Source organism: Monodelphis domestica, chromosome 4, assembly GCF_027887165.1.
Source record: "Monodelphis domestica isolate mMonDom1 chromosome 4, mMonDom1.pri, whole genome shotgun sequence".
Classification (NCBI taxonomy): Eukaryota; Metazoa; Chordata; class Mammalia; order Didelphimorphia; family Didelphidae; genus Monodelphis; species Monodelphis domestica.
Window position 1 is genome coordinate 250,765,974 of NC_077230.1, and position 72,089 is coordinate 250,838,062.

Here is a 72,089-nt window from a genome sequence, read left to right on the forward strand (position 1 = left end):
AATAAAATATTTTCAAATCACTAGTATCTTCTTATTGCTCATGTAGAGTTATGTAGAGTTACTCTATGGATAATATATGTTCCTTCTCTGAAAGAAATTTTTTCTCTTTTTTTAAACACATAACAGGTAGCCATTATACCCTTTCTTTCCTATAGCATGCTGGAATATGTGAGATTCATATATCTCCATGTTACTAATAAAATTTGTCAACTGGAGTGTACATCTGTGAATATCCATATATGTGTTTGTTTATGTGTGCTTCTATATGTATACATTTATGTTTCAATAAAATAGGAATCTATAAAATTATCATTGTAGGTACTTTTTGCTACTGTAAACTCCCCTTTTTTTGAGTGTATGAGCGTGTATGTGTGTGTGTGTGTGTGTGTGTGTGTGTGTGTGTGTGTGTGCATGTGTGTGAAATTTTGTCCCTGGAAAATTAAATAGCTGACTTGATGAAAAGACTATGTGTTCCTAGTTTAGTTAGTCCTAAGACAACTGTTTGACAGACCATGACTAGGTCTTTATTTGAAACCTTTCACAAACAACCTGAAGAAAAAAAAATCTACTTTCTGCTGACAGCATATAATAAGCAAGAGTTGCCTCCATAACTAAATTATATATACACAAAAAAACATTCAATATTTTAAAATAGATTATTTCTTTAATGGGTCTTCCTACTGTCACAAATTGAGAACACTTTATTCCTTAGTAATACTTATAAATAAAATTTTTTAAACCGAAAGTGTTTTTGACTTGAACTCAATTGTGTGAAGAGCAAAGGCAGGCCTCAGTTCCCTCATTGTTCATATAGGGATAATTATATCCTTAGAACCTATTTCTCAGGTAATTACAAGGACTAAATGAGATAAAGCACTATAAGGTCTTTGTGACCTTCCTAGAACTATATAAATTTCAGCTATTATAAATATTAAGGACTTCATCAATTACTATAGTAAAAAAAATCTAGTGGACAACCTTATCTTGTTCCTCTTTCTGAATTTGGACTTTTTATACAATACTCAATGACTCAGCTAACATCTGAAGCTCTATAGGTATGTTAACCCTTCTAGATAAAATACTTTGCTTTTTGGACTTCTAAAAATCTTCGTACTATAATGAAACAAGGAAATGGTACTTTAATGGAAGAAATGTTTGATTTCCTAATCCTGAAACACTTATAAAGGAATTTTAAAATCATTTGCTTTACATATGAACATTTATGACCACAAACAAATCTACATACCTAATTGCATAATCATGAAGAATTTTGCATTCATTCTTTTAAATTTTTTTTCTGAAAAAAAAGCTCATCTTTTTAGGAAAATATTTTTTTCAGTTATATTGTATGCCTATAAGTCAGAAAATTTCCAAAGAACTGTGATCAAGGTTTGATGAGAGGAAAATAGAAAGGTACCTGGCAGATGAAAATAGGGTGATGAAGACATATGAAAATAAAGCAAGTGACATATCAGTAATGGTGGAGGAAAAGCAACCTAAAGCATATAATTAGAATATTGTATGTGAGGAAGGAGGAGAGATAAAAAAAAATCAAGCAAAGAGGAAAAAAAAGTTACGTGATAGAAATGAAAGACCATCAGTAAACAATTAATATATTCTACTCATGTCTACACAAGAAATGTAGAAAAAAGATTTTTATCATGTTGGGTTGGGTTGTGATCACAAAAGGTTAAGCACAAGAGTAATAGCTAAAAAGCAGGCAGAGATGCCTTGCAAGCTACATTGTGGGAGGGAATCTGTCAGTGAGTTCACAAATCCATCAAAGAATCAAAAGTTCTTTCATTAAAATTAATGTTTGTTACATTTTAGTTTCCAAGTATCTCCTCCTCTTCATCCATTCCAACACTAGAGAAGGTATTATTTTGCAATATGTTTGTGTGGGTGTTTGTGTATATTAGTGTGTTTATAAACTATGTCTCAAATATTTACTGGTTCTTTCTCGGGAGGTGGACATTCACATTAATTCTTCAAATAATACTTCTGTTGCTCTATATCATGTTCTAGTTCTTCTCATTTCAGTTTCCATAATTTCATGTAGTTCTTTACATGTTGTATTTAATTAACCATTACATCATTTCTTAGTGCACAAGTATTCTATCATAATCATGCCACAACCTCTTTAGCAATTCCTTGATTAAATGGGCACCTCCTCAATTGCCACCAAAAAGAGAGCTTCTATAAATATTTGAGAACATACAGGTTCTTCTCTTTTTGTTCTGATCTCCTTGGGAAAAAAATTAGAATATGTTTTATTATGGCTATATATAGCTTTGATTTCCTCATCCAAAGACTGTCTCTTGATATCTTTTGACCATTTCCAATTGAATAAATACTCATCTTCTTGTAAATTTGACAATATTCTCTATATATTTGAGATATGACCACTGAAAAACTGTCTATAACCTTACACCCAATTTTTTTGTTTCTCCCATAATTTTGGTTACATTAGTTTTATTTGTACAAAACTATTAAATTTAACACAATTAAAATTATTTATTTCACATCTTATAATGCTCTCATCTCTTGTTTATTTGCAAATTCTTCTCCTTTCCATAGATCTTATTGAAAAATGTTCCATGTTCTTTTAATTTTCTTTTTATTAATAATTTTTATTTGATCATTTCCAAGCATTATTCATTAGAGACAAAGATCATTTTTTTTCCTCCCCCCCATAGCCGATGCGTGATTCCACTGGGTTTCACATGTGTTCTTGATTCGAACCCATTTCCATGTTGTTGGTATTTGCACCAGAGTGTTCATTTAGAGTCTCTCCTCAGTCATTTCCCCTCAGCCCCTATAGTCAAGCAGTTGCTTTTCATCGGTGTTTTTACTCCCACAGTTTATCCTCTGCTTGTGGATAGTGTTTTTTAGATCCCTGCAAGTTGTTCAGGGACATTGCATTGACCCTAATGGAGAAGTCCATCACCTTCGATTGTACCACAGTGTATTAGTCTCTGTGCACAATGTTCTCCTGGTTCTGCTCCTTTCGCTCTGCATCACTTCCTGGAGGTTGTTCCAGTCTCCATGGAATTCCTCTACTTTATTATTCCTTTTAGCACAATAATATTCCATCACCAACAGATACCACAATTTGTTCAGCCATTCCCCAATTTAAGGGCATCCCCTCATTTTCCAATTTTTGGCCACCACAAAGAGCGCAGCTATGAATATTCTTGTGCAAGTCTTTTTGCTTATTATCTCTTTGGGGTACAAACCCAGCAGTGCTATGGCTGGATCAAAGGGCAGACATTCTTTTATTGCCCTTTGGGCATAGTTCCAGCTTGCCCTCCAGAATGGTTGGATCAATTCACAACTCTACCAGCAATGCATTAATGTCCCAACTTTGCCACATCCCCTCCAGCATTCATTACTTTCCATAACTGTCATGTTAGCCAATCTGCTAGGTGTGAGGTGATACCTCAGAGTTGTTTTGATTTGCATCTCTCTGATTATTCTTTTAATTTTCTTATGATATCTCTTTCTGTCTTATCTTATCTTGGTAAATATTGTAATATTTGGTCTATACACAGTTTCTGCCAGATTGCTTTTCAATTTTCCCAAACATTTTTACTACACTTGATCTTAGCCAAAAGGCCAAGAAGTGATCAAACCATTTTTGCCAAATAGGGTATTCTTATACCAAAAGCTTAGTTCTTTAGTTTTGTTACACATAAGTTATAATTTTTATGACTAATGCTATTTGTTTGCTTAATTTCACAATGACTATTTTTTCTATTGAGGCGGTATTGAACCTCGAGTTAGGGAAAACTAAATTCAATTCCCTTTGAGACAATTTCTAGATTTGTTACCCTGGGAAATCAACTTTATACCCCTCAGCCTCATCTTCATGAAGTATAAATTGATGATAGTAATATTGTCTACCTCAAAGGGTTTTTAATGGGGCTCAAGTGAACTGTTGTTTATAAAGTGCTTTTAAAACTTAAAAACATTGTTTAAATTTGTATGAATTCTCTTCATTATATGTAATCACTATACTTTTACATATATAACCCTTTCCCTGGTTGGACTGCCTTTTCACCAAAAAAAAAAGTAAAATTATGTATTTTATTTGAATCTTTACTTTTTTATTTGTTTTTGAATAACATTACTAGTCAAATCATTTGAATTATTTTGTATAGGCACATGAAGTGATTTTTTTTTCCATAAGAGAAGATAGTAAACAGAAAATTCTAATCAATGGTCCTTTTTATTTCCAAGTAGGCTAACAATGTGAGAGTCTCAAATTTCATCTTTTATCTTTAATAGTTCAACTATGACCAGCTAGGTAGCACAGAGAATAGAGAGTGAAAATAGTATTAGTGTTCAAGACAATAAAAAGGTAAGTGTAGATTATAAACAGAGGACAGCTGAATGTGATGTGTAATCCTATTGAATTAAATGTGTCTGTATATATAGATACATATATGCATAAATATATAATATATAATTTGTGAGTGTCAATCCATCCAGAACATCCATGTAAATGATCCAAATGGCAAGTTTTACAGAGGAAGAAAAAACAAAACAAGTTTAAAAAAATGGCCTAGATTACAATAAAATTTAGTCCAGATGATGTGTCAGCAGGATTCTAATATTTTAAATGAAACATTGGCATATCTTTGATTTCCATTGATAGGTCTGCCAAACCTACCTCTCTTCTGCCAGGAAGATTTTTAGTCTCTTAACTGTTTTTATTATTCCTAGTTTTTCTTTTTTCTCTCAGTGCCTCTATTGACTTTTCAAGTGTTTTAGTCACTTGCAGTTTTAAGATCTGTTGCTAAAATGACATCAAGATGAATGTAATTATTTGAGTTTTTCAGTTGTGTATGAGAAAACAAAGTAACTACTTTATCTTTGTCTCACAACTATTTATTCTCTTTATTAACATCCTGGGAACTTATTCATTGCCATTCTTTCAAATTATCAGTCAAGAAGCACTCATAAGCACTGATTATATGATAGGCACTATTCTATGCCAGAAAAAGACCTGGTTTATTATAGGATCCTCTGAACATGTGCTATCATTCATTAAATTTAAACTTAATTTTCAAATCTAGAATATTTCATTAAAATAGGTATGAAATGCCATTTCTACATTAAATGAAAGAGAAAAAAGAGAAGTGAGGGAAAGATATTAGTTATCATATTTTATAAGAGGCAGAAGGAAGAATTTGTAAACCTTAAGGATTCAATTCTTTAATTCTGACAGTCACGTAAGTTGCAATGCCTGTCAGTAATTGCCTGATTTCTACCAGACCAGGCCTGGAACTTATAATTTTATTCATATGTAAAAGAAGTATCTCCTTCAAGCAGTGATTATGCAATGCTCATTCATTCTCCTATAGGAAAAATGTTTCTTTCTTTAACTTTAGAAAGTAACTAACATCTTAACCTTTTTTCCACTTTGTATAATAGAGAAACCATATAAATAAAGAGTGTAATAGTGTAGGAAGTGAGAGATCATAACTCATTTCTCCTCAGAAATCTGGTGCTGCCCATCCTGATAATTGTCCAAAAACTTGGTAAGCATCAATCTCTGATTTATTTATTAGGTAGAGGCAGACGTAGGTGGCTATGTGATACTGAGGAAGATATTTGTAATCACAAGTGGCAAATAGGATTTGGTTTCTGATTATATTTTATCTTATTTTATCTACATTACCTGGAATAGGGAAAGGGTGGGGGAAGGTTGAACAGGTTAACCGATAAATCTTAATTTCTTCCTGTTGTGTAATGTTCTTATCATAACTGTGACTCTCTTCTGTCTCTACCTTCACACAACAGGCCAGAAGGAGAATGTCATCAATTTCTAGTTCAAGTACAAACTTTTGATCTTTGCTATCAAACTTCACATTTTGCTTTTTTCCTTACCTGCCACACTTGCATTATATTTCCTTCCATACAGTACCATTGACTTGGAATTTCTACACATCTGGCTTTTATTTTTTTTAATACATACCCCAAATATCAGGACCACAGCTTATCAATGCAAGAACTTCATGTACCTTTCATTTTTTCATCCTTCATACTGATGATGCAAGTTTCTTTAAGCCTTTAAATTGCTTTTAAAGACCCATCTCCTCAGATATTTATGAGACTAAAATAATCTCATTTTTGACCCACAGCATTTATCCTTGACACACAGTCTACCTGCAAATAATTTGTAAACTTTATGATTTTATGTTTCTGTTGATTATATCTTTGCTTTACCTGTTACAATGTTAATATATAAAATTCAGAGATGCATAATATATTGGAAACAAAAATTATATAGTATACGGAGATAATTTATAATACCAAAGACTTGGCATTATACTAAAGCAAAAAATGAAGAGTGGGAAAATATAATACAGATAACTTGGTGGAGTTGGGGACAAGGGCTACACTCATAGAATCTTGGGGCTTTGCAAACTGACTATGTCCATGAGCATATGTCCCTTTCTACATGTGTGCTATGGTCATGAATATTTATTGCAATTATATACCTAAATATGTTTATATATTGGGCACACATGTCTCTTGAAGAGTGATCCTGCCCATATATAGCCTTTATTCTTTCCATATGTTCCCCACCTTATTCATGCACCTTAATTCTCCATAACTTATCCTCACATATGACACTGAACACATAGCCATCTACATGTGATTTCTTGCTATACATGTTCCCTATAGAGAAATTCCTCCACATATATACCCTGACAATATTTTTTCATATATATGCCTAAAAGTATGGATGTATATTAACAAATATATTTAAAATAAAATTTACATATGTTGAAATAATTTAATAAAACATATACATATTATTTAAACATATAATATTATATATACAGTCTCTAAATTCAATCATTCCTTTTTTGGGCCTTAAGAATTATATCCTTACTGCTATCCCATCTTTCAGCTTTCTTCAATATCTCAAACCTTCTTGCTCTAGAACATTCTATCATATTGCCAAACTGTTTAACCTGGAATAGTCCTTCATAAAAATTGCCCCATCCACTTATCTCCTTGTGAAGGGTTCTAGGCTGGTCTGACTTTATTTACCTCTTGTTACTGTTCCTTGACGTTTTCTGCATTCTAAAATTTTGTACCCAAAGCAAACACCTTTATTCATGCCCTCTGCCATGCTTTCCAGCTCACCTTTGTGTTGTCATCTCCCATTAGTATGGAAGCTTCATGAAGAGAGCGATAATCTTTTTCTTTATTTGCATCTCTAGTGCTTAACACAGTGACTAGCACATATTGAACACTTAAATTAACACATTTCTTTCCTTCCTGCATGAGCATATTTTTCCACTCATTAAGGGTATATTTGTAGAAAATCTGCAATTTGCTTGTTTTGGTTCTCATTTTTTACTTATTAATTCCCTTCCATTTTCCTTTGGTGTAATATTCCTTCATGCTAAAACCTCTTCTCTACACACCATTCCATTGAATTAGTTTGCTTTGCCCATTTACTATTGCATTTATCTTTTCTTAATCACCTTTCCTTGCTAACTATCTTTTCTTTTCTTTCTGGAGACTACTCACTTATTAATCTAATATTCATAATTCTAGAATAACTTCTTTGATACTGATCCTCTTTTTAAATGGAAGTAAAATTTCAACCAGATTTGATTCTGGAGATTATATTTTTCTGAAATTCTTAGTTTATCCCCAATTTTGCCAATTTCTCATTCCCAAATTTAGCTTCAGACATACATTGCAAACCTTGCAAGTTATCTTTAGAAATTCTTTGCCCTTATTTAATTCCTCTTTCTCTTTTCATGCATTTTCCTCCTTCAGTTTTCTAAATTAAGTCAGAATTAGAACACATATTAAAGTAAATAAATATGTAATATATAAAAAACTGAACTGCTCTTGTCATGAAAAAATACTTTTCTCTCCAAATTATTTGGATTTTTGCCCCCTCACTTATGCTTCTTTACATTAAGGTCCAGCAGATGCAAACTGAATGTTACTAAATCTGGCTTTTGAGGGAAAGTGCTTATGGATAATATATCTTTTAAAGATAGAATGAGAACTTCATTATTATGACCAGTCCAGCAAGAAGGAAAGGTTTTTCCAGTTTACAACAATGACATTACTTAATTTAAATAATCTTTTGCTTCATTGCCAAACCATGTGATGCAGAGATATTTTCTATGACTAAGCCCTGACTAAAAGAGAAGAGCTTCATTGATTTCCTCCATATTATAGGAGTGATACAATAGCTAAATGAGTGAAGCCATGGCTGGTAAGTGAGCATTCTGTAACCCTGTTCTTAGGAGGAAAATCTTGGGAAGGATATTAGTTATAGGAGAGCAATCCCAGAGAGCTCTGTGAAGAAATGAATTTAAGAAGGGCCTTGGGAAGATATTAATATCTAGAATTGGAAAATGCTTTCCATGAAAACTGTAGTTTTCTTAGGAAAAGGGTTCTCCTTTAGATGGGTCCCAATGTCAAAGTCTAGAATCTACTAAGTACTTTTTCTGCTTCCAAGATTCTAAGAAAAAGTCAAGGAGGAGAAATTAAACTCTCAAGCATTTATAAATAGCCTTTCTTTTTTATTTCCACTTCTGAACATAGCTTACTGTCTTCCTCTATTCATAGAGCCCTGATATGTAACAAAGAAGGGGAAAAAAAGGAAACAAAAAATCAATCTAATTAAACTAATATTCATGGAATCTAAAAGTATAGGTAGTTTTCCACAAGTGAGGGCCTTAAGTTATGAGTACAAAATATTCAGAACAGATTGGATTTTTTGTTTCTGATACCTTGAACTTTTAAAAATAATTCAACTGTTTTCTATTTTGCCATATGAATATTTTAAAGCAAAGACATATACCTACATTTTAATAATTGAAAGAAATAATTTCAGTTTATAATATTAATTTTTACATCTTTATAGTAACTTAAATATGTTCACACATCTGGATGAATATTGATTTAGAGATTAAATATTTCTGTAAAATATTCTTTCTTAAAATGTGTTTTATTAAGTTTTATTCATAAAGGAGTAAACCACATACCATTACAATTCATAATTCACATAAAATGCATTTTAAAGCACTATTATGTATTTAAATATAAGTATAAACAGATTCACTCATGTATACACAATACCAATGCATTTTCCTTGCAAACTGGAATTAATTACTATTTGTATAATAGAGTTAAGAATGATGATTTACATTTTCCTTTGCTCACAAATGAAAAAAATATTCTTTGTACTTCAAACAGTTCAGCAACTGAAAGAGAAGAAGAACATGTTTGTAGAGTCAGTGAACAAAGATATAATCAATGGCTTACTTGATGATCTGCTGGAGAGTGGAATGATAACCCAGGAAAAAATGGAAGAATTGAGAGATGAAAATGTCACAACGATGGATAAAGCCCTGGCCCTAATTGAATATGTCATTTGGAAAGGTCCAGAAGCATGTCAGCTTTTAATCAAAAGCATCTGGCATAGAGATCCTCACCTTGCCAGAAAGATGAACCTTCCTTACTCAAGTGAGTATGGAGACTCAGCAGAAAAATTTGTTTAAAGTAATTTTGTTTTCTAGAGTACATTCTTCATTTCCCTCATTCTTCAAGTCAATTATCAAAGAACAGAGCTTCTAACTCAACATTCAATTCCAATTGGCTCCCCTTAAAAGATAATTATAACCTTCTTCATCTCATTTACCTTCCTTGTCTTATTCTGTTGAGCCACTGAGGTTTTGTTCAATAGTCATGAACTGGGGAGTATTTTACTTTAGAATAGGTATGCAATTTCATGGCAAAAGTATATAGTCCTGGATTTTTCAGTGTTGTGGTGAACTCATAATCAGATTCTACTTAATGAAACCATCGAGGAAACCAATGGTTACTTTGCTACCCAGTGATCTCATCAATGGCTGCTCTCCTTCCCAATCCACCAATCAAGCCCTAAAGCACATAAAACTTCCATGTTTTGACTCCTGTCCTATGGCTTCACTGTGTATTGAACTTAGTCACTAACTACATCTGAGAGAATTTCCGTGGTACTTCAGTTTCTGAACTTAATCATAATGTCATCCCATGAACAACCTGTTTCTCTACCCATTTCAATTTTTGGAAACTAATTAAATAAATTCTATATTTCATTCTGATAAGATTTTGCCAATTCTCTACATACATAAGTTGACTGTAATTTTCAAAACCATGATATCCCTTCATGGCAATTGCCTTTTTACATATGTTATAGCTTCATATTAGAATATAAACTTCTTCATAACAAAGTACATTTTGATTCTGATATTGGCATCTCTTTTGGCCATCAAGGTAATAGCATCCTAAGTATTTAATAAATTCTTTTAAAATTATTCACCATATTTTTTCATGTTCAGCTTGGTATAAATGTCATGTGAATTTTGTAATCATATATATGTTCAAATGGAATTCTCAAATGGAATTACTCACATCTCTGAAGAATACTTTGGAACATAAATTTCACTGATTGAGGTATAAGCAGAGTGCATGCTTAGCAACTTGAGAAAAGACTAAGGGCTAACTTGGAAATAAGAAGGGGAGGTACAATGATTGAGCAAATCAATAAAGTAACATAAGAATTTGTCCTCTTTAGGGTGAATGTGGTTGAAGATTAGACTTTTCCTCTGATCCTCTCAGTTTCTTAAACTTTTCTAAAGAAATTAGACACAAGGGAAAATACCATTTGAACTGTTTCCTTAGTCTAAGGCACCAAAATCCCTAATGATGTAAAAAGCTGTTAAACTAACAGGAGAGACAGTATATTTCCTGACCTCTAAAATACTTACTCAACAATTTCCATCCCACTTTTCACAACACAAAATCAGGGACACAAAAATTTGCAACAGAAGTCATATCTACTCCTTTCTCAACTCAATAACCAGAAAAGAAAAAGAAAACTTGTTTGTGAACAGTTCTTTCTGTTGTAATAGAGACTGCTAGAAAAGTAGGAAAGAGTGGAAATTGGGGAAGAATATGAGTATGTGCGACTTAAACCTAAAGAGCTAAGCACCCAGTCTATAGCTCCAGAAGTCTCGTGGTACAGAGTTTGAAATCAATAAAATATGAATTTCCCAATGACAGTTGTCTGAGACAGCTTTGAGATCTAAAACCTAGGAAGTAAGACAACAAAGGAGAAGGAGTGAAAAAAGTGAGCAATAAGAATATGAGGGGAGGTTGGGGGTGAAGTACTGAACTGAAGCAAATATCTCAGGAGAAAGTAAACTTGATTAAAGACCAGGAGCATAAGCAGAAAAAAGTAAGTTATTAATAATAAGGGAGGATATGGTTTCCACATTAACTAAATTACTCTATACTAGGAATAAACATATTATGATAAAAGAAAATCAGTAAACAGATGAAGCATAGGAATATATAGAATCCTAAGAGGTCATTGAACCACATCAAGATGTTAAAGAACTGTTTAAAAGAAAAATAATAATTCTGAAAGCATAAATTATGGCCTGTATAACAGAAGCCATTGGTAGAAGGAAATAACTTTATTATTGGCAACTCTCAGAAAAAAAGAGAAATATTGATTTTAAATGCAAATAGGCAGAATGGAAGGGCAATGTGGTATAGAAGCAAAATAATGTAAAAGATAAACAAAAATTCTATGTATGATAATCAAAAAAGAAAATATATTTATTTCAAGGGTAAGATGAGTAAAGACTACTTAAGTATTATAAATCTCACAGAATGACACAAGTTGAAAAAGTTGAAAGCTTTAATACAAGAAAATTGCCCCCAAAAATCTAACTATGGGGAAAAAGTGCCAATAAAAAGAATATAAAATTTTCTTTAGAAAAATAAAAATACAATGCAAAATCCATGCGTAGCATCCTCTAAGATATATGAATAAAATTTAACAATGCACTTCATAATAATGTACCCTGTAAATGTGAGCTTAAATACTAATGAAAGAGAACTGTAAATTTAATTTGAAAGATATTAAAGGAAGTTTTAGAAGGAAATAAAAAAGTCTAAACAAAATATTTACTTCTTGAATGCCACAAGGAAAAAAAACAAAATGAAGGTAAGCAAATACAGAAACTGAAAACTAAATCATTGACTTTTTCTTTGCTAAATTTAAAATTTTTCTTATCACTTCCAAACTTTCTACCTATCTTCAGCCCCTTCTTCACACAGTGAGCAATAAAGAAATATAATATCCATTAATCATAACCATGTTACATAAAACATTTCACATTTCTCATTATGTAAGAAAAGCTTTACCCTATATTTATATTTCATCAGTTTTTGCAATATAATTGAAGACCATTTTAAAATCATAAGTACTTTGGGATTATTGTGGATTGTCATAGAGATCAAACTATCTGTTTTTCACAGCTGATTACTATTATACCATTTTGTATATTTTTTTCTCTCTACTATATACTTGGCTTTCTTTTTTCAATAATGTTTTAATTACATGTAGAAACAATTTTTTAACATTTGTTTTCTTAAATTTTGAGTTCCAAATTCTCTCTCCTTTTCTTTTATATTCTTCTCTGAAATGGTTAGCAACTTGATATAGTTTTTACATATATTGTCATGCAGCATATAGTTCTATATTTATCATGATATAGAAGAACATCACTAAAAAAATTAAAAAATTACTTGGTTTCACTATACCCAATAACCTTCCTCAGATTTTAATCCCTGAAATCATAGCTATAGAGTGCTTATCAGACACTGGATGATTACTATTATGTAAATTTAGTCAATGGGCTTTTTCTTGGAATATATTATTATATAACATGATATGCCACTGAAGCAAAGGACTAGGCCTATATCATACACCCTAAATAATTTCATTTTTCAAATTTGAAAAAAAAATTCTGCTTGTTAGACCTCTGAAAAAGAAAAAAATTAAAATGGCATGCTTAATTCTGTATTCAGACACCATAATTTCTCTGAAGATGGAGAACATTTTTTTATCATGAGTCCTTTCTAGTTTTCTTGGATCATTATACTGCTGATATCTAAAACATTCATAGTTGATCATTGTACAATATTGCTATTATAGTATACAATGTCCTCTTGAATCTGTTTATTTCATATGGATTTCATTAATATATATTTGTTCATGTAAGTTTTCAAGTTTTTTCTGAAATCATCCTATGCACTTTTTCTTATAGCACAATAGTATTCCAGCACAATCATATTTGAGCACAATCATATGTCACAACTCATTCAATCAATCTCTAATTGATGAATAACTCCTCAATTTCTTTTTTAATATTTATTCCCCCCTATTATATGTAAAAAATTGTTCTATTTTTTTAAGTTTTCAGTTGAAGTTCAGCTGGAGAGATGGATGAAGAGAATGTACACTCACATTGTAAACTCTGAAGGGGCAACCTGGCTAGCTTGCTATGGGGAGGGCCCATAGCTTTTCTCTCTAGATGTTATGTAGTACAAAATTGGATTCCAACATTGCCCACTTCTCCAGATGCCTAATGCATGCTGAATTGAGCTGAGCTCTACTCCACCTGAGAGTAATTTCCCCAAGTACCTCATGCATTGTATTGTTCTCCTCTCTTGTTCCAATGATATGAGTCTTTCCTTCTGTCTTTTCAACATTGTTATGGACTGGAATAGTGTTTCACTCAGACATTTATTGGATCTGAAACTCCAAATTCACTTTAAGACTTTATTTATTGATTGGAGATATGAGCTTGGAGAATTCTGTCCTCATGCCATATTTTTTATTTGGATGACCAACTCAATGTTTTGCTCTTTCTCTATTTTATTGATGTGAATGTTAATATATATCTATATATCTATATATATCTATATATACATATTTCACTAAATAATTATCAATATAATGGAGGGGAAGATGTAATTAACTCTCACTGGAATTGGCCTAAATGAGGAATACCATATATTCTATGTTGGCTATAGAAATCTATCTTACCCTAAAGGGAAGTTAGAATCAGAGAATGGATGTGAGTGGATAAAAGGGAGGATGAATTGGGGAAACTGATGGTTAGAAGCAAAATATTTTATGAACACATAAAGGATAAAAGGAGAGAGAGAAAACAAATACAAATGTCAGAAAAATAAAATGGGGAGATACACTTAGAAATCATAACAGTGAAAGTGAATGGGATGAACTCACTCCCAAAATTGAATAAGAGCTGAGTGGATTAAAGAACAGAATCATGCAACATACTATTTATAAGAAATGCATTTAATATAATATATAATGCATATAATATAATATAATGATATACACAGAGTATAATGGTATAATGATATACACAGAGTCAAAGTAAGAAATTGGAGCAGAATCAATTATGTTTAAACTGAGATAAAGATTTAGGGCTTCAATCATTATGTCACATAAAGCAAAAGTAAAAATTAACCTAATGAAGAGATTCAAGAAAGAAAATTACATCTTGGTAAAAAATGTCGTGGACAATGAAATGATATCATTACTAAAATATATATAATATGTATATATATATATATATATATATATATACATATATATATATATATACAATTGGTGTACTATCTCCTAAAGAAGTCACATGAGTTACAAAAGGAAAAAAATAATAAAATTATACCAGTGGGGAATCTCAACTTTCCCATTTCATAAGTAGCTAAATATGAGCCAAAAAATTAAAAATTGAAAAGTTAGTGAATTGAAAAGAATTTTAGAAAAGTATGAATTGACAGACCTCTGGAGAAAAATAAATAGGAAGTACAATGTTTTTTGTTTGTTTGTTTTTTCCAACAGTAAATGGCACCTTCCAAATTAATCCTGCAATAGGGCATAAAAACCTCACAATCAAATGCAGAAAAGGAGAAATATTAACTTTTCCTTGATGACTATAAAGGAATAAAAATTATATTGAACAAATGGCTGCAGAAAATCTAAAATTAATTGAAAATTAACCTTATTCTAAAAAATAAGTGAGTAGTAGAACAAATCATAGAAATAATCCATAATATCATTAAAGAAAATGATAAGAAAAATGTCAAAATTTATGCAATACAGTCAAGGTAGTACTTGGCAGTAAAATTTATATATTGAAATGTTTTCAACGATAAAATAGAAAAATAACAGATCAATGAATTGGGCATAAAACCAAAAATAATAGCAAAAGAAGAAATTAAAAATACCAAATTAAACATCAAATTAGAAATCCTAAATATCAAAAAAGAGATTAATAAAACCAAATAAGAGAATCATTTAATTAATAAGGCAAGAAGTTCTTTTTAGTAATAGACAAATAAAATATTTGTTAATTTTGTTTTTTTAAAAACCTACTAATATCAAAAATGAAAATGGAGAACTTACAAGCAATGAAGAGGAAATTTAAAATAATTATTAAAAGTTATTGTGCCTAATTAAATTCAAATAAACATGACATTCTAAATAAAACAGATGAATATTTAAAATTTATAAATTGCCTATATCAACAGAAAAGGTAATAGAAAAATCAACCCTAATTCAGAAAATAGAAATTTAAGAAGCTATTGATTAATTTTCTGAGAAAAAAAAAATTGCTCAGGGCCAGATGGATTCACAACTGAATCCTACTAATTTTTTAAAAATAATTCTAATACTTTATAAATTATTTGGAAAAACATGTAAAAAAGGAATTCCACAATATTCTTTTTATGATACAAATCTGTACAAATCAAAAGGAACAAAACTGAAAAAGAAAAGTATAGACCAATCTCATCAGCAAATCTTGATGCAAAAAAAAGTAATTTAAATATTTACAAGGCGATTACAGCAATATATCACAGGATCATAAATTCTGACCCGTTTGATTTAATACCATTGTATACAGTTATGGTTCAGTATTAGAAAAACTATCAGCATAATTGATTATATCAGTAACAAAATCAACAAAAACCATATAATTATCTTACTAGATAGAGAAATGCTTTTGAAAAAATACGTCCAATCCTATCAAAAATACTAGCAAAAAATGGAATAAGGTTAAAATGACAAATAGCATCTATCTAAAGACACTAATAAGCATTATCATTTATGAGGATAAGTTTTAAGCCTTCCCAATAATTCAGTATTGTAATAGAAATGGTAAATATAGAATTAAGAAAAGTAAAATTAAAGTAATTAAAATAGGCAAGGAGGAACAAATAGCACTTTTTAGTTATGATAGTATCCCTAGAGAATCCAACAAAATCAATGAAAAAGCTAATCAAAATTACACAGTAATCATCACAACAATCTGGTACATCCTAAGAATAAGTGAAAAAGATGTTGAAAATATTATGAGATATAAAATAGATAACTGACTTCATTAAATTAAAGATTTTTGCACAAGAAAAATCAGTATAACAAAGATTAAATGTAGATAACAAAATGGGAAAAGAATCTTTATACTAAGATTCTCTGACAAAGGTTTCTTTTCTCAAATATAGTGAGAACTGAGTCAAATTTTTAAATTATTTCCAAGTAAATGGCCAAATGATATGAACAGACAGCTCTCAGATAAAGAAATTAAAATTATCTTGAGTGGCATAAAAAGATCTTCCAAATCACTATTAGTTAGAAAAATTAAAACAACTCTGAGGTACCACTTCATACCAATTAAACTGACTACCATGACCTGAAAGGAAAATGATGAATGTTGGAGAGGACTTTAAAAAAATTGGGACATTTACAGCTCTGGTAGCACTGTGAACTAATTCAACCCTTCTGGAGGGCAATCTGGAACCATGCCCAAATGGTCATAAGACTGATAAGACTGTGCATACCTTTTGACCTGGTAATACCATTATTAGATCTGTATTCCAAAGAGATTAAAAATAAGGGGAAAGAATTTACTTGTACAAAAAAAATATTTATAGTGGTTCTTTTTGTGGTGGTAAAGAATTGGAAACTAAAGGAATGTCTATCATTTGGAGAATGGTTTAACAAGTTGTGGTATACGATTGCATTATAATTCTATTGTGCCATAATAAATGACCAACAGGATGATTTCAGAAAAAAAAAACTGGAAAGACTTATGAACTGATGCAAAGTCAAGTAAGCAGAACCAGGAGAACATTGTACACAATAAAAATAGTATTTTAAACTGATCTACTGTGAATGACAATATTTATCAGCAATGCAAGGATTTAAGAATACTCTTAGAGACTAACCATGAAAAATGCTCTCTTTGAGGAGCAGCTTGAAGCATATTCTTTTTCACTTTATTTCCTTTACATATTTTTCTTGTGTGCATTATGCATGTCTTTCACAATGTGACTAATATGGAAATATATTTTTGAATAATGCATATATAACCTATCTGAGAATTTGGATCACAAAATATCAGAAAAGTTAAAAGTTATTTCTATTTGTAATTTTTGGGAAAAGACAATAAAAATCTTTTTTTTTTAAAGAAAATACATAGTGGAGACATGTCCCCTGGTGGTCAGAGGAATATTATAATGAACTGGTTAAGGAGAAGATACCTTGGTGACTGTGAGTGATCACATTGCTCTATCATCCCTTTCAGAAACTTCCTTTCAGATAAGGCATCTTTCAAAATGTGTGATAGGCTAGATCACATAGAAATATTGATTATTTATTAAAACAATATTTATTATTTATTATTATTTAGGTAAACAGCTATTACTTCAAAGTTGTTTGAAGGAAGATGTTGAGAGAGTGTGGCTGAGTTTCTGTTTCAGGTCCATAATCTTGGTTCTGCCTCCTCCAAGAAATGTTAAGGCTTTGCTTAAAAGATCTTTTACTGTCTGAGCATTTGTCTTGCTGTGTCATCCTAATGTTTTGGGGTAAGATGGCAATGCTTTGTTATTTTTTCGATTTTGAAGACTTGTCAGTTGGGGATCTTCAAGCTTTCTGTACTCTCAAAGTAGTGTGATACGGGGAAAAGTCTAAGCACTGACTTTCTGTTATGGAAGTTCCTGATTCTGGTTTGAGTCTGAGCACCACATCTCTCAATTAATTCCAGGATAAAATTTCTAATAGATTGTTGACCTAGTGGACATATGCAAAGGTCTCCTACATCCATGACAAAACTGCTGGATACCCTTTTTCAGAGATTTCTGCCCTGGTTATTCAAACCTAAGTTTCTTACTGGGTTGGAGTCCAGAAATGAGTACCAACTCTGCTCCTGGGTTCAGAGTCATATATCTTTTGTTTGCTTTTGAATTTTTTCCTTGATTATCATGGAACTTGAAGCCTGAGACCTAGAACATGACCAATAAACATACTTCACTTTTACAGAAGTCTACCTTGGATCTGTGACTAGAAAGACAGGCAAAAAGGAGAGAGAGAGAGAGAGAGAGAGATAGAGAGAGATAGAGAGAGAGAGAGAGAGCAAAACAAAGCTACTATTGGCACCTGTTCTCACACTTTACATAATGTCATGGTTCCCCAGTATGAGTCTGGAACCTCTCCTTTACCTTGTGTACATCTTTGGTCCTCTTTTAGTCACTAGGTATTAGAATTCTCTGGAAGACTTCTAGACATGCCCTGTTCTCAGCACTCACAGACCATTCTATCTCCCCATGATGAATAGAGCTGGAAAAAATGATTCATTTTTTTTCCCCTTGGATTTCCTGCTTTATACTTATTTTGAAGATTTTTTTTTACATTTTTGTGGAGGGATTATATTTCCACTAGTCTATATTTCTTTCTATTGTTATACCATATTAATTTTGTTCAAAATTATTTTAAAACATTTAATTTTTAAGCATGCCTCCTACAACCCATCTTTTTTAAGTTGATTTTTATTACTCAAATAGAAGTCTTTATACTTATCCCTATTTAATTTCTTTTCATATGCAAACCAACAATTAAATGGTTAAATAACATTTTGTATGCTGACTCTATTATCATGTGTTTATCTATGTTTTCCAGCTTTGTGTAATTGAAGACAGATGAGCAAACCATTTATGCCTTTATCCTAGTAACTGAAGATAAATATTAAACAGCATAGCTCATATTTGTGTATTTCACTGAAAATTTGATAGACCAAAATAGAACCATTAACTACTTTTTTAGTAGATCTGTGAGCAACTATTTCTTTAATTTTATGTTTTAGAATTTTCCAAGAAATCAGAGTCAAAGTCTCTGGACTAAAGCGTGTAGCCTCAGTTTTCTTTCATTTTGAACATCTGAAATTTTGTTATTCTCTAACCCTGTGCTACATCTCTTGTTTTCCAAGATCTTTCAACTATTATTACTAAGAATGGCTTAGCAATCAATCCTGCCAGTATTTTGAGTAACTGATCATTAGTTCTTTTATATCATATGATTGTAACATATTAAAGGCAAGTATGAATTCTATCTCTTAATTTAGGCATAATTTTTGTTTTTCATTAACATTGCAAAGCATATTCTACATTTCCTATAAAACAGAGAAAAATCATGAACTGAATAGCTCTTTTATCTGTTTTCAATGTCCATAATTCTGTCCTCCAAATAGAGGATGACAATGACCTGTTAGGTTTACATAAATCAAAAAATAGGTCAAAGGATTAGATTTCTGTTCATTATCAGACTTGGATTAATGAGCTAAAGTGGTTAGGATTTTATTGAAGAGTTTTAATGTCTGATAAAAAGCAGAGAGAGAGACAAGACTTTTGAGTCAGGACCAAAGGTAAATCCTAGAAAACAGAGATTGTAACAAGACACTAGCTTAGAATGAGTGTAGCGCATTGAGAAAAAGAATATTTGTATTCCAAAATAAGAAGTGCATATAAGAAAGGAAAGGTCAGAAAATGAGGGCCACTTAATTGAAGAAGAAAATGTCATCTGTAAAGAATCCTCTGCATTCATTATTAATATAGGAGAAAGTAAAAAGAATGACTTTCTTTTCAAACTACACCAAGTAAGTATATATGCTCATTACATATAAAAACCTGGGCCTTAGCATGAATAATTTTTCAGTTCTAGTTTGTTTAATTGTTGCTTCCTCTATGCTCCTTCATAAGGGAGGTTCTCAGCAGACACACCTTATGCATTACTCAGCATCTTCTTATTTATTGGAATGAGTTTCCATTTTTTTAAATAGGTTTCCCTCTGCCCAGAAGGCAAGAAGGGTTTTTCTAGTTTATAAAATATGAATTGGCAAAACAAATGTATAATGATTCACTTATTGCCAGACCACGTGATCCAGTGAGATTTCTCTACAATTTCTCTGACTCAAAGAGAAGAGAGAGTATAATTGCATTCATTTGTGTTCTAAGAATCAAACAAGGTGCTGAACCTGAGGGAAGATGGCTGGTGAGTAGGGTCTATGAGTGACTGTTTTCTTATGTAGCAAACTCATGGGAAGGATGATGGACATAGTAGAAAAATCTAAATGAGTTCTGTGGAGAATGAAATTAGCCATAGAAGAATTTAAAGAGAAGATTTATAACATTTTTAGAACTGAAATATACCTTCTCTGACCTTTTTATTAACTTAAACTGGAGGTTCTTTCTCTTATGGATCCTGGGATTGTGAGCTGGATTTCTACCATTTTTTCGCTCTTTTCCGAGTTTCCAGGAGAGGGAGAACCTAAATTACTTAAATGCTTTTATTGATAGTTTTTTTTTTTTCCTCTCTTATTTGATAGAGCAATTCAATGTAACAAAGAATAAAACAAAAAAGCAGTGTGGCCACGCTGACATATCAGTGGAAGTTGAACACCCAAGTCACCCAAATCTTCAAAGAAAATGAATTTTCTTATCTCTTTTCTAAGTTCAAGTTGGCCATTAAAATTATAAGTGATTCCACATAAATTGGAGCTCCATTTATCCCACTTTGAAAATTGTATTTTTTCTGTTTGTTAAATCTTTTTGCAGTTATAACTTAACACAAGGCTGCTTTGAAATCTGAAAATATGCTGCTGATAATTTAATGTTTGAAAACTAATGTTTTCTCTTAATAATAATGTGCTCTTCTCTTATTTTTTACTCTATGCAAAATGCACTAATTTATTTACATCTTGACACTGTGTTGGAGTTAAGATCATAATTTGTGTAACTGAGTTAAGATGTACAAACCTAATATGTAGTCTTATGAAATAATTTAGATATTTAAAGCAACTATTATTACTTCTTTTTAAATTGTTTTCTTTGATTTTAATCAGAATCTTGCTCCTACTCCTTTTATTAATACTTTTGGGAGGGTGTGCTAGTCTCCTCATTTATTATTTATAAAATTAAAAGTTTATAAAAGATGAACTCAATAAAAGACAGTTCCAAATTCTGTTTTGCAGATATTCAAAGAGATGTCCAAATACAGAATAAATGCCAGTGGATAAAGTCTACATTTGAGGGATTCAGAGTTTGAATGACTTTAGTTCAGGGATTCTTCACTCTGTGTGTGTGTGTGTGTGTGTGTGTGTGTGTGTGTGTGTGTGTGTACGCTTTGGCAGTCTAGTGAAGCCCATAATAGAACAAAATTTTTTTGTGCATTTCCTTGTTTTTGGTTTTGTTTTGTTTGTGATTGCAAGAAGATGGGTAATCTGATACAAACAAGTCAAATATAGCATGCAATTTAAAAAGAGAACAGGTGATTCCATAAGGCACCTGTCAGAACAATATATTTTAATGCAACAAATAAAATGCATAGCACTACAAAAAATTATACTAACAAATGTAATGAATTGAAAGGTAAATCTTTTCCATGTATTCATGACTGATGGCATTTCCTTGTGATTCTAACAGATCAAGACCTGAAGGAAAAGAGGAAACTCTTTGTACAGTTTGTGAATAAAGGAACAATCAATTGTTTGCTGGATGACTTGCTACAGGCTAACGTGTTCAACCAGGAAGAATTTGAACAAATACAGAAAGAAAATGACACATCTATGGATAAGGCCCGGGTCCTGATTGATTATGTCATTCGCAAAGGTCCTAAAGCATCAGAGATTTTAATCAAAAGTATCTGGAATAGAGACCCCCACCTTGGTCACAATCTTAAACTTCCTTATTCAGGTAAGGATAAAATAGTGAAAAAGTGACCCTAAGTAGCCCTGGGCTCTAGAGTCCATTATTAAGTTTCCTCTTTCTTCATGTTAACTAACAGAAGATAAGAGCATCTGACTCAACAATTAGTCAGCTTTTCCTCTGCTCTCTTTTTTCAAAGTCTGAACTATCTACCCTCTCTTTGTGAATCATTATCTTTGCCCATTCTCTTATGTCAGTTATTCATGATCACAGGGCAGACATTGAAAACAAAGTAATGATACAAAAAGATCTTATCAGATTAAAACTGATAAGTATAAGTAGGATTTTGTAGTCAAACAACATAGATTCAAATCTTAATTCTGACACTTGCAACCTGTATTACAATAGATAAATCTACTCAATTTTATGATTTTCAAAAGTAGTTGGATATATCTAAATCAAATATCTCATCCTGGCTCTCAAAATATGCTATCCTTCATTTGTTGCCTCTTCCTAGGGCAGCAGTAAGACAAGAGGATTTAGTGCATTGGTTAGACAAATGATGTCACTAATAAAAAATAAAAGCTGGTTTTGTTTTATTTTAATTTTTTTGTATATTTAATTTCTATCTCGTAGCTTCTACAGCACAAACTGGGTCCTCAGGAAAACTCAAGGTCTGCTCACGTGAAGAATTTTTAATGCAAAGAAGATTGAGGGTAGAAGAGGTACTATAAATTTTTTCTGGGATTGGAAAAGGTGGAGAAATTGAATTTTCTAGACAAACTGGTTTGTGATGTTCTTGTGGAAGAATAACTTCTCAGATCTTCCTTAATGGCTAATATAGTAGGAAGTACAGTGGGAAGTACAGCAGTACTTTTATAATTGTATACTCTTCTATGTAAAGTTTTATATCATTTTCAGCATAGGCCTTAAAGGCATGTTCTTAAAGTCTTTCTTTTTTTTATTCAGCATACATATGTATATATATGAATCCATGTATTCATAAATACATGTATGTGTGTATAGAACACTCATTATAAATATATCTATTGTTAAAGAAGATACAAAAGGAGTTTCAGGTATAATTACTCTTGTTTAGGAGTGTGGAATATAGTTCGTAATATAAAACATATTCACATAAAAATTAAACAATAAATATTTAATAATGTGACTTATGCTACATTAGTCCAATAGAGGCCACATTCCCTCTCAAATATATAGAAACAGAAATACCCCAGTTTTTATCCATAATCATATTATTATTGCATTGTAATATATGTTTACATGTATATATGTGTAGATATACAACTTTTATGCATATATAAATATATGTAGATATAGAGTCTTTGGTACTACACACGAATCCATGTGTGGTATATTTCTGTATCCTTTGAGACATAGTTTATTAGTGTGATAAAGAAAGGCATTTTTTGAAAGTGGAGAGGAAAATAGGTTTGAAGTCAGTTAGACCTAGTTTAAGCCTAGCCTCAAACACATTCTAGATCTCTGAGTAGGTCACTTAAGCTCTAAGTATTTTAAGCAAATCTCTAAGTATATAAGTTACCAACCTGTATTGGTAAAAGAAATATCCTTTTCTGAGAGCTTTTCATACCTGAGAAACCAGAAGTCCAGCCTCTAGTCCAAGTCCTACTTTGGGTTTGCCTATTTGCAAAAAAAAAAAAAAATAATAATAATAATAATAAACATATGTTCAAGGAACTGATAGAATAAATTTGAGGAAGTACTCATGATGCACATTGGACTTCATATTAATCTTGAACAATGGATCATATTTCAATTGGTGGAATACAGGGGAGAAGACATTCTAAATGCATATATTATGATTATAATTATTCCTCACGGTAGAGTTTTGCTCTGTTACTTATCCCATTGACCAAAATCTCAGTTCTTCTCATTGCTTCCTTTAATCAAAATAATCTAGAAGCAATTAAGAAGAAAGTAGCAAAAAAGAAGAAAGATATGGATCTGAGATACTAATATTATTATTAAATTTAATTAATTAAATTTAAAATTAAATTTAAAAATAAAATAACTATTATTAAATGATTAAAAGTCTGATTTATCTATATAAGCAAAAGCAAAGAACTTGTCAAACTTATCCTGAATTTGCTCCTTGTAGATATATCCAGTGATGGAAAAAGGGTCCCGTACACGCCTAGCCCTCATAATTTGTAACAAGAAATTTGAAAATATTTCTGAAAGACATGGGGCTGAAATTGACACAATAGGGATGAAGACACTTCTTGAAGACCTGGATTACAATGTGTATGTTAAAGAAAACCTCACATCTCTGGTAAGGTCCATGGGAGAACCCTATTCTTATCTTTAGAATTACAAGAATCTTTCTAAGCACCACTATAAAGTCTCAATACTGAGGATTTAACTCAATTCATTCACATTAGCATAGCACAGCTTAGAACATTAGTAGACCATAAGACCTTTATGATAATGCTGTAGTTTATATAGATAGTTCTATCTACCACACTGCTCTTTGGATACTCCTCTTTTTGTGAAGATTACAGTATTTAGATCAGTGCTTCTTTTTTCAAAAATCCTTACCTTCTGCTTTAAAATCAGTACTATGTATTGGTTCTAAGGCAGAAGACTGGTAAGAACTAGGCAGTGGGGGGTTAAATGACTTGCCCAGGGTCATACAGCTAGGAGATATCTGAAGTCAGATTTGAATCCAAGACCTTCTGTCATTAGGTTTAGTTTTCAATCCACTGAATTACATAACTGCTCTCTATAGCAGTGCTTATTAACTTGGTATGCATAGAGTCTCAAAGTTTATGGATTGATTTCAGGGAGTCTGTGGATTCAGAATAAAATATCTTTATTTTTTACTAACTGATAAATTAAATTTAATATTATGTTCAATTATTTCAAAATATAATTCTGAGAAGAGATCCAAGGTAATATGAAGAAGAGTAAAATGACAACATGTAGGTAGGTGTCAGTGTCAGTGTACAATGGACTGATTGTTGAAAATGAAGTCAATATGAGCTCAGAGGGCTCTACCATAAATTGGGCACAAAGAGAACTATGGACATTTGGGGCAGAGATATTTCTAAATTTGTATATCTCACCTTTCTTTTGAGCTGCACCATTTCTGCTTTGCTTATAAAGCAAAGGTTTCGTTGATACAAGCATTCCATGCAGTATGGTGCTGTGAAAGTGATTCCCACATCTCATGTCGATACTAAGATAAGGAGGGTGTCCTCATATTGCTTTTACTGGCCTGCATGTGAGTGCTTGCCTTCAGTGAGTTCTTCAGGAAATGATCGCTTAGACAGATATACATTTGGCATTTGAACAATGAGGCCAGCCCATGGGAATTGTGCTCTCTGCAGTAGGCTCTGCATGATTGACAGTGCAGCCCAAAAAGTACCTCAGTGTTTAGGTACTTTATCTTGCAATATGATCTTTAGAGTCTTCGTAAGACAACTAAAAAGGAAATGATCCAATTATCTGGCATGACACTGGTGTGCTATCAGAGTTTCATAATCATACAGCAATGAGATCAACTCAATGACTGTAGACATTCAATTTTTTTTAACCCTTCCCTTCCGTCTTGGAGTCAATACTGTGTATTGGTTCTAAGGCAGAAGAGTGGTAAGGGCTAGGCAATGGGGGTCAAGTGACTTGCCCAGGGTCACATAGCTGGGAAGTGTCTGAGGCCAGATTTGAACCTAGGACCTCCCATCTCTAGGCCTAGCTCTCAATCCACTGGGCTACCCAGCTGGCCCCTACACATTCAATTTGATAGGCAGTCAAATACCTCTTTTTCCCCAAACTTTCCTTTGGAGTCTCCCAAACCCTGAGATAACTCTGGTCATGAGTACATCAACTATGTGTACATTCCTGGGAAGAATATTTCTAAGGTAAGTGAACTTATTTATAGCATTCCAAATTTCTTACATTTGCTGTAATTGACAGTTCATTGTATAATTGGGTCCAGTGCTGGCAGGTGGAAATTTTTGTTTTCTTGGTGTTAGTTGTCAGACCAAAATTAGCACAAGCAATAGAGAATTGATCCATTCTCTGTTGTAGTTCATTATCAGACACTGCATTGAGTGCATTATCATCTGTAGACATAAAGTCACACATTAATTCCTTCCACTTCAGTCATAGATTGTAGTTTTTCAAGTTTAATAATTTACTGTCAGTGCAGTACCTGACTTTGATGCCATTTTCATCCTCATTGAATGTATACAACAATATAATTGAAAACATAACATTAAATAAACATGGGAACAAGCACACAGGTCTATTTCACTTCATTGGTAACTGGGAAAACATAAGACTCCCATCTATTATTATCCAGAACTTGTTCAAGCATGTCATTGTAGAACTATGACAAACTGGTGAACTTCTCAGAACAACCACAATTGATCACCATCTTCCATAATCCCTCACAAATGAGGATATCAAAGGTCATGGCCAGATTAATAAATATTATGTATGGATCTTTGTTTTGCTCCTGACATTTGTCTTGGAGTTGTTGGGCATAAAACACCAAATTGACAGTCCTTTGCTCTTTCTGAAGCAACATTGGCTCTCAGGTAAAGGATCAACCTATTGAGGAGGATTTGAACAAAATTCTTCCAAGCAATGACTAAGAAAGAGACTGTTCTTGTGATTGTCACAGGACAACCAATTTCCTTTTCCTTTATAGAGCATATAATAAAGGCATCTCTGAATTCCTAGGAAATTCCTTTTGCTATATAACACAGAAGATTTCAGTCAGCTTTTATATAACTAGTTTTTAAAATTGCTTTTAAAATCTCTGCTGGAATGCAATCATCACTAGGCACTTTGCCACACTTGAAGGACCAAATAGCTTTCAAAATATCTTCCTTTGGAACTTCAGCCAGAGAGGGATTGACTTTAACCTAAAGAGTATGGTCAATGACTGCAGCATTAAATGATGAGGGTCTGTTGAGAACACTACTGAAGTGTTCACTCTGTCTCTCTGGATCATGTCCTTATTACTGATCAGTATGGCTTCATCAATACTGTGTAGTTGAGATAGGTCTTTAGCCCATAAATCTTACAGGGAATGTTAGAAAGGCTTTGGGTTGGTACTATCAGCATAAAACTGAATTTCTTGTTACTTCTCACTAAGCCAAAAATCCTGGATCTCTCTAAGCTTTGTTTGCATTATATTTTTGATATAGATAAATATTATCTTCTTAGAGACAGATGAGCATTCTTGCTGGTAAACCTCATGGAGTTCTCATTTTTCATTTAGTAGTTTTTGAATTCCTACCATCATTTTATCAAATTAATCTTGATCTTTGAGGGTATTCTGACCCAGATGAGCAAATAAGGTGCTTTATATCAAATCTCTGAAAGCTGCCCATTCCTTTTCTGCTCCACTATTTCAACCACTTACAAAGCACCCAGAATTACAAGCTTGTCCTCTTTTGGCACACTGTTAGTGAGATTCTCATTTTTTCTTTAACCTCATCAGTGACCATCACTATAGGAGCATATGTACTGATTATGGTTGTAGGGCACTTTTCTAATTAGTGCCAATCACACTGTCATGAACCTGTCATTCTTATCTTTGGGAAGTCAAACAAATGTCTTGACAAGACTAGATTTGATTGAAAAACCTAAGCCAACTTCATGGGGCTTTTCATCATTGCAACCATTCCAGAAAAATATGTGAATCCAGATACTCTTTCAGTATTCTGAAATTCTTTCACTTGCCAGCCTTATTTCACTCAGATCTGCTATTTGAATGTGATACCTCATGAGTTATCAAATAATAAGAGCTATTTATCTTTCAGGTCTATTAGATTTCATGTTGTCCATAAATGTATATACATTCCATGTATCAGTGAGGAGTGGAATCAGCTTTGCAAAAGTTTTGAAACATTTTTTAAACTGTAAGACAGGATCCCACGTGCCATGGTAGGCAGGTCTGGGTTAGGTGAGGCAGTTATCCCCATATATCCTCAAAAGAAAACTTCTAGGGCACATTTTCTAGCTCTTTCTTCATGCCAGCAGATGATCAACATAGTCATTAAAAAAGACTACTTAGATACCCAAGAGAATGCTGAATCTAATTGCTACTTCTAGGGGGGAAATGGCACTATGCCTTGGACTACTTGTGTGTAGCTCTCAGTATATCTGCACCTGTTGCTTCATCATGTTGGTCACTGCAGGACTTTTGAAGCAGTAGTCAAATAATAAAAAAATGAGCTAGTAAAATGTAAAATGGTATAATTATCTTGATGATTTCTTTTGACTCACATAAATTGGATTTAAGTGAAGCAGGCTTACACAAAGTTGTGAGCCTCTCTCTTCTATAATCATCCAGTGGAAAGAAAAAAAAAAGTTAAATTGGGTGGTTTGTTACAGTGGTTAGTGTTACAATGGATGACTTTGACTTTTTTGGTGTCTCCCCAAGCTCTAAGAACTCCACAGTACTTGCTTCTGCTGTCTTTATGGGCTTTACAACAAATTATTCTCATTTGCCCATTCTATTAGAGAAGTCTTTCTACGCTTGGGATAGACCTTCCCCCTCCCAACTTATTGATGGATCTGAGGCCCTTTGGTTACCCTCAACCTGATTTAGCCTGACTGCCAAGGAAGTTTAACTGGGATGTGGCTGTCTGTATGTTTAAGATTCTTGTAGTCACAGACGAGAGCAAAGTTGCAGGTGGATATAAAAGGAAGAAAGCAATCCTAAAAAAAAAGAGCTTCAGCATTTGCTCACACCAGAAGTACTTGTATTTCCTGAATATCCCCTATAGCCCAAGTCCATAGGAGTCTATAGGCTTCACCATACTACCAGAGGAGTACATCACAGGAACACATGCAGAGAGAGACAGAAACAGAGAGTTAAGATTCATTGTACTATATGGAATATGCTGATTGCTTAGTTTAATGCATTCATGTCATGAATAAGGAAAACTGATAAAATTGTCAGTTGTTCAAATTCATACAGACAACAAGTATCCCCTGCTTCCAAGAATAGTGACCTCGGATATGTCACTTCACTTATCTCAGACTCAGATACCACATTTTCAAAATGAGGTGACTACAAAATTAATACTCAATTTCCCTTTCAGCTTTAAAATTTGATGTTATAAGTCAAAAGAAGAGAAAGCTTTACTGGAATCACACAAATAATAAGTAATTTGAAGATTTCAGGCTTCAAAAAGTAAATCAAGTCAGAGATGGCAGGGAAACAACTAGCAATGGCAAAATCAGTAATAGATTGCATTTCCTTATAAATTATTTTAATTGTAATTGCAAAGTTCAGGGAAAGGCATAGAGTTCTTCCAGAGAAGCTAATCTTTTAGAGATGAAGTGCCAGGCCCTGCCTCCAGCCCCCAGATTGAGGGCCATGCCACCACACCACCCCCACCTCACCCATACCCCACCCCTTACCCCAGACAAGTGAGAGGTGAAAAGCTTCTGTTGGGCTGCTGTATGGAGGGATGGGTGAAGTGAGGAATATCCTCATGTGCATGGAGAGGGTGGAGGGACAGGCTCTGCCATGAATCCCTCTGGCTTTCTATTAATGAACACTGGCAGGCAACTGCAGCTGTGCCCAAAGAGAGGGCTCTGTGAGCCCTTTTTGGCATGCATGCCATAGGTTCACCATCTCAGTTCGAGAAAAAGCAAAACAGAATTAAAGGGGTTAATTAAGGATATGTGAAAACTGCTGAATAAGGAAAGAAATCAATAAGGATCAATAAGGAAGAAAAAGAATACTATCCAGGCAAATATGATTTCCCTCTTTTTAATTTTTTCTCTGTTCAGGTCCCACTGGTTATTACATTTTAAAATCTATTTTTATATTATAATTTATTTATATATATATATTTATTTATTTAAATATATGTGTATATATTTAAATATATATATAAATATAAAATAATTTATTACGTTCATAATGTACCCCATCACCTCAATTAAAGGATAACACAATAGACTTGGAGTGGTCAGAACTTTAGAGATCAACTTGAACCTTTCCATGTTAGGCATAAGGAAGTTGGAGAATGACATTTGGGCATTTTTATCTTTATTTTCCCAGCAGTATATATAGTAGTGGCTTAAAATTTACTTATTTATTTTTTAATGAAGAGTAGCAGAAAAATAAATGATACACAATATGTCAACAAGATATTTCGGATGACAATTCATGATACTTTATCAAATTAAAATCCTCAACTGTTCTCTCTAATATATTAATATTTTCAATAAATTTGGATATAGGCTTTCAATTTAGTGACTGTTATTTTATTTTAGGAAATGGAGTCAGCACTGAAGGAGTTTGCTTCCCACCCAGATCATCAATTATCTGATAGTACTTTTGTAGTGCTCATGTCCCATGGGGTCCGTCATGGTATTTGTGGGATAAAACATAAGAATGAGGATCCAGATGTCTTCCTCTATGAAACTATGTATGAAATTCTAAACACTCGTAACTGCCCCAATCTTAAGGACAAACCCAAGATCATCATTGTCCAGGCTTGTCGTGGAGGTGAGTAGGGGCTGAGTCTCTTGAAAGATATCCATTTTTTTTCTGAAATTGTGAGTGGATGGCTCTATTTTTTCTAAGTAAGACAGTATCTTACAAGCTTCAGACTTAGACTAAATCACTATGAAAATCATAGTACACCCAACCATTCTCTCTCTCTCTTTCTCTCTCTCTCTCTCTCTCTCTCTCTCTCTCTCTCTCTCTCTCTCTCTCTCTCTCTCTGTCTCTCAAATATATACATATGTATATATATGAAACTCACATATAACAAAAGTATGTATGTATGTATTTCAATGTGGAATTCTTTTAATGAACTATCATAATAGAAATTGTCTCAGATTGGTGCTAATGGATCCTTCACTATGGGATCATTGGGCCCATTAAAATTATGTAAGAGGAGAAAAAAAGAAGGTAACTTCTCAACAATATGGACTATATAAAAACTAAAGGGACTACCATTTAAGACAGATATATTTAAGAAGACAATGGGAAAATATTCAGATATTATTTGGAAATGATACTTAGTCCTAATTGGATTGGACTAGATAGAAATTGGAGTCCTTTCCAACTCTGTAATTATTATACTAGTACTATTTGAAGAATTACTTTAATGCTTTGGGACATGAAGTATCTTCAAGTTTGGAAGTGCTGATACTCTAAATGGACTTATCTATTGACTAATATGTGGAACAAGATGATATTATGGAGTAGAAATAATACTGGGTTTGGAGTTAGCATTTAGATACAAATTATAGCTTTGCCATTTGTCACTCTGTGAGATTGGCTAAGAAATATACTTCTCTACTTCCACAGTTTTACATGTTAAGTGAGAATATTATTTTAAATCACCTCTAAGTTATCTTCTAACTTTAAACACAATCTTGTCATGGAATGGAGATTGATTGTTGATACAAAAATAATTGTAGCAATATTGTCAATAAAGTATAGCATCTTAAAGTTTATATAGTATTTTTTCCAATAAACCAACATATTATAATTGTTTTCTTATCTAGACAACTATGGAGAAGTTTGGGTGAATGATTCCTCTGCTAGCTGTGCAGACAGTCCAAAAGAACTACAGGTTTTTGATCATGATGCTGTAAGTAGAGCCCATTCAGAGAAGGACTTCATTGCTTTCCACTCCTCAACTCCAAGTAAGTAACTAGACTTAGATTATCATTATCTACATGATTTATCTAATGTAATCAGAATAGGACAGATAGCTCCAGAAAGTGTAAGGAAATTGATATTGCCTGAAAGATATGTCCTAGTTTCTATAGCCGATTTATGCTGATTACATGTGACTTTGCCATCTCAGCAGTCAAATCAGTCTGGATAATCAGACAGCAGTTTAGATAATTTCCAGAGCCAGTTATTTATTAGATAACATTAAAAATAAAATATATAGTTTAAAAAGTAATACTTTACTTGTTATGAAGCTTTGTGAAATATCCTACAATGATCTTGGGTTTCATTAATTTTATAGATGTATAATTTGGAAAAAAATAAGCATTAATTTTTAAAAACAAGCATAGGATCTAGGACCCTGTGTAGTGACTTTTCTTTTGTTCTGCCCTGGGCAGAACATATTTAGAATAATTCATCAAATTCTGTGGATCACAATTTATGATGTACATTGTTAAGCTTACCATAAGTCCGTAAGAGAATGAATTGGTCAGGAAAGAAACAATTTCATGCAAGTTGAAGATTAGTTGAAGGAACTTGGATGCTGAGAACCAAAAATGTAATGAATATATGGGAGCTATTTTCAAGAGTTTTAAGGAGTGTCACAAGGAAAAGAACTTAGATTTGTTATTTTTGCTCTCCCAGGACAAAACTAGAAACCATGAGTGGTAGTTGAAAAGAAATAGATTCAAGCTTTGATATGCAGAAAACGTATTTTTAACAATTCAAGCTGTCCAATGTGAAACAGACTGACTTAAAAGGTGGTATGTGATTTTCAACCTCATCTGAAAATTTTAAGAAGAGAGATTTGTTTACTAATCAAACAATAAACACTTATTAGACGCTTAATATGATCAAGCCATTGGCTCATCACTACAAACACAAAGTAAAATAGAAAAGAGTACATGGGAGCATACATTAATTTTGAAGACAGAATAAATGTACACATGCACACATGTATACTATAAATACATACACATATATACACATATTGAAATGGATTAAGTAATTTTCAAAATAAATGCAAAATAGAGACAAGGCAACCTTTGGAAGGATGATACCACCAGTTCTACTGCATAAAGAAGCACCAAGATGAGACCTGAAGAAAACCATGGGATTCTATGAGAAAGAGTTGAAGAGTGAGACTATTGCAGGAAGAAGGGACAATTAATGAAAAGGAAGAGAAAGAGAAGATGGAATCTCCATGTATAAGAAAACAACATATAGGCCCATATTGATTGAATTTCAGAGTTAGTTGAGAACAATATGGAAAACTTCACACATAAAAATGAACCAGTTTAGGAAATCTTTTAAAGTTGAAAAGAAGAATTTATTTTTATTCCAAAAGAAAATAGGCAGCCACTGGAACTTAGTGTTTAGGGGAGAGACATGGTCAATTATGTGCGTTAGTAAACATACTTTGCTAGTTATGTGAAAGACAGATTGTTACATGAAAAAAATTAGGTAAGAAGAAAGAATATGAGTCTATTACAAAAGGCCAAGTTAAAGATGATGATCAACTGAAACAAAGTGGTGTCTGGCTTGTAGATATGCAAGGACCTACTGTTTATATAATAGAAACTATTCTTGTTTTGCTTTAGTTTTGATGAGAATGCTTCTGAGGTTCCTATCAAAACTGAGATTCAGTAGTTCTCTAACTTTGTGGCTACCAAAACAATATTTATATTCACAGATAACTCAAAGCAAACAATATGAGTTGCCAAAGCAATAAAGAATCCATGTCTCATAAATATTATGCTCACTTGTTATACCTGTTCATAAGCATCTTAGAAGAAACCAAGTGGGAGAGTATCAAAAGGAGATAATAAAATAATTATTTCTGAATCATGGAAGAAATTAGGGAGCTTGTTGTTGATGCAATTGGGAAAGATCTAGATCTCATTAGACCATCTGTTTTATACCATAAATTGGTGGGAATTTTTGAACTAACATATATTATATCCTGTTTGCAGTGAGTGCCCTTAATATAGAATCATTGCTCTGTGTTTAATGGCTATGTATGCCATGGTACACTTTGCTCATGAGGCATTAGATTTATGCCAGTATCTTACTTTTTGTTTCACCTACCATACAAATGGAAGCAATCTTCATATTGCATTTTCCCTCTGCTTGGGTGAGGTCTATGGCATTGAAACTATTTATGTATTTTATTTCCAGATAATGTTTCTTGGAGACACCCTAGAAATGGTTCCGTTTTCATTACAAAACTTATCCATTATTTTCAACAATATTGCTGGTGCTATCATATAGAGGAAATCTTCCGAAAGGTAGAATTTACTGGATTTATTTTTTTCAAAATATTTTAAAATCGCACATTTGTCTAATCTGCATGGCATTTGGGGTCATAGAAAAGAACACAAACTCTTGCTTTCAAAGAAGTGACAAACTGAGCCAAGAAAGGTTGAGGGATTGAATGCATTTGCTTTTTTAAAACAAATAATATAAAATATGGGACAGAATGTAACCATTATAAGATTGCATGATTGTAATTCAGAGGTTATATGGTACTACAAAGAAAAAATCCTAGAAAATTCTGGGGGAAAAAGGAATGTTTAATGAGGGAAAGCTACACTGAAGATGAAAATTTCCCCCTTGAATCTTAAAAGAAATGTATGGTTGAGTTGAAGTGATGGGAACAGAGAATTCCAATCAAAAGAAAGAGCAAGGTAATAAGACAGAGTTTCTTCCTTCTAAATGTCTTATTTTTAAAAATTTTCCATTATTGTATGGCCCATATCACATACCATCCATGAAGTTCCCTTTGATCTCTCAAGATAAAAGTTAACTATCCCTTCTCCATATTTTGAATAATCTTATGTCTGGTTCCATCCTTTGCTTTTATCACATTATACATGTAAGTATGAAATCTCCTTGGGCAGTAAGGTCCAATCTACAACTCATACTTGGCGATTGTTTTCCCCCCTATATTTAAGTTTATAGATGCTAGAACATATTATACAAATATTTTTCTAATTGCTAAATGACATGAGAATAAATATGGCATTTGTGGAAGGCAAGAAACTGGACTTTTGAGGGGAAGAACTGAATTAGAGGGAATAATGTAGCACCAATGGGAGAGAAATTGAATCTAAGAAATATTACAAAGTAATAACCAATATTATATGCTATCATGAAAACCCTGATGGTGAATAATGGAAAATCTTTTTTCTCCTACATGCCCATTTTCTTATTTTTTTAAAAGCTGCATAAAGCTTATTTAATTGACTTCGCAATAAATTTGGGAATTTTATATTTCAAAACTACCAATTAGGTAATATTTGCCAGGGTCACAATGATCATTTGTCATAACTCATATATTCTTCATGTCATGTCACCTGTAGTTAATGGCTATACTTAGTTATATTTTGTTTTTGTTTGTATTATTCCCTGTTTCTTTGGGATCAATATGATCATTCTTTGTATACCCTTCTAAATGTAGTTGTAAAACTGCATTTAATAATTGAGAAAACTGAGACTTTGTGAAGTTAAATAGTTAGCTTAAAACCAAAAAGATATTTAATAGCATGGTCAGAAGTAGAAATTTGTGAATTGAATAAATATATTAAAAATTTTAAAACACCTACTATGTCCCAGGACCAGCATTCAGCTTGGGAGATACAAATGCAATATATAAAACAAACTTTATTCTCATCCAATTTGATGCTTTCACCTCTTCTCATATTCAGTAATGACTTCTGAAGAAGTGTAAATTTAATTATAAGGCATCATACAGTTCTTCTCCAATCCAATAGTAATTTCAAAGACACAATCCCCTCTCTGAGATATTCTCTTCCTCCTTTTGCTCTCATTCCTGCACTAGGTTCCCAGAAAACAACTCTTGGTTCCATGTCCTAGAGGATAGATTCTAGGTCCAATCTTCTAACATGTAGCTTTCCATGCCCTCTAATAAAACTTTCCATTAGCAGTCAACCAATAAAAACAATTCGGTATTAGCAATGACACTTACTTGGTAAGAAATTAGCTAAAAATACTCAACTATCTTCACCAAATGAGGCACTCTTCTCTGTCCTTCCCAAAACACAAAAGACACATAGTGATAATAAGAACAAACTTGCAAAGCAATGATTGTGATTTATGAACACAGAGAGCATAGGTCACTCGTGATCCTGGCATTACAGAGCTTCAGAGTCCTTTCTATTTTTTGGGAATCTACTCTGAAGTCTGACCTTTAATTTCCAGAGCTAGGTCTCTGTTAATCTATAGTATATTCTCTTAGCTTCCAGCATTTATATTTCTGGACCCAAGTGATTGTCTTTCAGTAGTTAGGTCTATCTGAGATAGACTTCTGCTCCATCAATTGTTTCCCAGTCTCATTTGAATTAAAGATATTGAAAGAATACATGGCCTGTGGAGGAGGGGAAATGGAAAAAGAAATTTCTCCTTTCCTGCAAAAAAAAAAAAGATCTCTTCTGCTCTTCTGAGGCTAGGTCCTTCTTCCACTTTTGAATCCTTGCTAAGCCTGATTCAAACAATTTTTGAATTGTCTTTTAAGGAATATCCTGAGGATTCTAAGAAATTCTTAGGAATATGGTGGTACTCTTTAAATTTTTACTTTTCCACTTTACATGTCAATGCAATTTTTAATATTTATTTTCTGACATTTTGTAATCTATGTTTTATCTTTCCCTCCTATACTTTCCTTCTTCCCAAGAAGGCAGGTTATATAATATTTATTTTACATTATTATTATAGAATACTTATTTCCATGTTCTTCATGTTGCCCAATAAGATGAATATTGCTTAACTAAAGAAAAATTAATGGAGAAAAAAGAAAAGAATGGTATGTTTCAATCTCTGTTCAGACTCTATCAGCTTCTTCTATGAAGGTGGATTTTTTTATTATAAATTTCTTGGAATTGTCTTTTATCCTTGTCTTGTTGTAATAGTTAAGTCATTCACAATTGATCATCACATATTGTTGTTACTAAGTACAATATTCTCTTGGTTCTGCTCACTTCGCTTTGCATCACTTCATATTAAGGCTTTCTAGGTTTTTCTGAGATCATCCTGTTCATTATTTGTTATGATATAATAGTATTCTAATGTAGTCATGTACCAGAACTTATTAAGTGCTCCCCAGAACTCTAACTCCTAGCTTCCCATGTTCCCTCTCATGTTATGTGTTAATATATGGAGTATATAAGTTTTGTGTACCCCCCCTTTCACTCTCTTTTCCCCTGATCTTGTTTTGTAGAGGTGGGGTGGGTCCCAGGTAGAAGAATTTTTCTCACCTGTCTTTACTCAGGTTTTTACTTTTGTTTTTATATTTTTCCTACTTCAAGTGATTATTAATAAATCTTATAAAGCATAATACTTGGAGTTATTGGATATTGATTTAAATCTTACATTAGTCATTCCCTAGTTGATGAACAACTTTTTTGGTTCCCAGGTCTTTTCCACTACCTAAAGAGAAATTATAAATAGTTTAGGAAAACATAATTTATTTTCCTTTTTCCTTCATAACTTTAGGAAATAAACATATTAATGGTATTGCTGGGTCAAAAGGTATATATATATACATACACATATATATATATATATAGTTTTATAATTCTTGGATTATAATTCCAGATTGATTTACAAAATTGCTAAATCAGTTTACAGTTCCATGAACAATGTATTAATATCCCTATTTGTCCACATCCCCTCTAACATTTGTTTTTCTGCACTTTTATAACTTTAGCCAATCTTATAGATGTGAAATGATACCTTCAAGTCATTTTGTTTTGCATTTTCTAATCAATAATTATTTAGAGCATTTTTTTCATATACCTATATATGGCTTTGATTTATTTATCCCAAAACAGTGTATTTATTTCTTTTGAACATTTATCAGTTGGGAAATCATTGAAATTCTTATGTATTTGACAAAATGTTCTGCATACTTTAGATATGAGGTATCTATCTAAGAAACTATATTTGCTCCTGACTTTTAGCTCCTTTAGTTCTAGTTGTACAAAACTTTTCAATTTAATGTGTTCAAAATCATCCATTTTGCTTTTCACAATCCTTTCTATCTTTTTCATTCATAAATTCTTCTCCTAACCAGAAATCTGATAGGTAACATGTCCCCATTCTTCTAATTCATTTATAATATCTACCTTTTTGCCTCATACATGTATCCATTTTGATCTAATCTTGGTAAATGGTATAAGATATTGTTCCATATTTGGTTTCTGCCAAACTTCATTCCAGTTTCCCCAACAATAATAACCAAATAGTGAATTCTTATTTCCATAATGAGGATTTTTACCCTTGGTAGTATATCTAAACAGTATCTTTCAGTACCTAAGTAGTATCTTTCAGTACCTAAGGAGTATCTTTCATCAGTCAATGGGATTGACCTTCCTAATTCAATTTAAAAAAGGGATCATTAGGTTTTTATGCCTTTTCCTCAATGCAATAACAACTTATCATATATGATTATATCATTTCAATCTAGGTAATCAACTTGTCAAAGATTATGTACGCCATTGCACAGATTAGGAAACTGAGCACTTAGCAGTTTACCTGTCTATGGGAGCTATGTTGGGGAGTCTGGTGATGAGTGATTGGATCTAAGGGTCATTGTAGCCATGGAAAGAGAGTTAGTCTGCTAGGGAGACTAGCAGCTAAAGAGAGAGAGTGATATAAGAAGGAGGACAGGAAAGACTGGGACCAGTATGCCTGAGAAGGACTGAGAGGAAGAATCACAACACCATGACTGGGGGCTACGACCTTCTTTTATTATGACAAAGTGAAAGACTTTTACAGAGAGTAAAAAATTAAGGACTACAATATTCTTGGGGAGGTTCACTTTCCCACAGGATAATGTTCATGAAAATGTCTTCAAACATGAATGTTACCAGGGTTGCTATTATAGATGTGATAATTAATCCATTCTTAGGGAAAGACAGGTTTGGTACTTTCAGTCATGATGTAATAAGGACTTCTTTGCTTTTTAGAGTGAGGAGAGACTCAGGGTTTAATGATGACCTTTTGGTTGAGAGCAGCAGTGCCTTTGTGTGAGAGATCAGGAACTTGCCAACAATCTTAGGGAACATGGCTGCTTTCCTCAGCAGACTTGATCTGTCCTGAACTCCTCCTCTACCTGTCTAGTATTAAATGGCAGGCCTCATCAATGGCAGATCTAGAATTAATTGAAATTAATTTCTTTGATGCTTTGATTCAATTCTATTTTACTAAGGACCTATTCTGTTCAAGGCACAATTTTTGGTATTTGTGAGACAAAGACACAAACAAAACAGCCAAGGAGCATGTATTTTATTAGCAGAATACATTTTGTCTACAGATAAGTAAATGTGAAAAATACACAAAACAATTGAATATAATTTCTATAGGAAGACAATACTAAAATGTTGGAGCATCAAGAAAGCCTTCTTTCCCATAGGGACTGACACATACTATACTTTGAAAAAAATCATGATTCCAAGGTGAAATAAGAAATGAGTATATCCTAATTATAAGGAACAAATTTATGGACATAGGATATGGAAAAGTTAGACATGCGTCACATAAAATCGAAGAATAGATATTTGTAGAAATTTATGGATCTAAAGACAGATTGTATGTCTTTGATTCTTGTACCACACTGGCTGAGTTTGAAATTTTCTATATCGCCTACAGGGGTAAAATGTTATTTCACTACATCATTATTTTCCACCTTAACTGCTAAACATCAACAACAAAAACAAAAATACCCTGATGTGCTAATAAAGTATCTATATTTAAAAGACCAACAAAGTTAGTAGAGGTAGACACTCTAGTTCAGACTCTCACTACCTCATTTTCCACTAGACAGTTGAAATAACTCCTAATTACTTCCCTGTCCAACCATTTCTCTGTCTGATCATTTTCTACCCATCTTCTAACATATGTCCCTAAAAATTAGATTTAACCATTCCATACCATGCTCAAGATTTTTGAGTATTTCAATATTACCTGTAGAAAGAAACACAAGATCCTCAGCCTGATATTTAACATCTATCACCATCTGATTTCCAACTATGTTTCTGAACTTACTTTTCATTACTCCTCATTCTCATGCTCTCTATTCTAAGTCAAATTTCTAGCAGTTCCTACCAGCTCTTACTTTATTGCCTTTTGATAAGTAGTGCCTTCAAAGTAGACTACATTCCCTACTAATTGTCAATTCATAATTCCTTGGAAGTATAGATCAGGTACCTACAAGTATGTAAAATGTCTCCTGATTCTCCTATTTATTAGCACTCTTTTCCTCTTAAAATAATTTAAATTATTTAGCAAATGTTCTCTATAGATTTACATCTTCTATAAATGGAGGCACAAAATGGCAAAAATCAGTTACAAAGCTTTGTATTGTGTAAAGAAGCACTGTTTGGAGAAGTAAGCCTAATGCTTAACTGGATTTCTGTCAGATAGGCTAGATATGTGGTTCTGGATTAATATATTAACATTGGCCTATGTGAGGACTGGGTCTTTTAATCAAAACATACAGGTATTCAATCATTCAAAGAAAATATTGGAGAACAGAGAGAAGAAAAAGTCATTATGTTGAGGAAAATTAACACCAGGCCAGGAAGAGTGCTTCCTCAAGAATGACAGACTCCAATGATTAGCTTTAAAAATAGAGAAATTTATTAAGTTGAATTTATTGAGTAGAACAACTGGGAGGCAGGTCCACATAAAGATATGCCTCAATGAAGATACAGGGTTCAGGATTTTTATACCTCTTAGTGACAGGGAATATGTGATCAGAAACAGAAGTGGGGGTGCTATACAAGTGTGAAGAGAAAAGCACAGGTATCCCTTTCTACAAAGGAAGGTAAATTGTATGTTTCAGGGAATGAACTGATGTCTGAGATGCAAATGGAAGGTGTATATCTTTGCTTATCAGGAAGATAGGGGAAATTCTAAGTTAATATATCTCTCAGAGACTTCCTTTAGGATACAATTGCTTTGGGGTGGGTTTCCTCTAGCCAGCACTGCAAGGGTATGAGAATGGGGAATTCCTCAGATACTCTTTGACCTGAGATTTCTCTAGAGAACTGAGATGCCCAGGGAGCCTACCCCCATATTAATTGGAGGGCTTACAGTGAAGAGCAGAGGCTCAGGGAGGTTTCTCAGGGTTTCTTATCAGGTGTTATAGTTGCCCAGGGGCCACTGACCTGCTAATACCTGAAAGGACATGATATCATTAGATCAGGCTTGAAATGGGATTGCCTCTGTGTTCTGTTTGACCAACTCTATTTCCCAGGTTATTTCAACATTCATTGGGAGGTCAACCATATCAATACAATGGGAAATATTCTGAATAATTTCAAATTTATATTCCCCTTTTATGGTCAAGGGAACCCTTCTGCTCCACAAAGACCAAGAGGGCATTTTTGCTTGGAAGATAACTTGAGAACAATTCAGCAAGAGCAACAGGATATAATGGTAATAAAGCACATAAAGTAGGCAAATATGCAGAGGGCTAATAATGCCAACCTGAGAAGACCAAAGAGAATGAACCTAATAATTGAACTTAGCCCATTGGATAGCCAGCTCAAGAAATCTATATTGGGGACTAAGCCCAGTGACTGAGGATATCCAAGAAATGAACCTTTTCCTGAAGATGAGATAAATCCTTTAGACCTAATTGGACTTGTTGACATAGAAACAACATTCTTCATCAATGTATTTGCAGACCCTCCCTCCCTCCACCCCAGGTGTCTGGGAGGGAATACAGGACCTGACAGTTTTGTAAGACAACCTTGGATAACTAGTTGACAACTGCCAGTTCAGTACTGTGGGTGTTAGGTGTGCTTTATCTGCACACAAAAATAGTCCTTTGATAGCTTCCAAATTGACAGTGATCCTTTGAAGACCTAATTGAATTGGGATATCCAAAGTCTTTTGAGCAGGTGCCTACAGGTTGTCTGGGTGATGTCAGTATTGAGAAAGATTAGGTTCATGTCACTGGGAAGTCAAAAGGAGATTCCAGGGATTCAAAGGGAACTGATGATCTTCCAGAATCATCCCTGAGACAAGTATTAAGGTAAAGTTCCAGAGTCAAGTGTCAGAACCTTTTGCCATTGTTTTGGTGAGAATCCTCTAAGGATTGTATTTGGAAACAAACCAATCTATAAGAAGTTACAGGATTAATTAGGGACCTCCCCTACCAGAAGTGATGTTCCTGGGGAAATATTGGGGACCCAGGATGACAGGATGGTCCAGTTGAACTTACATAATGTAAAACAGACACAGATTTCCTGTTAGCATTAAACCTGAGACCACTTGCACTATAGTATCCCAAAGAGTGCCTTTGAGGAGGATATTATGGGCATTACTCAGACCAATGTATTCATTGTCCTGGGTATAAAGGCATGTATCCTCAATCAGTCATGCTTCCAAAAGAATGAGGACAGTAATAGATTCTAGGGTCCCACCCCTGTAGTTGATTCAGGTGCATAGTCAGCAATTTTTCAAGGCATCTGCTTTTTCCAGGTCCTAAAGGAGCTTCCTAAAGCATGTTCTATTCTAAGGGAATATTGGTGGTAGAGTAACTATATGACAAATAGTGGTGACACAATGGCCAACTTCATTTTGACTGTGAGAAGGGTGCTCAGATTTCAGAATGATGAAGGGAAGTGCAGGTTGACCACAAGAATAAATAACAGACAGCAGCAGTAGTGAGGAGAGTATAAAAGAGCAGAAGGTTAAGAACATGTTCTGGGGCTCCATAGATGCCTAGAAAGTAATGTTTAAAAGAAAAGGTAAATAAAACCAAGTATAATTCTAGGACAGTTAACATTTCTCAGCCCTGAAACACTCAGGGAGACATCTAGTAACTATCTAAAGACATCCTATATCATCTAGTTAGTTAAAATTGGCTGTCATGTTTCTGTGCCAGGACATCACAAATTCACTGAGCAATTTACCTTATTTTCATTTCTTGTTCATGAAGAGAAAGAATGGAGAGAATTGGTTTGGGACCCCTAAAGAGGGAGAGGTCATCAGAGAATCTTTAAGGGTTAGAAAGACATTCAATGAAAGGCCCTCAATATGGAGAGGTTCAGGCACATCAGTTCTTAATATATCATAAAGAGAGTGAAAAGTGGTAGAGAACCCAGGGATCCAGAGCCAATAGTTCCCAGCAAGACCAAGGAAAGCTAAAGTTGCTATATGAAGAATGGAACTCGGAAAACTACAATACCCTTAAGTCTGTCTGAATTCAGGTAAAGTCCATTTTAAGAGAGAACATGGCCAAGAAAATGTAACTTAATCTAGGCAAATTGTAGCTTGTCCCATGAAGCTCAATTTCCATTACTGGCAGAGGAATTCAGGAAGTAAATAGAATAATCAATGCACTTATCAAGAGACAAAGAACAAAGAAGTAGGTCATCTGCATATTGTAGCAAAGTGGTACCCCCTGAGAGGGTGAGATCTGCCAGGTCATGATGTAGGAGTTGGGGAAATTAGGAGATCTGGCCCCATGGTAATAGTATCCAAGTATATTAGCAAATAGGTATGAGCTATCAGGAGAAACCCTGACCAAGAATATTCTGCAAAAGTCCATACAAATGAAAAATCAGGCACTATAGGGGACCAGATTTTGAATATGGGTGTGGGGAGCCACTGGAGCATGGGGAATAATAATGGCATTTATTTATCTAAGGTCATGGACTAGCTTCCATCCAAAGTCACCTTACTTTCAGACAGGAAAATGGGAGTATTTCTTCAACTAGTTCAAGGGATTATAAGCCATTTAAAGAGGAGATTGCAAATAATTGGTTGTGCATGCTAGGTGATGCTGAGATGGTATTGAGGAATAAGGTAATAACTTATAGGAATCAAGTCAACAAGAATGACCATGAGTGGAGTGTTAGATACTAACCCATTGTTAGTTGAGTCAATCACCCAGAGGCAAAGAGGGATTTCATCTAGAGTCTAATCTAATGGGGGTTGGGAAATCAGAGACATACACATAATGGGATTGGAGGTTTGGTCAAGGGGGCCAGACACAGACAGGGTGATTCAATACTTGGGTAAGAATTCAAGGGAAGCATCATATTAGGAGAAAAAATCATATCCTATAAGATACATATCAGAGATCTTAAGGAGCAAGGAGGGGTGCTATTCCTCCAGGCTCCCTAACTTGAAAGCAAGGGGCTCAGATAATCAGAGGGAGAATGGTTGATTAAAAATTCCTATAATAGTTTGAGTTTCTTTGCTCTAATGGGGCTCTGTGGGTAAATAAGTGGGATTAATGATATACAATGTGGCTCCAGAATCAACCAGGATGGATAGTTATTGCTCACGAATAATAATTTGAATATTCCCTAATGATGAAAAGTGAGACAATTAAATGGGGAACATCTCTTGGCCTCAGAACACCTTTGGTAAAGGTGTGAAGGCCCTAAGAATTGTATATTTTTGCTTGGGGAAGAGATATTAGCCCTACCTTAAGGAACCTCCTTTTTCTGGGGCCCTGTATACACTAGCAACCCTGCTAATGATGTTCACTCTTTCACTGCACAGGTTTCTTCCACTAATGGCAGTTCCCTGGCTGGGGTTCAATGAGGGAGGTGCCATCCACTTTCTGGAGAACTCTTAACAACATAGATTGAAAATTGACTAGGACCCCAGGATGGTTGTGTTTGAAACTTGAATCAGAATTAGTTTTCAGGGAATCCATTGTAACAATCATAGACTGACTGACCCTCTCTCTGAACTATGGCCTGGACTTTGGACAAGTCCACATACCAAGGAAAGGCCAGAGGAATGGCCTCTAGGAGGACTGCAGCATTTTGACCAACCCCCTTGAAATGTTCCTCAACCACCCAATTGTGCTTTAAATATTGTTTATGATCAGCCATTCCATCACATGTAAGTCAATGGTCAGAGTGCCAGTATCCAACAACTAATTGTGCCAGCTGAACCAAGTCAGGGAAGCCAGGTTTATAGGTCAAGCAAAGAATTTAAAATATCCTGGCAAAAACTAAGTGTCACCCACTCAGGCAAGTGACTTGTGAACTTTCATACTTAGGGATTGGTAAAGTGCTATGTAGGGGTACTTGATTTTTAATTAATTAACTTAAAAGTTGCTGATTGATAGACAAAGATTTTGATTCACTCTTCATAAGGGGAATAAAGAAATTTAGTTTTAGGCTTAGAGCATTTGGGAAGATGTGGGGGAACTTGGGCAGTGAGAGCACAGATTTTGGTCTCAGTTTTGGCAACTATTTCTGTAGAAGATTTGAATTTCTTCATTGTCTTCCTCACAGATTTTAATTGTGCCTCATGTTCTTGGTTTACAGTTTCCAAAAGCAATTCCATTCTGGAATTTAGTATTATTGCTAGAGTCGCTTAATTTTTTTCTCAGGTAATTTGATTTATCATGTTTGAAATTTCTCCACAATGCCCAAGTAAATTTAGGCTCATCTGAAGTGAATTTTATCCAATTCTTAAGGAATTTGCAGGTAATCGGTCCCCACATTGTAGTACATATGATGAGCCACAGTTCTTTAGGGGGGAGTGTCTTTTTGTCAGAGATAGACATCTGATTGCCCATCTCTTTACTGTTTGCAGGAAACTTTTTTAACTAGCTAAACTTATTCTAATTAACCCTAAACTAATCCTAGCCAAACAGGTCCTATACTCTATGGAGAAAACTAGGAGTCCCTTTGGGGAAAAAGTAAGTCCTTTTCCTTGGGTAGGCTGGCAATTAAAGGTCAGGTCCTTTCATCCCAGTCAAGCACTAATACCATAGTGTCACCAGTGGAAGGACATAGAATAGAGGTACCTTATTTATAACTGCCAGATCCTTTTACACCTGGAAGAGTTTCTAGTATTTGTGTCTCTACTCCATTGGTGGGAAATCACTTTTATAAGCCTATTGGGCCAAGACCAGGATCTTTTGATCCCTATGGGGTCTTCCTCATGGTCAGAGTTACTCTAGGATTGTTTGAGGATTCCACAATGGGAGAACTTCTCCAGGATCTTCAGAGCTACACAGATTGTGACTGATCCAGGCTTTATTCAATAAAAGGGAAGGTGGAGGGGAGTACTACTACCAACAAAGAGTCTGGGAGTCTGGAGATTGAAGTAGAGATTCCACTTATCTAGTCAGAACCTTCATGGTAATGACCGGGCTCTACCAACTCCAGCAGGTACCTTGCTTATCAGTATGGAGTTACACTGGATTCCCAAAGATCCTTGATTCATTCCCACTTCTGATACAAACTATAAACTGAGGCACAAAATGATAGGAATCAGGCACAAACCCTTTTATTGAGTAAAGCAGCATGTATTAGAGAAGTAAGCCTGACTAGCTTTCTGACCTCAGAGAGTATTTATATGTGGTTTTGGAGTAATGCAGTAATACTGGAGCATGTGGAGATTGAAGCATTCAACAAAATAGATAAGTATTGGTTCATTTGATCATTGGATCAAAGCATATAGGAACTGGATCATCCAAAGAAAATAGCAGGAGACATGTCAAGAAAGATCTTTGGAGGTTTCAAGGAGGGAAGTAGAGCCTCAGAATGGGTCTTCAGGGATACTTTTTATTAAGAGGTTATAGCAGCCCAGGAATCCCCGACCTGAGAGACCCAGAGAGAACAAGATGTCATCAGTTTGTCAGGTCTGAGCTAGGACTACCTCTGTGTTCTGTTCAACTACCTTGGTTTCCCAGGTTATTTAATTATTTATTGGATAAAAAAGGGGGGATCACTCATATCAAGAAATTTGAAAATGTTCTCAATAGTTTCAGTTTCATGGTACATAGTCAATCCCTCTTTTATATCAATGTAGCTCCTTGAATAGAAAAAAATTGTTTGATTTTTGTCACCAGAGACTAGCAGCAGAGTAAGTGGCATATAGTAGTGAGTGGGATATAATCTGTGTCTTTCTCTTAAGAAGTCTTTCTTTAAGCCTTTTAAGTCTACACCCCAATATTTTCAAGAACATGGATAGAAATTAGCATTTCCCCTTAGACCTTTGAGAATAATAATACATCCCCCTTCTCTAAAAACAAAACCTTTGGCCTGTTCACTTTAAGTTTCAAAGGCCTTGAGGGGTTAAGTGGTTTTCTGGAGACCAGAAGTCTCCATCTGATGACTATCTCTTGAAGATATCAAAGAAGGTTCTTGTTCCCTTTGCATGTATACCTTGTTGCATCTTTGAACTTACTGTTCTTCAAACCCTAATCTGACGGTCATGGGTCTGATGACTAAAGTCTGACCAGAACAAAGGATGAGAAGGAGATAAGGAGGAAAGTTTTTGTGATTGGAAACTCTATAAATTGCTACTCTGAATTCAATGCATCAGTATTACCTAGCATCCAAACCTGGGAGTGTCCTTTTCTGAAGGAATAAACTTCTATCTTATGCTTTGGCTTCTAAACTTTGAGTTCATTTTATCACCCTTTACAAGACAGTAGGAATTTGGTAAAAGTTTATCAAATTGAAGTAAATTGAATTGTCTTTAGAAGTGAAAGAGTAGAAGTGTTAAAGAATTTGGGCCATTACTGAGCTTGTGTGGAAATACAACTTTATTGGGTAATAAAGCACTCAATTGAATACAGTTCTCGGAATCAGATTCTCCTGAAGTCATCCTCTAGAACAGGGACTGAAAATCAAGTCTCTGAAATAAGGATATCAGAGAGTAAAATCAGTAAAATATGTTAATTAAAATACATAAAATATTTTCCAATCCCCCTGGTAAAAGCTTCACATTTTACAAATGAAGACATAGAGACTCAAAAAAGTTTTTAATACTTTCCTTAGATCATGCCATTAATAAGGGACAGAGCTTTAAATTAAACAAGAATCATTATTTGTTTGTTTGTTTGTTTTCATTCCTAACTGGGAACATTTTACAATACAACATACTGTTTACCCAAAGATCATGACTGCTTTCTCTATGGAGGACAGAATTTCTTAGGGAAGAACATTATTTTTTCAGAAGACTTTGGCAAACATGAGCATATCCCATAATGAAAAGATGATTTTAGTCTGGAAAATTTTTTCTGAGAGATGGGAAAACTATGCTCTTTTAGAATCCATATACTAAAATAGATATCCTCAGCCTCAGTCACCATCATTTTAATGATGTGTTTTTCTCTATCTGTTATTTCCTTTCAAATGATAACTGCTTCCACATTTTTTTCTTGTTCTTTTAGGTTCAGAATGCTTTTGAAACTCCAGAGTATAAGTTTCAGATGCCCACCATTGAAAGGTTATCTATGACAAGATATTTCTATCTTTTCCCAGGCAATTAAATCTGGTAGGTAGCTACATAATCTCAGGCAAATACTTCTATCTGGAGATGTACTGACATATGTATTTGTGGGAGGAGTGGCTTACAATGGCAGATAAGAGGACTATGCTTGGCATCTAACATTAAGGAGAGGAGAACTCAAATAAAGGAGACAAAGCTAGGGCCAATGCTGTCTTTATTATCTATTTGTGGTAAAGAAATAGTGTGTATCATCTTTTATTTTCAGGAAGACTGCTTTTGTTGTTGCTGTTGTTGTTTTATTTTTTAAAATATCAACTAATAAAAAAATCTTCATAGAATATGATAAATATAGCAATATAGCCTTCCATACTAAAATAAAGCAGTGGAAGTACTCTTCCTAGGAAAAATCTGGACTATATGTTGTTCCTCTTATAATATTACTTATTCATGTTCTATTTGTGCCAAATTTGGATATTACTAGGTATCATGCACTATTCCACTAATCAGTTCTGCTACAATTGATAATTATATTTTCTTTCTCTTTTTTTTTCTTCTAGGAAAATTTAGCAAGCAAAGTTATGGGAAAGAATGGGTTTTGAGAGTTGGACTTAAAATCAAGAAGATTTAAATTCAAATCCTTCCTAAACTATTTACTAGATTTACTATCATTTAGTCCCTATGTGTCTTAATTTCCTTTTCTGTAAAATTAAAATAATAGTACCTATCTCCTGGTGGCATGGGACCCTGGGTTTTCCTTTGTATACCCCAAACTCCGCAAGTGTTTAAGAAAGAAAATGTCTTTCCTTCCTTGCATTCTTGTAATGCTGAAGAAAAGGTAACTCTGGGGGACAGAAACTGACAAGAAGAGAAGACTCCCAAGAAAAATACTCCCCCCTGGATTCTCCCCTAGATTTTGAGATTGGACACAAAGATACACTTTCCGGCTATGGTTTGATAACATCAGGTTATAAAATAGAACATCTACTTGTTGCCTAAACTATGCAGGTTACCTTCTGTGTCTTTAGGATACAAAAACATCATTCCAGGCCCAGTCAGGTGACAAACATTCCCCACTTCTGCCTAACCTCACACCATCATCATCCTTTCTCTGGTCACATAGTCCCTGTTGTCAAAAGGATATAAGAAGCAGGAGAATCCATCACCTCTAGGAGAGAGTGCTCTACCTATACTGTCCTCCCAGTTGATTCAACATGAATACCAAATTAATAAATTTCTCTTTTTATTTCTAAGTTAAGTTTTGGAGTCTTCCATTCTTGCAAAGGGTAACCTGTCCCAAACCCAGGGGCTTACCGCAAGCCCCCCACAACACTTGGTTGGTTGTGAAAATTAATTAAGATTATTTGTAAAAGCATTTTGTAAACCTTAATGCACTATATAAATGTTAGCTCTTTTCTACTCATTGCAAAAGGAAATATGGATTTTCCGGGTTACTTGTGATATATATATATATATATATATATATATGTATGTATATAGCTAAATCTAAGTAGTGTAAAAAATAGACTCGAATACAGGACTACAATCCCCATGAGCCTTTGCTCCACTTCCCCAGAATGCCTTGTAATCTCACCTGGGCCGAGATCGAGAAGGTATTTAAGGGGATTCAAAGGCTTTTGGAGGAGGTCTTGGCTTTTTTTGAACTTCCGTTTTGGAGCAGAGGCGTCTCTTCCATGATGTGAGGTTATTTTGTCTAGGCCTCTGGCCTAGGCACATGTTCTTACTTGTATATTCTTAATCTTTAACCTTTAATAAACCTCTAAAAAATATAATACTCCTTGCAGAGAGAAACTAATTTCTACCTGCCTAAGTCTCCCCATCTCCCCTAAATTTTAATCTTTACAGTTATGGCGACCTAATGGGAAAAAAAAAGAACTTTCAATCTTCTGAATTCTTTTCTGATCTTTAATTCAACTTTTAATAGCTAGTGCCTAGAAAATTTTTTTTTGAGCCATATCTCTCTGGCCAAGGTTTTCTACCCTCACAAAGCTGCTACAGACTCCGGACCTGCTGCCCACCCCACCTGGCTCGGCCCGCTGCTTCCTGCCTGCAGCCTGCAGTCCTGATCATCCTCACCTGGTACCTGGTCCCAGCCTTGCCCACCCCCGCAGCCGCTCCTGCTCCTGGCCTCTCACCAGCCCGCTGCCTGCCTATTTCTGCGCCCCAGACCCATGAGCGTGACCCCAGCCGGCTCATCCCCCAGATCCTTGGAGCAGATCGCTCAGGACTCATTGCGACCAGCTGGTAACAGTATTGGCCACATGGGCGGAGGGGAGAGACCAGAGGGAAAGGAGACCTGGTAATTTCCCTTAGGCTAAGCCTCCACGTGGCTGGGGGTATTGGCCGCAGGGGTATCAGAGAGGGGAAAGAGAGAAAAGACTAGAGAGAAGAAACAGACTTTTCAAACAGAAACCTAAAAAGCAATGGGCTGTTTAAAAGGATTTTTGACTCTTCTGGCAGTTTCATTGATTTTACCTGCCTGTCTGGGAGCAGACTCAGCCCAAAGATTCAACTTTAACTTTGGGGAGGAAAATGGGTGGCCCAGCGAACTGGAAGCCAGGCCCAGAGACGGGAGGTCTCTAGCTAAAATCTGGCCTCCGATGCTTCCCAGCTATGGGGCCCTGGACGGATCCCTTGAACCCCATAGCCTAGCCTTTACTACTCTACCTTCGGACAATAGACATTTAAACGGATAATTAAAAACAAACAAACAAACAAACAAAAAACCCCAAGGAACTTTGAAGAGACTAAAGGCTACATTCTAAGGCATTTCAGACTCCAATGGTTTATAAAAAAATCTCTGTATTCTATTGCATTGTTTTGTTTAAGATATAACTTTGTGATTTTAAGTTCATATATTACTGGATTGAATACTATTCTGTGAACTGAAGGTTGATTGAATTTATTTTGAATGTACTGAGTTTTAAAATCCTGTTGTTTTTCCCCTATAACTGTGTTGAACAAATAGTGTTGTGAATAAGCCCATATATGAAAAAACAGTTTTTTTTATTTTGCTGAGGATAGATGGACTTCAGAACTGGTTATAATTGTATTAACAACCTTTGGGATTTTAATGTGCTAAATACCTCAAATGATTTGATTTTAAGGGTTTTTTAAATATGATTTTTGGAATTTTTTTTAACAATCTGGTTATTTTTGCCTGCCCCTACCACGAGGTAAGGCCCATTACAGTAGCTGAAGTGAAATGTATTTTATAACCCCCAACCTTCCCACATGTGAATGGAAGTTGGGCAGTTAATCTCAGGGCATTTGTATCCCTATAAGCCTCCAAGAAAAAGGAGCACCCCTTTATTTATGCTCTTCAGCTCACTATTTTACTTCTACCAGAATGATATATAGATTTCTTGATTATGTTCTAAACCCAAGATGAGTTTTACTTTGTTTTAAAAAATATGTTTAAATACCAAGGTTGAAGGATTGCTATGTTTGTAAAAATTGTGACAAATGTCCATCAATTCATAGGTTTTAAAAATGTCATACCAGCAACTTATGTGAAATATGAAAGTGTGTTTGTTTGCTATTGTAATTAATTGGGCTATTGAGAATTTTGGGGATTTTGATATCTACATATTTGTACTACTGTATTTTTAAAGATGAAAAATTGTTAACCTTGTTCAATTCATTTGCCTTCTACTCACAGTGATCATGGCCAGATACAAAGAGGAAACGGATCTCATTTTTTGGTGAGAAAGCCTTGTATTTTATTTTTCTTAACTGACACAGAGTGTCAATGATTATAAGCTATATTTTTGAATTTTTTAAAAGCTCTTTTATTATTATATTTTTCTTGCATGTGCAATATACTTTTTCAGTTTTTTTTTATTATTTTTTCTCTCCTTTTTTATATTTGAAGCACATGTCACCAGTATTAAGATTTTCTTTAACCTTTTGATTTTTAAGTTTAAGATACATTTGCTAATACATGCCCTAAAAAGCTTGTGACTATAAAAATGATGCCACTAATTATTTAAATAAATTATGGGACTTTGCTTGATGATTCTGTCTGATTCCAGGACAAGAGATACATACAAGAGCCATTTCATAGGGCCAAAGAAAGGCCAATCTAGGATGGATTGATGCACTTCTAGGCTAATACAAAGGTCTTGAACCTAGTGTGAAGATTCGAGGTTACTATGTTTTACATATGTTAAGACATAGGCTTTCCTTGTATCCACACTCACTCTGAAGGTACTCACAGACGAGTATCCCCGAAACCTTGACTACTATAATCTGGTCCCCTTTTCTGCCTCTCATAGTGTGGTACCTTTCTGTAGTCCTGGCAATGACTGGGTAAATGCATCATTACTTAGATCATTTTGATTGGGCCCTGATTGAAGGACCTGTTATAGATTTATTTTTCTTCTACTTGGAATTTTTACACATAAGACTTTGATAGTCTATATTTTCATCCAGAAATTTTTCTTTTCTTTTGGATTTTCTGATGTCTTTTTAATATCTCTTGCCAATTGATTCAAATACCTCATAACTCAGCCATGCATCCCTAAGTGATCCTTTTTTTTTTATATCACCCTCTTAAAGGGGGGAATGTAAAAAAAAATATCATTATTTAAATTGCAATGTTTAAATTCCTTTTGAGAAGAATTTTAGGTAAAGAAGATGCTACTTCCCTGAATTCAGAAACTGAACTGTTGGAGAAGCCATTATGAAGAAGCCTCCAGACCACGAACTGCACAAAATGAACTTTGGGTGTGGTTAATGAACATTTATTTGCATGCATACTTTCATGCCAAAGGGGACTGCCCCCTAACTGGCTTTCTGTCAATGCGTCCAGTAATTATTGGTTTTATTCTTTTCTTTCTCTTATCCTCAATTATTGTAATCTTTAAATTGATTATGTTTTCATGATCCTTTGGAAAAAAAATTAATTTTTTGCAAATGATCAAAGGGGGGAATGTAAAAAATAGACTCGAATACAGGACTACAATCCCCATGAGCCTTTGCTCCACTTCCCCAGAATGTCTTGTAATCTCACCTGGGCCGAGATCGAGAAGGTATTTAAGGGGATTCAAAGGCTTTTGGAGGAGGTCTTGGCTTTTTTTGGACTTCCGTTTTGGAGCAGAGGCGTCTCTTCCATGATGTGAGGTTATTTTGTCTAGGCCTCTGGCCTAGGCACATGTTCTTACTTGTATATTCTTAATCTTTAACCTTTAATAAACCTCTAAAAAATATAATACTCCTTGCAGAGAGAAACTAATTTCTACCTGCCTAAGTCTCCCCATCTCCCCTAAATTTTAATCTTTACAGTAGGGTGATTGCAAAGATACTTAAGAGTTCATTATCTTCTTTAAAATCAGTCCTTGTGAAAAAAGGAAAACCCTATCCATCATTAATTCAATGTATTATTTTTGTTTTAAATACCTGAGAAAACTCTGGGAAAAATTTTTATCTAGAGTCTCTTTATAGATAAGGTTTTCATTTCTCCCTATTGTGGAAGTGATTTCAACATTGATCATAGCTGCTTTAGTTCTAGTTTTACAGAACAAGGAAGAAAGAAAGGCAGTGTTTTCAAAAGGGCCTAAAGGAAGGTCATCTGTTCCCCAAAGTTGGGAGGCACAGAGGTTCTGCATTGACAAACAGCTTCTGGGGGCATTCCCCATCAGCAAGTAGGCATTACAAAAGATGACACATATAGACAATTAGGTGGAAGTAGCACTACTCTTTAGTAAAGTCTTACAACAAAAACGGGTATCCATTACCCATATTACATCGTGTTTTAACATCTAAGGTAGACTTAAATAATTTGTGCTTCCCAGAAAAAAATCTTCTCAAGGGCAGTTTGGTGACTCAGTGAATTGAGAACCAGGCCCAGAGATGGGAGGTCCTGGGTTCAAATATGGCTTCAGATACTTCCTAGTTGTGTAACCCTGTGCAAGTCATGAACTTGAAATCTGAAAACCCCAAGTTTGCCCCAGTTCCCCTGGGAATTTGCCTGAAGGACAGTCTCAGACTCACCATACCATCCCAGTGCTCCGAGTCTTGTAATAGTTAAAGGAACTGTAGAAGATTGAAAGGGTTCAGGGGATAAGGAAGGTTTTGAAACAGGGAATGGAGGAGTTGGAGGGATAGAGGGAATATGGATGCTGATAAGATAAAAGGGGAGAGATACCCCCGCTGAGAGGCTGGCTTTGAAAAATGGGCTTCCCTAGAAATGGGTCAACTATGATAGCCTGAGGGGATGTCTTCTCTATTGATTGATGTTGAAGATACCCCAGAGCAGGTAAGCTCGAATTCTTCTGAGGGACAGGTCTCTCCCTGAACCAAGGTTGCCCAGCAGGGGTCCGATCAGGATGATTTATGGTTGAATGGCTGTTCTTAGGTTCAGCTCCCTCTATGTCCCCCTGAAATGATAGTCCTTTTATCTGACTGTGGTTATTTAAATAAAGATGAATTTTAATAACAATTTTGGATTGGGAAGATATCAGGGAAGAGGGAGTCAGGATTTCCCTAGATTGGGTTTGAGTCTCTCTCAGCTTTTGAGCTGAGGCCAGGCCTTGCAGGTTGGTGGAGAGTTTCTTTTATTTCTTTCTATGCTAATCTGTGCTAGTTTTCTTAAGTTCAAAGTCTTTAGCAATAAATAGCAAGAGTAAGAAAAGTTCTGATCTGACCTTAAGAGCTGGCTGGGCCTGTCTCTTTGGGCTAACACTCTAAAGATTGGCCTTACAGTTCAAACCACTCCCCTTACATCCTTTTGTTCGATGACACAATCACAGGAATCCAGGTAGAACACACAGTTAGGAAAAGTCCGGGAATAGCAGTACTTCTATGCCTAGAGAGGGAGAGAGCACTCCTTCCAGTCTTAGAACCAGGAAAGAGAGTCCTTGCAACCAACTGTCACTCTCCATGTCCCCTCCCCTCCACCAACTGTCATTCTTGTCAATATCCTCTCTCTAACATTCCAATTACTGTTTGTTGCACCTGAGTGGCAGAAAGTCCAAAATTTGCTTCAGTTTTCCTTTCCACAATCTTCTATTCTTAGAAGAGCAAGGTTCTGGCTTTATTGGAGGACTTGACCTTCTTCCAATAAAACCTCAATAATTACCTGCCTTGAAAATTTTGACTTTATTTATCTAAAAATGATTATTCTCAAGAAATTTTTTACCATAGGAGCAACAAGGTGTCCTTATATAGATAACCCTCAGACCTTTTTCTTAACCAAATCAAAGTATGAAGGGTGAGATCAAAATGAAGTTTCAAAATTTTCCTTTTTAAAGATAAGTTGAGTTCAGATTTTATGTTAAATTCTCACTACAAATATATGTGTGTGTGCACACTTTTCCTTGAAATAAAACACCACTTGCATTTCTCAGAAGGTACTCCATAGAAATGATGGCATTATTTGGTTCTATAAAATATTTTATAATTATAATACCCCAAAGATTTAATCTCAAATGGGACATTTTCCTAATCATATGTAGGCTTAAATATAAACAATTATATCAAATAAAAAAAGCAGGCTCCAATACACTAAAATCAAAGGTACAAGCTTCTGACATTAGACTAAAAAAATTACATTCTGAAATTCTACTAGATAATTAATACATGATAATTTACACAACACACTTTTAAAGGATCTATGGAAAATGTGTTATAAATCTCCAAAAAAATTATTAATCTATATTTTCCCCCTTGAAACTTATTCAAAACATTCTTACTCCATTTAGATATGGGACTACCTCTACCAATCAGAATTTTAATAGTTCTTGGATTGAAGCATTTTCCAACCATAGAAGTGACCTCACTCAAGGTACATTGTCAAGTGAATTCCCAGGGAAGGGGCCACATATAAAGGAAAACATAGTAAGACTCAAGTTATATAGGTGGACAACACATGTACTAAAGTAGATCTAATGCATAAGTAAAGAGGAGAAAGGGCAATGTAATAATTAGTCATGTCTATAGTGTTGTGCAACTGAGTGAATTCCTTCCCATTTGATTACAAGGCATCTTCATACAAATGTCTTCTCTCATATACTCAATCTCCAAATTCCAGTTATAGGCAGACTGGTCTGAATAGGATCCCAGAAAAAGATAGGAACATTATAATCCTAAGGATTAGGGGTCAAAATCTCAAAAGGATGATATGTTAGATTTCATATAGCAGATGTATAATGAACTCAATTCTTATCCATATTTAAGGACTGAATGTAGACAAGCTTGTCAAGTCCCAGTAACCTGACACTCAAATTACAACAAAAAACATATTTTAGATTTCTGAAGAGGAATTACAGAAGATTTCACTAGAAATTTTTTCTATCTTTAATGTAGCTTAAAATCCATCCCAACCCCAAAAAGGCAGTAATTGTGGTTTGATAACCCTTAAAATAAAAAAAAAAATTATTTCATGATTGAAGTCTGGAAAAATAAATTAGAAATTGCAAGAAATTGGATGCCCTTTTCTTTATAAGGTTCCACAAAGGATGTGGTGGTCAGAAAAGGAGGTAGTAAAGAGAGAAAGAGGAAAGGAAATGTTCAGGAATATTGAGGGTAGTTGTCACAACCTTTGTGGATTAGCCATTGTTAAGGATAAATTTTAGGGGTTAAGACTGAATATAAATTTAGTGGTTGCCAGGGATTTAAATTCTAAATCACAACGAAATACTCAAGTCAAAATGAAATTTTATGATGGTTTATTTATAATAGAAGGAAGAAATTAAGAATGAGGGAGAAAGAGGGGAAAAGGCCTAGCCTAAGCCAGGGAGAGTTCAGAGGCCACTCAGGTAAGGAGTCTTCCCAGAAGATTTAATCTAGCTCAGCTTCTAGTCAGGAGGAATCCTCTGAGATGAGGGGTCTCCTTGGAGGCTGATGTCTTCAGAAGGGTCAAGGGAAAGGAGAGTCAGGCTTATCACTCATCAAGTGGTCATTCAGGGAAGCAGGCTGAGGACCCACATTTCCAGCTCTGACAACTCAAGTTGATGGCCCAAGTCTGCAAAAGCCTCAGAAAGCCCTCCTCACAGGATGTGATGTGAACTATAAAGGCAGTTCTTTACATCACTTCCTGTGTCTCACTTGTACCACTGGTGGCTTAAACTTGGCTTAGGACAACCCAGGGGATCAGTCGGTTGTTTCTGATTTGTCACTTGCTAGCACACAGGTCATAGACCATCCTTCCCACATTTAATCCTTATATGTGTGTGTGGGGACATTCCTGGTTCCTAGGATTCTAAAGACTAAGCAGGGTGGAGTAAATCTAAAATTCACAATCCCTCCTGATCATGATTGGGAAACTAGTCTCCCCAATTGATCACTAAACATAATCATCTTGTATCTCTCAATCTTCTAACTACAGGTACATACAAAATTTCACCTTCTAAGAGAAAACTACAATATTTAGAGATAATAAGGGAATAGAAGAGTGAGACAACAAAACCAATGTTTTGCTGGGCGCATTGACAAAAAACAATTAGGGGGCAGTTCCCCTTTGGCATAAGAGTATACAATCAAAATAAATGTTCAATGAACCTTCAGTTCAATCAACCATACCCAAAGTTCATTCTGGATCTGGATCTGGATCTGGATCATCTGGAACTCCCCCTGGCTCAGGCCAGGCTAAAGTAGATTTTTAGCCCGTTTCCTTATTTCTCTCTCATTCTTAATTTCTTCCTTCTATTGTAAATAAACAACCACAAAATTCCATTCTGATTCCATTCTGACTTGAGTATTTCATTGGGATTTAGAATTAAATCCCTGGCAACCACTAAATTTATATTCAGTAAAAACTCCTAAAATTTACCCTTAACACTTGCCAGAGTCAGAGCAAGGGCCAGGGCAATCTCTAGGTTCTCAGAGGCTGCCTAAAGGCAGCACAGTCTTACCCCACAAGGAAAGGACATGGAAGCAAGGCTTAGGATCAGAGGGTGAGGAGCACATGGAACTCAGAAGCAGAGATAGCACAAAGCCAGCTGCCCACAGAAGAATACACAGAGACTGGAAAAATAGCATCAGGGCAAAAACCACTCTGTAACTTGCTAATCAGAGAGCTGACTGCCCTCCTCATTCAGACATGTGCACCCTTGACCACCAACATCCAAGACCTACAATCCACAAGTACAAAAAGAAATAAGATCCAACAGAGAAAACTGAATGGAGGAAAGGAGCAGAGAACAGAAGTGAAAACAGAGAGTGACAAACAAGCAACCACATCTAAACTTTCAAAAAAATGGAAATTGGTCTCAAGGTCTTGAGGAGCTCAGAAAGGAGTTCAAGAATCAAATAAGAAAAATAGAAGAAACTTGTCAAGAAAAGTGGTAAATAGAAATGAAAGTAATACAAAAAATACCATAACAGTTTAAAAGACAGAATCCCCACTTGGAAAAAGAAACACAGAAATTACATGAAGTAATAAGCAAATGAAGCAATGAAAAGCAGGATAGACCAAATTGAAAAGGGAAATTAAAATATCATATCTGAAAACTAGTCTTTAAAGACAAGAATTAGGCAAGTAGAAATTAATGATCTCACAAGATAGGAAAATTAATAAGCAAAATCAAAAGAAGGAAAAATAGAATGAAATGTGAAATATCTCATTAAAAAGGCAACAGACTTGGAAAACAGGGCCATGTGAGATAATTTGAGAATCATTGGTCTAACTGAAAATCTAGAAATAAACAGAAACCTTGACATCATACTACAAGATATTATGCAAGAAAACTGCCCTGATATTCTTGAACAAGAGGGCAAAATAGACATTGAAAGAGTCCATAGATCACCCTCTATATTAAATCCTCAAAAGACAACTCCCAGGAATGTAATTGCCAAATTCAAGAGATTCCAATCCAATGAGAAAATATTATGAGAAGCCAGAAAGAGACAATTCAAATATAAAGGAGCCCCAGTCAGGATTACACAGGATCAGGCCTTCCCCACACTAAAAGAATACAAGGCTTGGAATATAATATTCAGAAAGACAAGAGAATTGGGTCTTCAACCAAGGATTACCTACCCATCAAAATAGACCATATAATTCCAGGGAAAAGTATGGGCTTTGAACAGTATGGAAGATTTCCAAATATTTGTAAAGAAAAGACCAGAACCAAATGGAAAAATTTATGTCCAAATACAAAAATCAAGAGAAACATGTAAAGTTAAACAAGAAAGAGGGGGAAATTTTTAAGAGCTTCAGTAAGGTCAAATTGTTTATATTACTACACGGAAAATTGATGTTTGTAACTCTCAAAATTGTTTTCACCATGAGAGTAGATGGAAAAATTATTTATAGGTATAGGCTGGGGTAATAAGTGGTCTAAGATGATATGTAATAAAAGGAGGAGGAAATAGAAGATGGTATCAAGAGCAACTTTAAGGAAGAAGAAAAATAAGGATAAATTATACCACTTGAAGAGGTGCATGAGAGGAGGAGGGGAAAAACACTATTATAAGAGGAGAGGAAGCAAGTGGTAATAGGTAACACTTATACCTTACTCTCAGTGGAATAAATTCTGAGATGAAAGACCATCTAAATCCAATGGGGTATAGAATTCTATCTTAACCTACAGGGAAATTGAGAGGGGAAAAACCAAGGTGCGGCTGGCGGGTCATCCCCTTTAAGCAGTCGAAATCAAAGAAAAAATACAAAGAAACTCCTACTAGGAGCATGGAACATCAGGACATTACTTGATAGAGAGAATACCCCAAGACCTGAGAGAAGAACAGCTCTAATCAGTAAAGAACTGGCGCGATATAACATCAACATTGCAGCCTTAAGTGAAACATGCTTACAAGAAGAGGGATCACTCAGCGAACCCACCACTGGATACACCTTCTTCTGGAAAGGTAGAGCAACAAATGAAGACAGACTTCACGGTGTTGGCCTGGCCATCAAGACCAGTTTGCTCAAACAGCTGCCAGACTTGCCTGTGGACAGAACTATATACACATGTAACAAATGCAAACATGAGGACACAGGGATAGGGATGCTGGGTAAGGAAAAAGAATTCTAGGACATGGAGTCCAAGAACTCAAGATTTCCACTTATACATTCTGCCATGTAATCCTTTTGGGAGACAAGTCTCCCCAAAGACATCATTTTAAACATAACCAACTTGTAAATTGCAATAATTTGTGGATAAAAGAAAGAGAACAAAACCAATGATTGCTAGCCTCATTTACAAAAAGCCAATTTGGGGACAGTCCCCTCTGGCATAAGAGTATACATACAAAACAATGCATTCAACAAGCCACAGTTCAAATCACTACATCCCAAACAAAGTTCATTTTGGATCTTCTGGTGCAGCATGTAGTCTCTACAGGCATTTTCATGGCACCTTTTCCAAAGAATTCACTTTCTGAATTCTGGGAGTTAGCAAGTTTCTTATCCTAAAATAACTCTCAAAGGAATTTAACCTTTGCAATATAGAATAAAAATACATCACCCCCCTGAGGAGGATGGTGACAAACACAGGGATCACTCAGGGATGCATGGTTAAATTATGAGTTATATGAAAAAATTGGCAAAAGAAATAAAAAACATCAAAAAATCCAAACAAAAGGAAAAAAAATAACGGGAATAAAATATAAAATATCAAAATCTTATGTGTAAAAATTCCAAGTTAAGGAAAAAGAAACCTATAACACATCCTTGAATCAGGGCCCAATTAAAGTGATTTAAACAACTATGCACTGACCCAATCAGTATCTAGGACTACTGAAAGTTTGCCACACTATAAAAGACAGAAAAGGAACAATTTCAGTAGCAAACTGGGAAATAGAATTCCTTTGTCTGATTTTACCTTTTCTCTCAGGGAGACTGGAACCAGGATGGCAGCCAAAGTTAGGTGCTTAGTAGAATGTGGCTCAGGGAAGACAGGCCTCTGGCATACATAAAAACAGCCACAACCTTGAAATCCAAACAAGTTCAAGTCCCCTTGTCTTGGCTCAAAATTTTATCAATCCCACTGAGTTTGGTTGATCTCTTTGACCTTGTGCTCCATAGGCACTATGCAGTTTAGCTTTGTGCTTCTTTGGCATTGTGAAGTGGCTCTTTTTGTATTCCCTTTTCCTGGAATCAGACAGAATCATTAAGAAAAGTCCCATGAATTTTAAGCAATCAATGGCATTATATCTATAGTTTAAAGCTTTTTGTGTATGCATTGACATTAGAGTTAGTGGACATGTTTAACATACCCTAATGCAAGAAAAAATTAGTACTGTTAATATATGCTTCAAAAAAGAAAATGAAAGAAAAAAGAAAACTCAAATACTATATTGGACATACAAGGAAAAAAATAATAAAAAATGATTTAAAAATTAAAAAATATAGAGCTTACAATCAGTGACACATTGTGTCAGGCAATGAGAGGTAGAATACAAAGGTTTCTAAAACAAATTGAGATCCATTTCTTTTTTAACTAGGCCATGATCCCACAGTATGAGTTCAAATGATTTTCACAAAATATGAACTTTATAAAACAGCACAGTAGGTACTACATATTCAAAGAAAGTACAAAACTTCCCAAAATTCACAATAGCCCAGTTAATGACAATAGCAAACAAGGCCACTATTATATAGGATTCACATGAATTGCTGTACATCAACTTGCAGTCTGACATTTAAAAAAACCTATGAACTCATGAATACTTGTCACAAGTTCTATGGATGTAACAAATCTTTCAACCTTGACTAAGATATTTTTTAAAAATTCTATTACTACCACCATTCAAAAATTTGGCAGAAGAGCCTAGAAGAAACACAAACCTCTGTACTACTGATGAAGACCTTTTGGGTCTAAAAAATCACCAGGAATCTAGATTGTTCTGGTAGAAGTAGATTAAACTGAAGAGTTAAAAAAAAAAACTATGCAGAATCTACTTTCGCTTCATGCTTTATATAAAACTTTGGTGACAGGAACTTCTATTTTGTTCTCTACCTTTAAATCAGCACTATTTATTATATGGACATATATATATGTTTATATATATATATATATATATACACACATATATATATATATTTATATTCAGCAGGTACTAGTAATCTAAAAATCATTTCTAAAGAAGCCTTAAAATTAATTGAGATATGTGATAGAGACATGAAGAGAGAGGTTTTGCAGGATTTGTGGACCAAGATGCAGGGCTGGAGATCTAGCTCTAGATGTCAGTCAAGAGAAGATTCCAATGGAATGCTCCCAGGAGGGGCAACTGGGGCTTTTGGCTGGCCACACTGGGCTTTTGGTCTCTGTGTCTCTGACTGGAAGTAACTCTCTCTCTCCCTGAAGATTTGAAGCTGACTGAAAGACCTTTTGTGAGCCTGACTTGGTTTTTGGGACTTGGTCTCTGGCTCTCTGGCTCTGAGCAGTAGAAGCTGACCAGGGGAGAAGATTTTGAGTTGGTGGTCTATAAGAGAGTTGAGCTGGCCAGGAGAAAAGGAGAGATTTTGAACTTAGTTTCTTTCTGAGGTTAAGCTGAGAGACGTTACTGGTTTTTTGTGAAGAAAAAGAAAGAAGATCTTGAAAAGCCATTGTCCTCCATCTCTCTAACTGTCTCAGAGTCACAGTTTGTGACTGGAGTACTTCCTCAAACCTTTCTAAAATTATCTCTGTAGTTTAGGGAAAATCCTCATCCCTCTTACCTCAGTTTCCCATCCTGTTATCCCAATAAACCCCTTGACTGAGAAAGCAACTGGAGTATATTTATAGTTCATTCATTCAGGAGGGAAGAAGCAATGGCTTCAAGAAGATTTGGAAGGTGAAGGAGGCAAAAGGGAGATATGGTTAAGGGACAGAGTGAGGGAGGAAGGAGGTTAGGAAATAGATTGAATAATCAGTCATCAGTAGGGATCAGCAGGCAACCCCCAGGGCAAATCCCAAAGCAAACCCCAGGGCATTCCTTTATAAGTAGTCCCCTGTGTACCAGTATCCCTCTGTGGCAGCATCCCTCAGAATTTCTCTATTCTACCTCCATTACCAATGAGCAGCCTCAGGTTCCTATAGCAGCTCCAGTCAGCCAGAGAACAACAGTCATTGTAAAGAAATAGGTTCCCCTCAGTTTATTCTCTCTAGTTCAACAAGTAAAAGTTCTCCTCAGTTTACTTTTCTATTACAATTGGCACCCTTAGTCTGACTATACCCAACAATCCCACAGGCTGGAAAGATAGTAAATATGTTCAAACAAATAGTTTTTGGTGTGCTAGTTTTGGCAGCCATTGCTTGCTTTTGGGTTTACCATATTCTTTACAGCAAACTGACTCAAATGGTGGTGGAAAGTGTAGATTATGTAGGAAACTTGACAATGACTGTGTTACAATTATCTTTCCAAAATGAATTAGTTCCCTGGAAAGTCCTGGCACAAGTATATGTACTATTCATGGCTATGTTGCAGACTCTAACCCAAGTAAAGAAAGTTTTTAGATTCTTTGTTCCCCTAAAGGCAGAGAAGGTTATGGCTATTGACAACAACTTAGACAAAATGATTAAGGCAGTATTTGAACAACTCATTAAGGAAAAAGGTTTAGATCTAGTTATGGGCGAGGACAATGGGCAAACTGAGAATGCAATCAGGAAACTGAAGGTAGCAATGAAAATGAGAACCATGCTGCTAGTGTCCCTGAGAAAATCTGTCCATTGAAGGAGGTCACCAAACCAACAACTAATGCTGGTGTTATTCACACTAAGGCCCATAGACAATTTACTCCACAGGAACTTGATTCCATTAAATGCCATTTTACAAGATTTGTGGACAATCCTTTTAAAGCCCACAAGGATCTGAAGAGAGCATTCAGGATCTTTGATCTAGACTTTGAAGATATTGATTTTCTTTTAATAGAATTATTCAGTTCCCATGAAAAAAGGCAATTTGTGGAGAAGACTAGATCTGAGACCAATTTGACCAGCTGGCCCACTTCAGATCAAAGAATGGATTTTGATTTTGCCAATCTAACCTGCATGTCTTACCTTAAATGATGCAGGGAGGATTTGATTCAAGTTACTAAGCAATGCTGTTCCAAACCTAGTGCATGCTCCAAATTTGAAAAGTTTAGGAAGGAAAAAGTTGAACAACCTGCCACATACATAGACCGTCTGTCAGAAATGGCAGAGGCAATCTTAGGTTTAGAAGCAGATAATGAAGAGACAGTTGGCCATATACATAGACAATTATGAGGGGATGCACACCCAATTTGAGGACATTTTTAAGAACTATTTCCCAAAGTATGATTGTTTCCCTAATTGAATTGAGGGAGGCTGCAGGTTACCTATTTGAAAATAGTTCAGATTAGAGCAAGGAAGTTAAAGATCTTAAAGAAAAGTTGGAGAGGACTGAAAAGGATTTGAAACAGAAGGAAATTAAAAATTTGAACACAATTAGGACTTTCAAGACACCTGTTTCACAGAAACCTAGTTACCAAGCAAGATCAGCACAAAAGGAAACTAGAGAGTGTTTCTTTTGCAGCTGGAAAGGGCACTTGATCAGAAACTGTTTCTTAAAGAAGAAACAGGAGAGTAATAGCAGAAACAAACATAAAGCAGAAACTAGGTACAAGAAATGTACTTGCCATTGACACTGAAGTCCTCCCAGTAAGCTCCTGATTTGAGGGAAATGCAAAAGGCAATAGAAACTGAAATCCAAATATGGAAATGTATTGTTTCTTTCCTCTTTGAAATGACTCATCCCAGGGAACTCATGACAATGGTTAACCTCCCTACTCCTCCTGGTTGTGATTTTAATTTTTGGAGCTGGAATGTTGTATCTAATTTTCTCTAAGAGAGACCTGGAAAATATCCTACATAAACTAGAGAGTCAACTATGAGAATTATGTCAGTCTCCCCTTGGAAAACATATTTCCCAGTCAAACCAAACAATTGTTCCTTCCACTATTCAACAATATGCAGAACACAAAACTTGGCTTGAGTTTATGGAGGAAAGTTTGGAGGATATAATAGCTTTTATGAAAAGCATTAAAAGGCACTCAATAATATCCCAGAAAAGGAGTGATTTATCTCTCTATACTTCATTGTTTTCAGAATCTCTGTCCCACCATGCTCTACACAATTTGGCTCCTAGTTCTTAAACCACTCCCTCCCATACCCAAATTCCTCCTCCCCTTACTACCCAACCCACTCCTCCCCCGTCCATGCAGTCTGCTATGCCCTCTTGGCTCTAGCCCATCCCCCACCCAGGCTGCCTGCCTTGCCCTCACTACCTTAACCCCCCCCACTCCTAAGCAGCCCATCCCTTCCCTCAATCATGCTGCCTCCCACCCTGCCCAATTCATTTCTCATACTGCTCCTACCTCTCATCCTTCTGGCACTCCTGGCAAATAGTCCTTCTCCCTCAGCTTGTCCACAGCTTCCCCTTCTCTTTCCTATCCCATTGAAAATGGAGCAAGAAGCCTAGAGACAGAAATATCAGATAATTCAGATAGAAGTTTATTTCCCTTAAGGGAAGTACCCACTTTTAATAAAAATGGGAACTTGGTATCTATAAGACATCTTACCCCTTTCAGTACTAAAGATTTAAATAAATTCAAGGAAGACTTTCCCTCATTTTAGGAAGAACCAATATTGATTATTAAATAATTGGAGAACATATTCAAAACTTTTGACCCCACTTGGATGTATATTGAAAATTTATTTGAAAAAATTCTGAAAAACAGAGAGAAATATCAAGTCATTTCTCTGCTCTGTCTAATCAGAAGTGAGGTAGGGGAGCAAATTATTGGCCAATTGAAAATCCACACTGCAACCACAATGTTGAATCAGATTACACAAAACTAAAGCAGGCCAGAGAAGCATTATTGGCAGTCATGAGAACTTGCTCCAATAGACCTAATTCATAGTCAGAATTTGAAAGAACACAACAAGAAATTGATGAGACTCCTTCCCAGTTTATGTTCAGACTTTCAGACTTATTGATGTGGGAAATATATATATATGGTGGTGTGTGTGTGTGTATGTATGTATGTATGTATGTATGTATGTATGTATTTTGATTTGTCCAGAGAAAGGGATATTAGAAAAATACATAGAAAATTCATTTAGAATTGTTGTTCAGTGGCAAAAGAATACTTTAAAACTAGCTATCTGAATCGGGATTCTATGGACCTCTAAGAATTGAGGAGAGTAGCACTCTATGTTTATAAGGGAAATGCAAAAAGAAGTGAGGAAAAGAATAAATCAGTGGAAGGCTTAAAGAAAGAAATTATAATGTTAAAAGGACAACTGAAAAGTCAGGGAGAGACAATAGCCCCTTTGCAGGACTCCACAGATAAATCATTAACATGCCTTTACTGTGAAAAGAGGGTCCATGTAATAGGAGCTGGCTATGTGAAAAAAGAAATAATAACAACCTTAGAAATAATAGCTGTGGACTTCCGGTTAAGATGGAGGCTTAGAGAAAGCTAAAGTTCAGATCTCCGGAAAACCCTTCCCCACCAATCTCAAACTATAAGCTCCTAAGGTGCCGAAATTCAAAACGATCAACAGCATAGACCCTGGGAACCCTCCTGGACCTGGGCCCGGATCAAAAGGTAAGGCCCCACTCAAAAGCCAGAACCCGAGATCACTCAGACCTAAGGGGTAGGAGCGCAGAGTCCAAGGCTCTGGGAAGCCGCAGCCCGGCCCGGCTCAGAGAGCAGGGTCCTCGGAACAACAACCCTCAGGGCCTTCTATCTGAGTCCCAGTGAAAGTCACTGCCCTCGGAGCTCCCCTCACAGAGAGCTGGTCGAAACAACAGCAACCCTCAGGGCCTTCTATCCGAATCCCAGTGAAAGTCACTGCCCTCGGAGCTCCCCCTGGCAGACAGCAGGGTCGAAACAACAGCAACCCTCAGGGCGGACAAGACAGCCTCACGGGCTGGATCCTGCTATCCAAGTCTCAGTGAAAGTCCCTGCCATCGGAGCTCAGGGAAGCCACAGCCCATCCCCCCCTCAGGCCGACGAAACAGCCTCACGGCCAGCTATTCTGAAGGCAACTTCTGGAAAGCAACATGACCCAGAGAGCCAGGGGAGAGTGTGGCCTCGTGGTCCGACCCTTCCACTCCAGTTCCAGTGAGGCATATTCAGTTTAACCCAGGGAAAGCTCATAGAACCGACAATCTGCCCAGGACTAAAGCCTCTGAACAACAGACAGAGATAAGAAAAGCTAATCCTCCACATTCAGAGATGGCAAACTCCACAGAAGCACAGAGGCCCCAAAATACCAAAAAAAAAATAAGAATAAAGGGGCGACGTTGGACACATTCTATGGAGCCACAATACAAAATACAGAGCAGATAGAAGATGATATACAAGAAAATGCTCCAAAACCTTCCAAAGGAAATGGAAACTCTCCACAAACCTATGCAGAATTTGAATCAGAAATGACCAAAAAGATGGAAGCCTTCTGGGAGGAAAAGTTGGAAATAATGCAAAAGAAATTCACACATCTACAAAACCGGTATGATGAAACTGAAAAGGAAAACCAGGCTTTAAAGGCCAGAATCAGGCAGCTGGAAGACAACGATCGTGTAAAAGAGCAAGAATTAATAAAGCAAAGCCAAAATACCAAGAAATTAGAAGAGAACATAAAATATCTCACCGACAAGATGACAGATCTGGAAAATGGAGGGAGAAGAGATAATTTAAGAATAATTGGACTCCCAGAAAAGCCAGAAATAAACACCAAACTCGACATGGTGATACAAGATATAATCAAAGAAAATTGCCCAGAGATTCTAGAACAAGGCGGCAATACAGCCACTGACAGAGCTCACAGAACACCTTCTACACTAAACCCCCAAAAGACAACTCCCAGGAATGTAATTGCCAAATTCCAAAGCTATCAAACAAAAGAAAAAATCCTACAGGAAGCCAGAAAAAGACAATTTAGATATAAAGGAATGCCAATCAGGGTCACACAAGACCTTGCAAGTTCTACTCTGAATGATCGTAAGGCATGGAACATGATCTTCAGAAAGGCAAGAGAGCTGGGTCTCCAACCAAGAATCAACTACCCAGCAAAACTGACTATATACTTCCAGGGGAAAGTATGGGCATTCAACAAAATAGAAGACTTCCAACTTTTTGCAAAGAAAAGACCAGAGCTCTGTGGAAAGTTTGATACTGAAAATCAAAGAGCAAGGAATACCTGAAAAGGTAAATATTAAGGAAAGGGGGAAAAATGTTATCTTCTTCTTTTACTCAAACTCTCTTCTATAAGGACTACATTTATATCAATCTATGTATACTAATATGTGGGGAAAATGTAATGTATAAATAGGGGGTAAAGAAAGACCAAATAGAATAATCGTTCTCACACAAAGATTCACATGGGAAGGGGAGGGGAAGAAAACTCCTATAAGAAGGAGAGGAAGAGAGGGTTTTTTTTTTTTTTTTACTTAAAACTCAATCTCAGGGAAATCAACTCTGAGAGGGAAAAACATCCAGATCCATTGGGATCTTGAATTCTATCTTACCCAACAAGGGTAGGGAGAAGGGAAAACCAAGGGGGGAGGGGGAGAGGGAGAACAAAAAGGGAGGGAAAGAGAGGGGGGAGGGGGAGGGAACAAAAAGGGAGGGACTAAAAAGGGAAACATCAAGGGAGGGGACAAGGGGGACTGATTCAAAGTCAAAATCACTGGACTAAAAGGTAGAGCCGAAGAAGAAAAGGTTAGAATTTGGGAAGGCTATCAAAATGCCAGGGAGTCCACAAATGACAATCATAACTTTGAATGTGAATGGGATGAACTCACCCATAAAACGTAGACAAATAGCAGAATGGATTAGAATCCAAAACCCTACCATATGTTGTCTTCAAGAAACACACATGAGGCGGGTTGACACCCACAAGGTCAGAATTAAAAGATGGAGTAAGACCTTCTGGGCCTCAAATGATAGAAAGAAGGCAGGAGTGGTAATCACGATATCTGATAAAGCCAATGCAAATATAGACCTGATCAAAAGGGATAGGGAAGGTAATTATATTTTGTTAAAACGGACTCTAGACAATGAGGAAATATCATTAATCAACATGTATGCACCAAATAATATAGCACCCAAATTTCTAATGGAGAAACTAGGAGAATTGAAGGAAGAAATAGACAATAAAACCATACTAGTGGGAGACTTAAACCAACCATTATCAAATTTAGATAAATCAAATCAAAAAATAAATAAGAAAGAGGTAAAAGAAGTGAATGAAATCCCAGAAAAATTAGAATTAATAGACATATGGAGAAAAATAAATAGGGATAAAAAGGAATACACCTTCTTCTCAGCACCACATGGCACATTCACAAAAATTGACGATACATTAGGTCACATAAACATAGCACACAAATGCAGAAAAGCAGAAATAATGAATGCAGCCTTCTCAGATCACAAGGCAATAAAAATAATGATTAGTAATGGTACAAGGAAAACCAAATCTAAAACCAATTGGAAATTAAACAATATAATACTCCAAAACCGTTTAGTTAAAGAAGAAATCATAGAAACAATTAATAATTTCATCGAGGAAAATGAAAATGGCGAAACATCCTTTCAAACCTTTTGGGATTCAGCCAAAGCAGTAATCAGAGGTAAATTCATATCCCTGAATGCTTATATTAACAAACAAGGGAGAGCAGAGATTAATCAATTGGAAATGCAAATGAAAAAAACTCGAAAGTGATCAAATTAAAACCCCCCAGCAGAAAACCAAACTAGGAATCCTAAAAATTAAGGGAGAAATTAATAAAATCGAAAGTGATAGAACTATTGATTTAATAAATAAGACAAGAAGCTGGTACTTTGAAAAAACAAACAAAATAGACAAAGTACTGGTCAATCTAATTAAAAAAAGGAAGGAAGAAAAGCAAAATAACAGCATTAAAGATGAAAAGGGGGACAGCACCTCCGATGAAGAGGAAATTAAGGCAATCATTAAAAATTACTTTGCCCAATTATATGGCAATAAATACACCAATTTAGGAGAAATGGATGAATATATATACAAAAATACAAACTGCCTAGACTAACAGAAGAGGAAATAGAATTCTTAAATAATCCCATATCAGAAATTGAAATCCAACAAGCCATCAAAGAACTTCCTAAGAAAAAATCCCCAGGGCCTGATGGATTCACCTGTGAATTCTATCAAACATTCAGAGAACAGTTAATCCCAATACTATACAAACTATTTGACATAATAAGCAAAGAGGGAGTTCTACCAAACTCCTTTTACGACACAAACATGGTACTGATTCCAAAACCAGGCAGGTCAAAAACAGAGAAAGAAAACTATAGACCAATCTCCCTAATGAATTTAGATGCAAAAATCTTAAATAGGATACTAGCAAAAAGACTCCAGCAAGTGATCAGAAGGATCATTCACCATGATCAAGTAGGATTTATACCAGGGATGCAGGGCTGGTTCAACATTAGGAAAACCATCCACATAATTGACCACATCAACAAGCAAACCAGCGGGGACCACATGATTATCTCAATAGACGCAGAAAAAGCATTTGATAAACTACAACACCCATTCCTATTAAAAACACTAGAAAGCATAGGAATAGAAGGGTCATTCCTAAAAATAATAAATAGTATATATCTAAAACCATCAGCTAATATCATCTGTAATGGGGATAAACTAGATGCATTCCCAATAAGATCAGGAGTGAAACAAGGATGCCCATTATCACCTCTACTATTTGACATTGTACTAGAAACACTAGCAGTAGCAATTAGAGAAGAAAACGAAATTGAAGGCATCAAAATAGGCAAGGAGGAGACCAAGTTATCACTCTTTGCAGATGACATGATGGTCTACTTAAAGAATCCTAGAGATTCAACCAAAAAGCTAATTGAAATAATCAACAACTTTAGCAAAGTTGCAGGATACAAGATAAACCCACATAAGTCATCAGCATTTCTAAATATTTCCAACACAGCTCACCAGCAAGAACTAGAAAGGGAAATCCCATTCAAAATCACCTTAGACAAAATAAAATACTTAGGGATCTATCTCTCGAGACAAACACAGGAACTATATGAACACAACTACAAAACACTCTCCACACAACTAAAACTAGACTTGAACAATTGGAAAAACATTAACCGCTCATGGGTAGGATGAGCCAATATAATAAAAATGACCATCCTACCCAAACTTATTTATCTCTTTAGTGCCATACCCATTGATCTACCAAAATACTTCTTCACTGATTTAGAAAAAAACATAACAAAGTTCATTTGGAAGAACAAAAGATCAAGGATATCCAGGGAAATAATGAAAAAAAAACACATATGATGGGGGCCTTGCAGTCCCTGACCTTAAACTATATTACAAAGCAGCAGTCATCAAAACAGATTAATTATGACCATATCCCTTGTGCTTATCCAATCAATGGACTTTATGGAGGGGATGTGGCAAAATTGGGACATTAATACATTCTGGTGGAGTTGTGAATTGATCCTACCATTCTGGATGGTAATTTGGAACTATGCCCAAAGGCCAATAAAAGACTGTCTGCCCTTTGATCCAGACATAGCACTGCTGGGTTTGTACCCCAAAGAGATAATAGGGAAAAAGACTTGTACAAAAATATGTATAGCTGCGCTCTTTGTGGTGGCCAAAAACTGGAAAACGATGGGATGCCCATCAATTGGGGAATGGCTGAGCAAATTGTGGTATATGTTGGTGATGGAATACTATTGTGCTAAAAGGAATAATAAAGTGGAGGAATTCCATGGAGACTGGAACAACCTCCAGGAAGTGATGCAGAGTGAGAGGAGCAGAACCAGGAGAACATTGTACACAGAGGATAATACACTGTGGTATAATCGAAGGTAATGGACTTCTCCATTAGTGGCGGTGTAATGTCCCTGAACAATCTGCAGGGAACTAGGAGAAAAAAACACTATTCATAAGCAAAGGATAAACTATGGGAGTGGAAACACCGAGGAAAAGCAACTGCCTGAATACAGCGGTTGAGGGGACATGACAGAGGAGAGACTGTAAATGAACACTCTAATGCAAATATTATCAACAAAGCAATGGGATCAAATCAAGAAAACATGTAATGCCCAGTGGATTTACGTGTCAGCTATGGGGGCGGGGGGGAGGAAAAGAAAATGATCTATGTCTTTAATGAATAATACTTGGAAATGATCAAATAAAATATTATAAAATTAAAAAAAAACTGCAAAAATCCAAACCCCAAAACAAGACAGAACCACAGGACTCTCCTGTTAGACACAACTTGAAAGGTAGGCAGGGAGAGAGTCAATTTC

General features: G+C 35.1%; 1 protein-coding gene across 2 annotated transcripts; it reads left to right on the top strand.

Annotated features, from left to right (window-relative positions):
* Positions 1–8,174: 8,174 nt before the first annotated feature.
* LOC100032610 (caspase-1-like) lies at positions 8,175–51,492 on the top strand. Of its 2 annotated transcripts, XM_056794450.1 has the most exons (10): positions 8,175–8,257; positions 9,244–9,513; positions 21,673–21,942; positions 22,531–22,619; positions 24,035–24,208; positions 30,184–30,418; positions 31,429–31,569; positions 33,779–33,888; positions 47,787–47,890; positions 48,403–51,492. In XM_056794450.1, the coding sequence occupies exons 1-9, from the start codon at positions 8,239–8,241 to the stop codon at positions 47,883–47,885; spliced, it is 1,407 nt and encodes a 468-aa protein (XP_056650428.1). In that variant the 5' UTR covers positions 8,175–8,238; the 3' UTR covers positions 47,886–47,890; positions 48,403–51,492. The 2 variants fall into 2 exon arrangements, with proteins under 2 accessions (XP_056650428.1, XP_007494971.1); XM_007494909.2 differs by lacking the exons at positions 8,175–8,257; positions 9,244–9,513 and adding an exon at positions 20,015–20,242.
* Positions 51,493–72,089: the final 20,597 nt, after the last annotated feature.

Bases quoted from the DNA above. Each gene is read 5' to 3' on its own strand.
- LOC100032610 (XM_056794450.1), top strand. The intron at 22,620-24,034 runs GTACTATAAATT...TGCTCCTTGTAG, and splicing joins GAAGATTGAGGGTAGAAGAG to ATATATCCAGTGATGGAAAA. The intron at 30,419-31,428 runs GTGAGTAGGGGC...TTTCTTATCTAG, and splicing joins TGTCCAGGCTTGTCGTGGAG to ACAACTATGGAGAAGTTTGG.